Here is a 65,527-nt window from a genome sequence, read left to right as displayed (position 1 = left end):
CTATTCTGTTCACAGTAACAACAGTTTATCATTCTTTCTAAAGTTAAAGTCAACAACAATGCCAAATAGGACACTAGTAAAGACCAGAAAGCTCGAGTTCTATCAATAATAAATTACAAACCCTAAATTGGCACGGCAAACGAATAGCCCATCACCAAAATTGTCAACCATGATACAATTTGGATATAGTTACATTAGCTGTCAAATACACTTTAAGTACTACTCTAATAATATTTAAATCATAAATTGTATAATATAATCAAGGCTTGGTTTGAATTGGGTCGCAACCAATTGTTACAATGCTAGGAGATGTTTATTTCTTTGCAAGATGTTTTTACCATAAGGCATGAGGAGATTGGTATAAGATGACAGAATTAGTGTAATATACAAGATTAATCGAGTATGAAGTTGCCTAGCGACTAACTTAGGTGGTTCAGGGCAACTTTTGATGTGCATTACCTAATACCTGAAAATATTTTGCCTAATTATGCTATCATCATTTTCAATCAAACTTAACAAGCGAAGGTCGGGTTGACTCATACTCACCTAAATCTAACTCAAGTTAGCTACTTGTCGATCCAAACTGATTGTGAATTACTAAAATCATTAGCCCTAGGGGGGCAGTGTATTACTTAAATCTCTTACTAAAAAAATTTAAAAAATAACTCTATTTTGGAGATGATACTTTACCTTTTATTCTAATCTTTCATAAAAGTTTGATATATATATATATATATATTTGAATTTAGAGGAAAAAGATTCCATCTCGTTCATGGAGTTGCAGTCCCCTCTCACCATGAGAGGACGTGAGGTGCGAGAAAAGCCGGGGGCCGCTGGGCCGAGCCGCGAGGGTGGGTGGGCGGATGGCGACAGCGACGCATCGAGCGCCGAGCACCACGCATGCACAGCTGTCGCTTGTCGGTAAGTCCGCGACGCGCGATGTCGACGCCTTATGCGGTCCCCCGCCCCCCACTCCATCCCTTGACACGTCAGCTTAAATATTAACGTATTATTGGAATAAACAGGAGACCAATCTACGGGTGGGTGGGGGAATAAAACAAGTCAATCAACCCACTCAATCATGTTTATCGACAAATCCTTGCACAGGGATTGAGTTATTCCAACATTTGCATGCGGTTTATAGTTTGGCCGCGGATAGAGATGATCTCTTGAGGTCCGCCAATAGCTGTAGGTAGCCCTTTTTATGTTTGATTAATCCTCTTCTAGCTTTCATGGTTGAATAACTTTATCTTGTTTTTTACATGTTGGTTTTATCCTATTTAGGAGGGACATCTGCAGTGGGTTAGTGGGGCCATGTGTTGGATTTCAAGCATGTCAATGAGTTGTTAACCTTCCATTGTTCTCATGAAACAGGATATTTCCTCAAACACAATTCAAAGTAATATTAACATGGACATAATTTGTTCGCACAATGCATTTCTAAGACTGCATGTGGATGCTAAATATTTAACTACCCCATGGATAACTTAGTTATTAGTAGTCACCCATTAGCCAGCTAATAGTCAATAATGTTGTTCATTATTTGTTTGGTACTTATAATACCCACCATCAATGCTATCTTCCAAAATATTAAAAAATGGTAATAAAGAAAATATCATCCAAGAATAAAAGTAACCAAAAAAAGAAAAAAAATGTGGTGTTGGTTAAAGTTATTTCACTATTTTTTTGAAATAATCTGAACCTGATTATCTAACCTTTTGGCTCATTGACTAGATAAGATTATTCATCCCTTTTTGTGTAGTATTTGGCCAGTTGGTTGGATAACCTAGTATTATCCACCCTCTATCCAGAATCCGAATACAATTTAAGATCCTAACTTTACCTATAGATATAGTGTAAATGACATCTTTTATCGTTTGGTATTGAAGGGCTCCATGCATTTGAGTGCTTGCGCTATATGAAATAGAGATATTTATTTTCTTTATATAAAAGTATAAATTTGTGGTTGATATGTAGGCAATTGTAGCCTACATGCATGTCTATAAGAAAAAATGTGGTCTAGTCTACATGGCAACAATTCATATTTTGAGGATATGGTTTTTCTAGAATAAATTATTAAACTTACGGAACTTTAGTTTGGATAGTTTCTCCTCTCATCTTCTAACCAAGAGGTTGGGGATCCTATTCGCTCTCATTTTATACCTAATTAGCAAATCTCCAAGTTTGCAAGCGATGACTTGATGTGCCTGGAGGCCTAGGTTGCGAGCTAAATGAGGCAGGGTGAGTATAGGATAGCAGATAGAAATTAGCCCCTCCTAATCTACTACTACTACTACTACTATAATAATAATAATAATAATAATAATAATAATAATAATAATAATTCTTAAATTTGAAAATTATATCTTAGAACAATTGCTGGTATCTAGATGAAAACTAACAAGAAAACAACTGAGAACTAATAGCCTAAAGACTATGAAATGGTTATTCTTTTTTAGGTGGTTTAAACATGTTTCTAGTTTTATATTTCTTTTGGTTTCCTTATTGCGATATAATTTTCATGTGGCATACTCATTTTTGCCATACCCCCCAAAAAAATAGTTTTCTTTTCTTTTTCTTTTTTCGTCTTAGGACTTCTTGAAACTTAATTACATGTTACTCAGCTATGCTTTGCAGGTTGATAACATGTTTCTTAAGTTGTCATCTATCATTGTCAACTTTCATGAAGTGCTACTTGTCAAAAAAAGATCATGAAATACTAAATGAGTAATGTTGAGCAATGCCCATTTACATTACCCACTCATTTGTTAGCATTGATACCATGAACTTAAGAATTTAGTATAACTACACCTTTGCTCTCATTTTTAGATGAAAGTCATTTGGACGTTGCTGTCCAATGCAAGGCTTTAAAAGAAAAAAGGAATTCAGTATAATTTTTAATTTAAAAAAATTATTTCCAATTATATGTTGCTACATTAGTGTGTAAAATTCTGCATGGATAAAATAGTTTACAAAATACAACATAATTAGCTGTTATTAACATACATAAAATTAGAACTCATACTTTTCTACACATACTCATATTTTTGCTACTAGTAAAACCATAAACTTGCAAAAACAATTGCCACTACCGACAATGATGCGTGCACGTAAGTTAGAACTCATACCTTATAGTTGTATAGATGCAAGTGTGATGGTGGATGTTATGTTGGTGCTGTACAATAACATCTACATCGAATGCACCTGTAATATATTCGTAGTGAAACATATCTCTGTAAGAAAATTATTGAAACTGTCTTATAATTATAGAAGTGACGACTATTAAAAGTTACTATTGAACCTATCCCAATTCACATTTGGAGAATTTTGGCAAGTTTCGAGATATGTTTTATGTCTAAACATTCTATTAATACTATGTGGGAGGATTTGTCTTTGACCTCTATTCATCTTTATGATGTTTTATGTTTGGATTTTTCGGAATGTACTCATACTTGGATGATATAATACACTCTCATTATTAAAAAAAAAAAGAAAATATTTTTAAAAATTGATAGGATGGGTCACTTTAGGTGGTGTCTGGACCTCGTATCCGAGGGCTTCTTTTGCTATGCTCGCATCAACCTATGTATCCCATGCTGGTCCCACCTTTCATATCAAGCGCAGTAAGCTCGCTTCACCTTATTTTGTCATCATCTTTTATTACGACGCAGAACACGTAGTTGTTTTTATTTTTTATTTTTTTTTGTTGGTACAACAGAATTTGTAGCTGTTGGAAGAATTTCTCGAAGCAAGGTATATTACAGCCACTTTTTTCATGTGAGATTTGAACTTGGGGTCTCAGGGCAAGGAATGATGCATCATCTTTGACCACTTTTTTTTGTCCTGAGGAACGTGGAACAAGTACACTTAATGAGTGAAGATAAATCTAACAATATTATGGTGAGGAGATTAAAGAAAGCTTAGGGAAGACACAGAAAGGAAGCAAAAAAGAAAGAAAAGGATGGTGGGGGTGGGGAAGAATTCTTAGGGATGTGACAACTGACAACCCAATGGGAGGGTTGTGTCGGTGCCGGGCGTTGGCCGGGATCCCAGGTGGGGTCCGAATTGGTTGGTCCACCTACAAGGCATTACTCCCTTAATTTGCTGGGCTTCGACGCCACTCTAGCAGCAGCTATCTTGAGAGAAAGGCTCACCGGTCTAACCTGCTTTTATTATCAACTAATCCTCATTGATCAGAAATAATAACTAGTATTGTACATGCTTGGATAATTCAATTTAGAAGACAGTTTAAGCCGTGGGTTGTTGTTAATTAGCTATCTAGGTGAGGCATTCCAAGGTTCTTGAGGACCACAACCACATCAATTTGTATACGAATGTGAACCATGAGGCAGTTTATTTGGGGGTGGTTGGATCTAATCCATGGTCCCATTCATCCGTTCTCTCTAATTTCCGGTATTTATAAGTTAGTCCAACTTGTACAATTAATCCAACCGATGAGTTGGATGCGTCGGTCCAGTCGATCTATTTTGGATTCCAAATGCTAAGTTAGTACAAGTTAAGAAACACATTTGCATCAAAATAAATTAATTTATATTAAGCATATCATTTGCTCGTATTATAGAAGTATTTAATAGCGTCATTGATTACGATCACAAAAATAAAAATTGCTAATTTATTGGAATGTATCTAATACTTTCATTTGTGAACTATGTTTGTCCTTTAGGGCTCGTTTGGTTCGCGGGAAGCATTTTCCCTCCTACAAATATGATTTCTGGGAAACAGATTCCTAGAAACAGAATGCATCGGAAAGTACTTTTGGCATGTTTGGTTAACCATGGAAAAGTGACAGATTTCCAAAGTGCTTATGTTTGGTTGACCATCCACTTTCCTAGGAAAGTTATGTATAATTCCTATTATATCCTTAATAAAAATTAGGTCTTTAATGACTCTTTAATACTGAAGGGCATTTTTGGAAAAAAATAAAGGTGGAGTGATTCTCACATCATGAGAAAGTAACTTTCTCATATTTCTTATGAGAAAGACTTTCCCATGAAATGTGAGAATCATATTTCCATGAGAATACAACTTTTCCATCTCTCTCCTTTGAAAACTCCAACCAAACAAGAGGCATCTCATTACTTTTCCGTTAACCATACTTTCCCTCCTTCTTTTTCCGCGAACCAAACGAGCCCTTATTTTGTGTAACGGGAGAAAGGCAGCTTTTTATTGGGTGAAGGATCTAAAGAGTCACACAAAGCATATGGTTAACTCAAGTGTACGTAGCAAGTGAAAACCGTGGGAGGTGCTGAAAACCTTGGCTAACTTAGCCCACCATACGCAATATTTGTTTAGTCCTTGATTGTGGAGTTGCTTTCCTAGGTAAAACTAACGTCACCATATGCTTGAAGAGGTTAGAACGTCATCCTTTCAAGGAATGCAAACGTCTGGCTTTCTTTTATTCGTCTTTGGTGGTTAATTGTTGGCATTCTCTAGAAAGCAGAATCTGTTAGGCCCATTGTGCACAGTTGGTGATGGCCATGGTCTTAGATGTGGTTGTTGTTATGCTACACTTATCTTTGTCATGGTTAATTTTAGGGCCATCTTTGTCATGCTATTAACATATGATAATTGCATCTTTGAAAAATTGTCATGAAAACAACATCATATCTTTGTAGCATTATCTCCTTGACCAGATTCTTTACGACTCAGGAACACTAAACAAAAGAAGGAAGAGATAACGGTGACGACGATGACGATAAGAACAGGGATGATGAACTGTTCTTTCAGTAGGTTGGCAGAAGATTTAATCCAAAATGTTATCAGTTGATGGAGCCACCACCTTACCTTCTCTCGAATCAGCCACGAGGGCATGGCAAAGAGACTTCGTCCCAAACATGGAAGTTGGTGGAACTTGAGATGCACTCCAATTGTAGACACATACACAACCACACAATTAGATGCCCCCCTCACTTGACCAAGTCGCGCACGACATGTCATGGAATCCAACCTACACCAAAATAATACTCCATCCTCTTGAATGAATCATGTGCACCCCATATATCATGTAATTACATCAATTGAAAAGATAAAAATTATCCTGCATAATTAATTGGACAATGGGACTATGGGCATCTATCTATCAAGTGCTTCATCCTAGACCAATCAAAGGCATTCGTACACTCCGCATGTTCTAATGCTAATGCAGCAAGTACAATGAAAAGGAAACCAAATCCTAAACTTTTCATATGTTACGCTAAGGGCATAGTTATTCCTCGTAGAAGTGTGGGATTGGATGTGAGTAGTTTATTCCAAATAATACAGATATTTTAAGAGGCTATGTAAGGGAGGTGGAGGATTTTAGTACTTGGCAACCATTTCGAAAGCAGGCGTTTTGACTTCCACATTGAGAATAAGACTAGGTTGCATACTTGCATTGAGAAAAAAACAGATGCATTAAAAGATAGATAAAAAAATATCACAGATACTACAAAGTTCGCATGACACAAGCCTCACGGGACACTCCAAAGTTCACGCTGACACAAACCTCCTGTCAAGCGACACGGGCGGATTTGTGCAGCTTACGAACTTGTAGCAAAACACAACAGCCAGATTTGGTAATAGACTTACCAAGTCAGTAGTTATAAGCTCAATGTATTTTTCATGCACTTTACATTACAGGCATCCATAAGCATTTATTCCATTTTATATCGATAAAATTATAGGCATCTATAAAATAACATTTTCACTAAAATTGCATAATTTCGTGAGGGGACCAGCAAAACTTTACATCTTTCATCACATCATCACCCGTATCTTCGGTGCTGAGTAATTCACATTAAGTTACAATTAAAGAATAATTAATTTTTTTGGTGAAGGGAAAAAATTAAACCATTGCCTGCATGTTGGAATAACCCACAATCTAATATAATGCTCCTTCACCTAAAATTATTTGGTTCATGGCTTATGCCATATGCTAATTATGTGTAACATTCCTTGCCTCCTCATAAATGAATAAATGATCAAAAAAAGGAGAAGAGAGAAGGCAAAAAGGGGGGCAAAAAAGAGGGTGACGGATATAAATATAATGAATATTGACAGGGCGTATTTTGTGGAAACATGATACATGCTAGGATTCCATGTTACAAGGTGTAAGCAATTGCTTCTTCCCAGCAATTCATACCATCATATATCTACAATGATCAACCAAAGAGATCGAAACATGCAATTTGCAAATTAATAAGCTGATCTTGAGCAAACATCAGCTTTTTATCCCCCAGTCTTTTTCCCTTTTCTTTTAAACGTCCGATCAATAATCAGGTTGGAAGGGGTGGAATGGGGAGCAAAATGAGCATGGCGTGATACAAGTGTCCTGTTGCTGACGATTGTCAACCTTGCAGCATTTTTAACTTCCAACTGACGATGTAAAACCGATAGCTTTGCAGAAGGGCCGCTCCCAATAAGTACTTCATCTGGTCACCGGATGTGACTTCTGCCAAGAGATCTAGCTCCAATATCACTGTCAGTGTTCTGCCATCAGAACTAAAGTCAGCAAAAATAACCAACCTTCTGCAATTGATCGGGTGAAACAAAAATTTGTGATGATATGCAAGGAATTGGGAGAAACAAAATGAAAAGTTTATCTAGAGTTTTTGGTGATATATGTTTATATAGTTCAAAGAGAATCTAAATCGCCAGCGAGAATAGATCGAGAATGCTTAAACAAAATGTTTACTCAGGTTATCGAAACTGGTTAATTGTTCTCCACCCTGTTGAGGTACTTAAGAAGAGAGTGCTGATACACTCCTCAAATATCATCCCCAAAATAGATAAAGACTTGGATGAGATCCAATTCAAAGAGGGTGAGGGTGTGCTTCATGGGTTAAACTCCATTTTACCCTCCTTTCAAAACAATATCTCACACCAGTTTTCGGCTACTTAGGAACATGTCTAAATTGACATATCATTTTCCTGAAGGAAAAGAAGTCTTTGGATACCAAACATAGAAACACCAAGATTCAAAAAACGAGAAATCTTTTTTCTGAGAAAACTCAAACAATGAGATATCCGAGTAGTGAAGGCCATGAATTTACTTATCTCGGTGAGAAAACCAATTACCTGAAATTTAGGAGATGGGAATACATTCCAAAACCTAAGTGTTTCATCACCTGCTCCTGTGACAATAGTCTGTAGAAGGAAGGAGAATGTTAAGCAAATAAATAAATGAGACAGAACTTGCAGAGTTAAATAGAGAAAAAGGGAGCTACCTGCCCGTCAGGAGAGATGGCTAGATATAATACTCTGTATGTATGGCCAGTTAGTGTTGCAAGCTGTAAAATAGAATGGAAGATGCTTAAGTAGAATGAAAACATTCAGAATTCTGTTCAATTACAGTAGGCACAGGGAAATATACCTTCGACATGGTTGGGTATCGCCAAACAATTATTTGGTTTTGGGAGTACCCATGGGTGCTCACGAGTTCATTAACATTCTTTGACCACACAAGATTGCAGACCTGAACGAAGGATGATGGAAGCAGATAGTTACTCTTACACTTCTAAGAATGTCAATGTGTTGTTCTTAGTGGTGAAAATGCATCGTCATGTCACTTTCTTTAATAGAATATTACATAACACTATCATCAGCATACTTTTCCTAGAAGCATACCCTTTTCAGTAACAAATTAAAGGTAAACAAGCAGGTGTCCAAAAAATGAAGGTTCTCAAATTGTGGACTTATGAAGAGGACTGCAAGTTATTGACACAAGCAACAACAAAATCTGTTCCCTGATAACTTTGCCAAACACATCATCACTGTTATCTAAATTTTAGCATTTATTTTTAAATCTAAAATACAGTAACCATTCTACATTTTAAATTGTTTTAATGAAAGGAACCATAAATGTATCCCCATCCAAAGAACAATAAAGAGTTCCACAAGAAAACTAAATATCAGAACAGTGGTTCAATTTCTACAATCTACACAAATAGTAGGAAAAGAGTCAACTATTTTCCTGAATGGAAAAAGGCTCAATGTGCTATAAAAGGCATAAAGAAAGAAAGAGCCAGAATGATACACCAGATCACAAGAGGCCTCCCCCCACCCCTACTCCCGACTCAAAACACCCTTACCAAAACAAAAAAAAGAAGGAAAAGGATTCAATATATTGATTTGACACTGGAAATGCAAAGTACCAAAAAGGAAAATTATGTCTACTCCGGCTTCAATATAAATCTTGTTTCAAAGCCAGGAGAGGGTGCGCGGCTAATAAAAAGAGAATTGTAATTTTATGGGAGAAAAAAACAATAAGATGCCATTGTTATGACGGTCATAAAACTCTGGCAAGGAAAGAATTGCAAAGCCATGGTTTAAGGATTATCAATCATCATGATGACTACGTACGATTATTTGGATGGTCAGATGTACTTAGACTTCTGGTTGAATTTTGTCTATTTTCATCTCAAGTAGTATTTCTTTTAATGCAGTATGGCGGACCCATTCTATTGTTTCATCACCACAAATCATAGCATATATTCAATTAAGTACATCTGAATAATTTTCCAGTGATTTAAGTCAGATATCTTTGTTCCGATTAATATCCCCATTTCAGAAACTTCTAGTAAGGTGGCTGAATTTGATACTGGCAACTACTCCAAAGCACTGAAGAAAACCATAACAGGGACAGATGTCATTCATGTCAGATAATTACAATATGCAAAGCGATATTCAGCAAAAGAGCATCCAGATAGACAATTCTTAGAGGCAGCCAGCAGTAGAACAAAAAAAATGCCTGCCTAGATACATCTAGCCACTGATACTCACCAAGAAGCCAGTAAAAGTTTTTTCTTAAAAAATGTCTGCTTAGATACATCTAACCAGGTCTAGACCCATGTATGCACATGTGCACACACCAGCTACACAAATGCTACATTCACACTGTACATGCATGCACGAATGCACACATAGTAAGTTGTCTGGCCAACCTAGAGTCCATAAAATTTCCAAACCTTAAGTCTTGTCCTCTACCTCCTGACCGATTACAATTGGGTGACAACTTTTGATTTGGATATTTGTCTTGTAATCTGTGCTTATTGGGTCACCAATTACAAAAGTTCTTTTTTTAACAGAATATCTCCTTTTCCCCCTCTTGCCTGGATTCTCTCCAATTTCTACGAAGATTGCCCTCTGATATCATCCACATATGCACACACCACCAAACAAAGTCAAAATAAAAAACATCATATGTGGAATGGATGCAGGATCCATGGCCAATTGGTTGGCACACAACTAATCCACAAGATAAGCTAAAACTTTTGCGACTTTTGCTGCCTAAAACTCTAAAAAGGAGGAAGTTGTACATTCCACATGGATATCGTAATCCCAGAAGATATTATTCACTTGCACAAGCTTAATTGGCAGCTTAAACAGCTGCAGGATGGAATTTATGTACAAATGGGCCAACTCTTAAAGACAAGATCTATACTACAAGGGTTCAGGTACGTGTTGGGTATGGCTGTGCAATTGAGTTTGATCTATCTTATCCCTATTTTGGGATACAAGGACTCAGCTAATAATTTTTTAGGAAACAAGCACTCATCATCAAATGGTAGTCTAAAAATAGTAATCTTGTTTAAACTATTTTATTGATGAGATCACAACCACCCATCAAATGATCCTCTTGAATAAATCAATTGCATCACATCAGCTGAAAAAAAAAGCCCCCAACTAGGCTCTATCTTCATCCCACAAAATTCCATAGCCTTCCATGCTTGGCCTCCACCTTGCTCGGCCTCCAGTCTCGTTACTGTCTGCTACCACTTCCTCCCCCATGGCCAACATCATCTACCCGATGCAGCCCATAGATGGTCTACCACCACCAAGGTATGTGCCTCTCTGTGGCTTCCCCAGTCCTTAGTTGTATTCATCAAAGCCATGTCTGCCGCTATTGCTTAATGAGCACAGATTCCATAGAGGTACCATTGTGATGGCATGTCAGCACACATATGTGAAGCTATTTTGGCAAATTTGGACATCATAACACAAGGACTATAAAAAATGATCAACAAACAAAGCCCACCAGCTCCTTCCATGGAAAAAAGCATCAAATTAGGCACTGGATGCATACTACATCCATCTTAGAGTATGAATAGATACGCAACTTGTGCTGCCAATGCATAACTACACCAAGAGCATGTCAAAAAAAGCTAGCAATTAAATTGCCAAACTATCACAGCTTGAATTCGGACATCATAAGGTAAGGATTCTAACAATAATAAACAATCAAATGCCGCAAACTTCACCATGAAAGGGCGTTGAACTAGGCCTTTGGTGCATGCTACATCAATCTTAGGGTTTGAGTTGATACATACAACTAATGCTATGAATGCATAGCTACACCAAGAGCATATTAAAAGCTAGGAACTAAATAGCAAAAGTATCGCAACTTGAAATGGCAGTCCTCGCTCACAATAGTTGACCACCATAATTCTAGGCAACAAGGCCCCCTACCTTTGAACTTAAAACAACTTTAGATGAAGCATTTGTATTAAGTTTAACCCATCTCAGAACTATGTTAATGTAGCAGACCCGGTATCTTTACTATGGTTTACAAGACTGAATCTGGAATCTCAATGCATGCCATCGGTCTTGGCAACTGCCTCCTGCGGGTACACCCCACATGGCGTAAAGCATAAACTAGTCCTTTTACCAAGCCAAACCTGAAAAAGCATGAAGACAAGAATCATCATCTGCATAGCCTCTCATTGATATTCACCAATTCAATCATCCTTCTATACAACCATCATCCACCTTAAGAGTGTCTATACTCAAAAATAGATTAGCAGAGTCCACCCCCAGAAATGAAGATAATGTACACAGTCCTTCAGGCTGAAGACTTTAATTTCCACATGAAGTTTTTGGACTTTTCATGCAACCAGTTCTAGAAGTACACCTTCATTTTTGGATAAATAAGAGCATTGAAGCTCCATGTGTGACTTTCATAACTAATTGAGACTCTTTGGCAGTCACCATTCCTCGTTCCCTAAGAGTCCAATATAGAACAACTACCAAACTTGAACAATGGAATGCACTGATCTCTATCTATCATAATCTCCAACATGAATAGTTATAGATTATTCACCAATAGCCTTCACTGACAAGTTGATTCACTCAAACAAAGTTGAACAAAGATGGGTGCCTAGTTGAGGTAGGAGTTTGCTATAGAGGAAAACGTCCCCAATCAAAGTTTCTTTAATTATTCCAACTCTCTTCACCTCCCAAGAACCAATGATGACCTTCCTGATATTAGGATATACTTGACAAAAACATCATCATACCCACAAATGTCTTACTAGACTACAGGAGGTGGGGGTTCATCTCTTCAGTCCTATGTTTCACGTTAGCAACTCTAAACCATAAAATTTTCACATATCACAAGACTGCAATGATTCAGTTGTTAGTTCCACAGGATCCACATACCAACATTTAAGTATATGGGGAGCACCAACTTCACCAAGATGGTTGGGAACAATATGAATGACTAACTTCACCAAAATTGTCATATTCAATGTCACGTGCCATCCACCTCTAGAATAAATTTCAAACCATAGCTAAAAGAAAACTAAATTTGGAGTACATTCTTGACAAAAACTTTGAAAGATATCCACTCAAAAAACATCTTGAGTAATCTTGCTAGTTTAAACCAAGGCTTGCAGTACCGATTTTGGTACCTACACGGGTACCATTCTGGTACAGTATCTCCATGGGTTTACCCGTGGTATTGACACTTGGTATGCTCTCCATACTGAGTATTGGTTCATTACCAGTATGATACAATGTATGCTGATATAGAGCAATCCAGTCCGGTACGGCGAACCAAGGTTTAAACAGCTGAAAGACAAACTCTAATTGTGGAAAAATTCACATATAACCAAGTTATCTTTATTAACCTGAAAAGAGACAACCTCTACTGTAATACCCCTGCGATGAAGCTTTGTTCACTTCTCACATTTATTATGTCAATTGCCTGCAGAGACGCCCGTTGAAAACTTCAAGCTTTTTTCCATTTTTGTGTGAGTTATGATTTGCATATTGTGTCATGCATAGTAATAGCATAGAATATAACACTCCCTCAAGCGTATTTGCTCATGTCCAATTATCATTCTTGTTTTAGTTTCCTAATAATCTGACAGTTTTTGCTAATCTTCCATAAATGGAGAAGATGCTTTTTGAAGTAATACTTTTTTTTGACTTTTTGATAGAAATTGCAGTCTTCATTATGCAAGCTACCTTTTATAAGTCGTTTGGGATCAGGCCACAAAAGTCATTTACAATCAATTATTTTTGATAACTTTATTTCATGTACTTGTCTTCAATGCATCAAATTCTTGGCTATTTAACAGATATATTTAATAAATTCCCCAAATAGTTGGGAAGGTATTTTTTTGATCTTGTTTGAATATATGTGACAAGCAAAAGTGCATCAACAGTTAAGAATTTCATCGTAAAGGAAGAAATAGAAGATATAGATGAGGGTGGATGGATAAGAATAAAATTTTAGTAATATTAAAAGGCAAGTTGGCTTCATGAAAAATTCTTTATCAGGTCATCAGGATAATTACAGCAATTTGGAAATAACGGAAAACTAAAGAAGGGACGAAGACATAATCCAACCAATGGATTTGGCAAAAGCATACAAATGATGAATTGATGGGTATAAAGCAGAGCCAAACCACAAGTTTTTCCATCACTGTAGACACATTAAGGGACAGTAGAAACATTGAGAATTATTTGTTTTTAAAGTGGAAAGTTTACAACCATGATAGGTCAAAACTAAGAATTAGCTTTTTTGGAGGAAATTTTTTTTCACAAGGGAATAATGATAAGAAGTCCTTAAAGTTATTCTGCTGAGTTATTAATCATTCTGTTTCTGTATTTTTCATAGAAGTGCAGATATTCAGTGGAAGTCAAATTGTCTATGTTAGTGCAAATACTGACATGACTTTGTTGAAATGAGAATAAAAATTAATGCCAAATCATGATTTGCAAAGAATTTGCATGGTGATTCGGGTATAGATATCAACTGAAAATTTAAAATATAGACTGCATTTAGGGATGTAGATGAAAAGAAAGATTTAACCGACAAAGACAACCACGCGAGACCTTATACAGACTTTATAGCTGTATTATTATCAAGAATCTTATGTGGAGTAACCTAAAAACACATAAATCTATTTAAAGTGGGGTACGTGAAATGGATATTTCCTTTCAGATTATTGTAAGTTTCAAATGCAATAAATAAATAAGGCAAAGTTCATGAGAAGGCCAAACATTTAAAATGAGCTAACAAGCTAGAAACTATAAGGCTTGGGCATGTTACTTGCAGTGCGAGAACGAGAATTATGAAAGTAAATATCAGGGGAGGAGAGGAGGGCAGGCAGGTTGGAGATAGTTTAAACATGCACACTAGATGAATCTCATAAGCTGCGATGGCAAAGAACTGCCTAATAAAGAATAGATTGTTAACAACTTCTAACAAGCAATGGAGACCAATGGCTTCGAGTGGAAGCATTATAACAAGAGAAAGATAAGCAACAGCCTTCTGTGAAGAGAAATCAAAATGTATTCCTGGACAGGGAATATATCTCATGCTAGGAACATAATATACAAGATTGAATAACCAAGCCTTTGATAGGAAATTATTGCTAATAGTTTACATTAATTTTCACCTACTCTGCTTGAGTAAGATTCAGCTATTCAATTCTTGTCTGTTTGCTGATCATGTACTGTTTGAAATTAATTTATAGCTATCCAGAGAGAAGTTACTTGAATCAACATTACAATAATCTCATTAATTTATATAGATGAAGTGCTAATGCCATAGTATTTCAGCAGTTTGTTCAAATAACTAGAAATAAATATGTACAATAGCCGGATATTATATGAGCAGCAGGCTACCTGACTTCCAGTGTCCATGCAGCTCAAGCGAGAGTTAGTGGTTGTATTCCAAAAACGAATGCATCGGTCTGCAGTTCCTCCACCAGATGCAAGAAGTCCATGAAGATGTGGTGACCAAGCAATAGCCTTCACAGCTGCCGTGTGGTCACAGTACTTGAGTACAGGTTGTGTTGAATGCTGGTTCCAGACAAAAAGCTGAACAGGAAGCAATATGAAAGAAAGTCAATAATACAGCTAGATGCAAATAATTTGTTACAATAAATATTTTCATGAACGAACACACTTCTCCTCAACACGGGAACAAAAAAAATGCAGCTTACTCTATTATCATTTCCACCAGATGCAAGTTCCCGGTTATCATAAGACCACTTCAGTCCACAAACCTACATAAGAAAAGTGTCAAGGGCATGCAAAAAGAATTAAAGGGAAGCTTATAAGTGAATAACATAAAAAATTTAAATCTCTTTAGAAAATATTTATTATTTTGACAAAGAAGTAGCTGGACATTAAGATAAAGAAGGACTGCTTTGATTATTATTATTATTGCTAAGCACGCACAAAGAATATAGAGAATATCGAAAAATAGGATCATAGGAAGGAGCAGACAGAATCCTATTCAAGAATTATTAGGAATGTCTTACCTCTGATTTATGCCCCATGAGCTTGCTAACAAAATCTTCTTGAGCGCGAATATCACGTTGAAGAATTGACTTGTCACGACTGCCTGAAGATAACACTGACGAACTCCATGCTAGAGCTCCAACTCGCAGCCGATGACCCTCCATGGCCCTTATCCTTCGACAACGAGATGCATCCCATATCTACACCGCAAAGAGTGAAAAAGTCACCGTACAAATTTCAGAGACATATGATAAATCCACCTCAACTGAGGTGTGACACAAGGAATTCGTAGGCAACGAAGAGGACGTAAATGAATTTGTATATCACAGAAAACTATGATATTAAGGGCATAATGTAGCAGATGATACTAAAATTTATTTAAATATAGTCAGAAATCCTGGTCTACTTCAAACAATACGAATGCATTTGAGAGCACTTATAAGTCAGGTAATAAATCATAGCCCATCATTACTTTATTCAAGCAAGATTTTTTTTCAACTTATCGATGCAGGCCAAAATTAAGAGGGGCAAAAAAAAGAAAGATCCCCTTACAAGATACACCAATAAAGATAAAAATCAATGACCTATATAGGAATGAACAAGATGAACACGTGCATAGTGCAATCAGCAGGCAACAGAAGCCAACTTTATTACCTCTTTGAAACACCTATTCTCCAAATTAATTAGACATCATTGACAAAATCTATCAGAATCATGCTACATAACAGCCATTATGAAATTTGCAAGCTCAAATTCATTCACAAGATTTCTTCTCACACCACACCATAAAATAAGACAAAGAACTCACCTGCACTTTACCTTGGTTCGTGCCAACAGCCAAGTGGGTGCCACGCTGCGACCATCCCACAGAGCAAACACTGTCATCCACACCCAAGTCACAGAGCTTCGTGACCTGCCATCAAAACCACATTGCAGCAAACTATTTAAAAATTGCAGAGAATCAATAGTAAAGAAAAAAATAAAGCGATCCACGACTAATATCAGATCAAACCTCGGCCAACATCTCACCTTGCTGCTGCAGGCATTCCAGAGATAGACACAATTGCCCAAACCCACAGCCAGCACATTCTGAGAAGACCAATCCACAAGATTAAGATAGAAATCATCCTGCAATGCCGGCGCATCCAGCACCTAAAACCAACAACAACCAACACATCAGCACCAAAAGAAGCCATGAAATCCAATCTTTCTGAATCAAAAGGAAAATTAGCAACAACCCGCAGCAAAAAAAAGAAAACAAAAAAAAAATTACCTTGTACGGAGATCTCGGGATCTTCCTCAGCGTCTTGGGCGGGGTGGGAACAAACCCAGGAAGGGCATCCTCGAAGCCAGCCAAAAGCGAGTGCCGTGGCACCTCCGCCTTGAACCTAAAAATATTCCTACTGGGAGTCGAAAACGACGACGACGGCGAAGAGGACGAGGAGGAGCGCCGCCCGGCGAGGGGCGAGGAGCGGTCGGGGGTGGCGGGGGGCGCGACGCCGTGATCGGGCCCGAAGAGGACAGTCCTGAGGAGGGCGGAGTAGGCGCCGGATCCGTCCTCGCGGCCGCCTTCGGAGGAGGAGGGGGGCCCGGGGTGGGGCGGCGGCAGGGAGGAGAGGTTGAAGAGGGCAAAGTTGGATCCGGTGCGGCTGGGGATGAAGCGGTCGCTGTAGATCGTGCGAGAGGAGGAGGACGCGGTGAGGGGGCGAGGGGTGGTCTCGAGAACGAACGAATGCCGGGGGGCGGATGACGGAGTCTGGGGCTTGGAGTGGGATCGGGGATTCTCCATGGGAGGAGGAGAGGAGAAGGCGAAGGCGGAGGAGGGAGAGGAGGAGGAGTCCATGAGAGTAGGGGCTCTCCTCTCTTTTTTTGGTTCTCTGGGGTTAGGGTGATCGTAGAAAATTAATTGAAAGGGGGTTGGAATCCCAAGGGGGGGCGCGGAGCTCCGGCTTTGTTACCCGCCCCCGCGCTCTCTCGCCTCTCTCGCTCTCTCTCTCCCCCTCCGACTCCTTTTACGATATTTCCTTACGGAGACTGCCGTGAACCAAGTGGGGGAGGGATGGCACGTGTAAACGGAAATAGAGAGATCACGAGTTGGGGAATTGAGATTGTGATTTATTTACTTGCCAGGATTAGAACGATTGAGTGCCGACCTTTTAGGGATCTAAATTATATATCGATTTAGAAATAGAAAGGAAAAAAAAAAAGTAAGGTCAATAAAAAAATTTAAAAAATATTTTATATTTAGTTTGAATAAAAAATGGAAAAGTAGCTTTTTTTTTAATGGACATGAGATTAAAAAAAATTTGAGATACCAAAAAAGTTTAATTCCCATGCAGGCATGGGCTTTCCAAAAAAAATATTTTAATTTTTTTTTCATGAACCAAGTAAGTTTGATTATTTATTTTCTTTTTAATCGGGTCTAATGTGGATGGGATATTAATGTGCGGGATCATTGTAAATATAAAATAATTAAAGTCTGAAATCTTTAACGTGATAGACAGTAAAAATAATTCAAATCCTGTGATTTAAGGATTAGGATTTGGAGACGCACGAGATTTGACTTGAGAAAAAATAGTTCAAACCTTGCGATTTAAGGACTAGGTTTTGGAGACGACCGGGATTTGACTTTGCGAAAAAAAGGGATCATTATTTGGAGTTCAAATTCTATGCATTTGGATTCAAGTGATAGGGGTTAAGCCTAGCCAAACTTGGCAGATCAAAAAAAGCCGTTATCAATCCCAATTTCACCCGTTATATCCAAAGAAATAAAATATATTTTACGAATTAACTTCACCATTTTAGTCCAATATTATTTTTTAAGTGGTTAAGCAGATTGTTTTTAGCAAATGACTTCAAGTCACCACATTCGGTGTACGCTCTCTTAAAGCATTTTTCTTTGGATATTTCAAATCTTGATGCATACTAAATCTTTAACAACTTTGTATTATATATGCAGCACTAAATAATTTTGTGACATATAATTAAGTGGCTGTCAAGCTGCCTTGCTACTTTAGATAAGCATCTCGAGATTCCACATTTTGAGGAGTAAACTGGTTATTTCATTCATTGAATCAGAATAAGACACGTTCATATTAGTAGTTTGCCTTGTAGTTTATGGCTATGCTTTTCATTGTTTATGTAAAAGCAGTAACGTATTCCTAATTATCATTATTGTAATTATGATTAGAACATATAGAGAGGATTAAGTTATGGCACTTTTAAATCAATCATATATTCGTTGGTTACTAATGAGCAAAAGGATAATACTTACTTTCTGTTATTACTTGGAACTACATGCGGTAACAATTTTAGCAGCTGAGCTAGCATGTAAGATGAACACAAGTCTTAGATATTCATGATTGTACTAAAAGAAATTATGTTTTACTTATTTAAGTTAGAGAATGTTTTGTAAAGAAATATCCAGTAAAGAAATAATAAGATTTTTTTAAAAATGAGCTATCGATCTGAATTTAGACAGTAATTTTCTTATTTTGACTAGTTCCTACTTTGTGCAGGCTTGTCAACTCATCTCAATGATGATCATATGGCAAATATCTTTGCATAATAAACTCTTGTTTGATTTAAAAGTCCAGAATATATGATGCTGAGTAGCTACTGCATCCAAACTGTTAGAACAATGTCTCTAATCCTAGGATTAAATATCATAGAAGGCATTTTACTTCGTGACCGCCAACACATGAAAAGCCCTCCAAGTAATCCAAATCAACCACCTTTTTCTGTCGAAGAATGGCAGATGCACAGACACAAGCAGATCAGTAGGCCAAAACCATCACCAAGGACAATCCGTGACCGAGACAGATGTCCATCATGTTGCTGTATTAATAGATGATGGAGGCAAAGTTCAACAGACACCTTGATTAATATAGAAAAGCATATTGCTCCGCTCCAAGATTCCTGGCTCCATGATTTGTTACTATCAGATAAGGAATATCTATCATTCATTTAACAAAACAAAAAATATGTAAATTAAAGATTTCACAGTAGGGAACTGTGTGATACATCAACAACAATATATCTGGATCCAGCATCCACAAAAGCGAGACTGTGCCCTTGAAATTGAAGGACTTCTACCATGGAGGAGTCTAGAAAATGGATCATTTAACAGTTTTGTGCTGCGAAATCTGTCAGCTTTGAACAGGCCTGGGAAGAGCTTTTGTGAACAACTACGTAGCTTCAGCTCCCATTGCCAACTGCATGTGCTCTTTTCATTGGCCTCCCATGCAGTTGCACCAGGTTTTTCTTCATAGCTTTCTCCGGTGATTCATCATCTTCAAATATGTACAAAAGCCCAGGAATATCCCTGTTCTCCTGTCAAAGGCAAATCCTACAGAAGCAAAGTTGGATATCTTATGTCAGCTTTTGTCACATCGCAAGAGAGATTGCTAATATATGCTGAGAGGCATCAATCAATCTTCGCGAGTTCACTAAGAAACTCAATGCTTCCTCTTTCTCTGGCAATCTAGTCTGCAATTGTTCAACCTTGACAAACCTATTTCCCCTGAAACCCAGTAGAATGAGGCCAGGTTACAGATAAACCACAAGCAAGATTAGGTACATAGAGATGCAGGTTTGGTGAAGCAACTCACATTTTTGATTCCATCAAGTTTAAGAGAATTTGTTGCAATCTCCTCCATCTGATACAACATAATGGAATCATGATCAGATAAATCTACACCAGGGCATATAATAACCATAACTTCCTTACTGATAAATGATAACTCTTGGGCCAGCAAATGTCAATCGTGTTGATTACAAGAAATGCAAACAGTTGATTAGGATGGTTATAACTTGGTCTCTTTTTGTTTAAAATGAGTAATCTGCAATAGTAAAACCGCCAACCATTTGCTATGGGCTTGTATCTGGCATCAAAGGAGTTCCAAACCCCAAGACAAAATATTAACTAACATACATAAATTCAAGAAGTCACCAATTTATAACCAAACTGCAAGGAAACATTCAGTAATTCAAAGGTATATTCTCCCTCAAATAATTAAAATAATAGTTGAAAGTCATAACTGAATTGTTTTTTTGCACAAATCAAAATCCCAATTAAATTGCTTTGATACAACACGTTAGTGTGCATGGTGGAACATTGCCGAACTACCAGTATAATGATGAAACTTGATCTTGATGATTGTATCTCAAAAAGGTCTTCATCTAACTTCCTAATTAGATCTAAGAAAATGATGAATAGGATCTTAATCATGTCTAGAACTGAAGCTATTTACAAGTCCTCCACACATGAGGAGAAAAGGAAGAAATGCGAAAATAAACCAAAACTCCATTTATCTTCTTCAACTTTTATGGATGGTCTATGCCCTGCATACCAAAGCTATGCCAGCTTAAATATAGGAAATCTAGATGCAATTTTAAGCATCAATATTATTGAACCACTTAAGACTTAATTGAAACATGATTAGAGATCTAGGAAAGAGGACATTTACATTCATAATCCTGTTATAGCACTTTTAGGATGTGATACTTGATCCATAGGAGCCTGTTTTCTGCATCTGACACATCAACATGATGCATCTCGTAGAAACCTTATGAACCCACACTTAAGAGAGGCCCACACTTATGAGATCTCATCAATCTAACACCATCATTTTGTGTTTTCTCTAGGTTTCAATCACCTTATCTTCCATACCTGTGATTTCATTTGTTCTCTTCCCCAATTCACAAAACCACAATAGTGCTTTATGTCATGGGGTCAGGCATTCTCCTAATATCTTCACACTTTTCACAAGTTAATTTCATTTAACCCACCATCAAAGAAACTAAATGCTAATGTCTTTACCTAAAACAAGTATTTGCAGTTATGGATCATGGACCGATGCAAATTCAACTGTAAAATTGCCAATTGCATAACTATGCCCTGATTCTTCTCAAGAAACAGTTTTAGTCAAGCCCTTGTTCAGACACAAGATACCTGCAACTAAGAACAGAATTCCTGGGGAAACCCAAAATCAGGAGGGGAAGAAAACATTTAATTTATGGGCAATTTTGCTGAATATTTCAGCTCTAAGGGAAAAAACCATGCTCTGTGGATATTGTTCAAACCTGAATCAAAAAAGATCAACCAGAAAGAAATACAGTGGCAATCCTCTCTGAAACCTAAGAAGGCCACCAGCCCTCTGCAAGTGACTTTGAGTAACGAGAGGCAGAATCATCTTCCCACCACCCATTTTTTCATTTTAGCTACTGATAAAGTGATCATATGCACGATGGGTATATTACTAGAAGCTAAACTGATTATGAGCTTGATTAGAAGAAATTGGTGCTGTCCATCATTATTATAATAATAAATTCTAGTAACAGAAATCTCCAAATGCATAGTTTTAAAATGTATCAAGGGGGAAACCCCTGCTCCTACAGAAGAAAAGGGAATAATTTCAAGAGCATGACAAGAGTTGATCCTTCCAACTGACTATACCTACGAAAGATTTAGATCTAGCATCAATCTAATCCAATTTGTACCCGATCCAAGCCAAATCCAATCCCTATATACTTTGAGAGATTGTAATTTATTATGTCTGATTGATTTTCCTTTTTCCTTTTTTTGTAGCAAAAATGCATGACAGATTTTCAAGGACAGATTTCAGTGATCATTTTTGGCCTATTAAAAATAACCATCTACCCGGAGTAATCATCTGCCCTATTATTGCATCAATTGATTGCTCATTAGGCAAAGTAATCATCTACTACCATCTGACACATCAACATGATGCATCTTGTAGAAACCTTATGAACCCACACTTAAGAGAGGCCCACACTTATGAGATCTCATCAATCTAACACCATCATTTTGTGTTTTCTCTAGGTTTCAATCACCTTATCTTCCATACCTGTGATTTCATTTGTTCTCTTCCCCAATTCACAAAACCACAATAGTGCTTTATGTCATGGGGTCAGGCATTCTCCTAATATCTTCACACTTTTCACAAGTTAATTTCATTTAACCCACCATCAAAGAAACTAAATGCTAATGTCTTTACCTAAAACAAGTATTTGCAGTTATGGATCATGGACCGATGCAAATTCAACTGTAAAATTGCCAATTGCATAACTATGCCCTGATTCTTCTCAAGAAACAGTTTTAGTCAAGCCCTTGTTCAGACACAAGATACCTGCAACTAAGAACAGAATTCCTGGGGAAACCCAAAATCAGGAGGGGAAGAAAACATTTAATTTATGGGCAATTTTGCTGAATATTTCAGCTCTAAGGGAAAAAACCATGCTCTAGGTGGATATTGTTCAAACCTGAATCAAAAAAGATCAACCAGAAAGAAATACAGTGTAGAAGAAGAAGAAAACCAGAGATGTTTTCTGCAAAAACAAATTCAATTACAACAAATTCCTCACTTTTTATAATTGAAGACTGCGCCACTCTATAAGAATGAGGATCTTTCCTTCAGTTTCCGAGCAAAAGGAACAACAAAGACAATCCTAGAGCAGCAAATTCCATAACTTTATAATTTGCACATATAAAGACATCAAAATGTCTTCAAATCACAATCCTACTGACTTCAAATAAATTTAATACAAATAGATTCAATGTAGGACCTTTAGTGATATTCCTACTGAAAATAGGACTGAAGAACACCCCAGAAATAAATCTCCAAAAGTAATTACGAAAATTCTGAGATAATAGCAAACCCTGGACTCTCTCAAAAGACTTAAATATAAAAGACCAAAGACTCAACCCAGAGGAAAGTAATTAAAAATAAAACACAAAAAATAAGAAAAAAATCCAAACCTAATTTAAACCTAAACTATATTAGCATCCATATGGTAGCCCTAGTACATCCTTTATTACTTCTACACAGGTGATTTAAGTCACCAATTACATCCAAGCTTTCTTCCCTGAAATTACTCACATTAGTTGATCTGTCTCCATAGTTGCTTCTTCATTCTTTCCTCCAATACCATTTGTGGTGCATAAGCATATATTACGTTTATAATCTTCTCAACTAACAGCAATTCATTGCACATCTTAACCTTACCTGTTAAACATCTACAAGATAATCCTTCATACCTTTATCCATGGATCTTCTAGCTAAATTTCTAGTACTATCCCTCTCTACATGTATAAGCTTATGACTTGTTGTCAATTTCCTCAAATTCTCCTCCTCTATATTTTAATTCTTGCAAGCATCCAATTGACTCTCATTCTCATTGCTGTCACCACTGAAAGTAGTTTTTATTCACCATAAAAAAAAAGAAGCAGTTTTTATGTATCCCTGCATCCTCATTGTTTCCTCTACATAACCACTAAAATACTAACACTACCTTAAACCAACAAAAACAAAATTTCATGCATTATATATTATATCATTATTAAAATTTTATCACCTAATACAACTTAAGCAAATAGTTATTGAATTAAGTTAAACTTCTAGCTTACGATAACTGATGTGGTTACTATTTCAAACTAATATGCTTTATAATTGATAGCTTTCAGCATTAAGCCCAAACCAATGGCATTTGTACAACTGAAAAAGTCCTCACATAAGTACCTCATGGCTTAATAAAGATAGTTAAGATTGCTCGTTAAAATTGCTTGTCCACTAGTCTTACCAAGTAAGTCATTTTCTTCATCCTCTTTTATTCTTCTTTCTCATTTACTTTCCCTTCTATCATTTTTCCTCCTATCTAATTTTTCTCATTTACTTTCATTTTTTTTTCTTTTCAAAACAAGTAGTTATTCTTGCATTTTCTATTTCTCCTCTTCCTCTACCTTTTCCTATTCATCTTTCTGCTCCTTTCCTTCCTTTTCTTTCTCATCCCTTGATGAAGCAACCATCCAAGGACCTGTTTGGGTAATCCAACAAGATTGGACTGAATTTCCTGCTGGATTCAAGGATCGCAAATATCCAAATAGACCCTAAGTTGTCCAACTTTCCAACTAGGTTTCCCAAGCACTAGCTAGGGGTTTGAGAATATTAACTACATCAACCCCTTATTTTGAAATTAGTTATGAATACGTGAGGATAACACCTCTAATACATCATTATCAACAAATCAACATTGTGAAAAGATGGATATAAAAACTGCCAACATAAGATGGTACTGTCAATATTGTACTGTTTTGATGCGAAAGCGGCACTAATATAGGTGCCAAGACACCGAAACAATTTGTACTAGCATGTATCAGCCATACTAGTACATGCCAACCATACTGGTTAGTACTAGTATTTTTTTATTATATTTAATGTTTTTAGTTCCGGTACAATGGTACATATCCATTGGTATCGGTATCATATTGATACCATACCTTCCAATGGAAAAAGCAGCACAGAATTCGATACTGATATTGAAAACCTTGAAAAAAAGGATCAAATAGTTGAAATAATAGAGAAAATGCATGTTTTCTTATTTAGAAAAGTCAGTTGTAGTATCCATAGGCATGTCTCTATTGTCAAACCATCAACATAAGCAATATTATGTCTTAATTTGTTTGTGCTTGTTTTAAGATTTTTCTATTATTTTTTGTCATTTAATATAATTGATCATGGTGGAGGCTAGAACTTCTCATACAACAAACAACATGAGACACGGACTGGATTTTTTTGATGTAGCAACTTGCTACATCCACTCATATGCATAAACCAAGGCAGATAGCGAGGGTGGAAGGTGGAACCATATTAGGCTGACTATCAGCTGTAAGAATGCTATTCAATCCATATATTACCTAGAAAAATTTGACTTTATTGTTGTTAAAGTTATTTATTTCAGAATAAGATCTTAAATTACATATTTCTGAAAAAAGGTTGCAGTTACCTAATTCACTAAGGCTATTTTTGGAATTTGAATAAGTTACTCCTATGCCTCTTTACTCCCAAATAATGGGGTTTGGATGGCAAAATATTGTGTACCAACTTTTTAGAAATACCTGTTTTACCGTTCTAAAAATGGTTTAACCCAAGTGCTTCAATGAGTGTTTGACTGAAAAGAGGTAGAATAACTACGTCAAATGACTTCCACTCCCTCTTATTTTGCTTCCAGATGCAGCCTAAGTTATAACAAATACAAAATTGGTACTAAACAAATTTCACAAAATGGTTTTGTCTAATATGAAAAGACAACTAAATTTGGAATTCTATACAGAAATACAAGGTTATTCACTAATTTTCCTTAAGCGAGCCAACACATTAGGTACAATTTTTGGCTTCTAAAGTTTAAGAAAGTGGACAACCTTTTTCTTCATAAAGATATGCCAATTCAATTCAGAAACATCAAGCATTATGTGAAATTAGAAGAATACTGCAATGCTGGAGGAGGTATCTTCACTTTTCCTATGGAGGCCATCATGACACATTATCTTGGATAGCTTCAATATCAAAGAGATAGCAATGACTCATGGAAATTTATCTACACTTTCAGTTTTAGATACTCTTAGATATATGCTTTATAAATTTTGACAGGGTTGGCACAGAGCACTAGATGAAAGAAGACAACAGCGACTAAGCATGAACGTAAGAACTGCAAATGCTTAGGTGACAAGGGCAGAAGACAATAAAAAAGTCACCGCTTGAACTCAGACAGTAATAGTTGCAATTCATCATTAGATCAAGGAACATGTTACCACTTTGAATTCCTTCAGAGTTGTTTCTTTTGTTTTCTTTTTACATGACTTTTTGCTTTCTTTCGCATCTTATCAGTTTCAAAGCCACATTAGTTACTCTGTAACTCACTTGTCTTAGACTAGCAGAAATGTTCACCCTCTTGGAAGTTATTCAATATCAAACTCAGAATTTGTCGACCCCAAGTTGCATCCACGAACAGCGGATTGGCAATTTCACTGCCAGATACATGACATGATGCCAAAACAAACAAATAACTTAGTCCAATTTTGCCTTAGATTTCTACGTAAAAGATGCTGGGAATATCTATGCTTCTGTTGTATTGTGGAAATTTACTACAAAAGTTTCTTTCTTCTCTTCTCATTCGAGAGAAAAATCGAGGCAACTTAATTTTATTATTTACCCAGCAAAATTTCAACATGGCACTTCATGGGTTGATGCACTTTATCAAGAATGAGAAAGTTGCGTGCGTGCGTGTGTGTGTGTGTGAGCGTGAGAGTGAGAGTGAGAGAGAGAGAGGAAGCAAAGGGCGGGTTGGACCTGGAACGTGTGGAACGTGAGGCCGCAGGTGGATGGGTCCGATGCCCCTAAAGAGGTCCTGTATTTGCCTATTAGATGGTGGAGTAGGGAAATCCGCAGCTCCCGCTACCACCACCTTGTCGGGCTCGTAGGACCCCACCACCGCTGCGAGGGCCGACTTCCTCTGCGGCGCTTCTACTGTTTCTGCGTCTCCACGAACAGCGGCTCGCCCCACTTATCCTTCTTCGCTTTCGTCTTCTTCTTTCGGTTGTCTTTCGTCTTCGTCCGCCATTGCCGCCTCCCTAATCGCTGGTTTTGCCGTCGCGCAGAAATCCCATTATGGGAGGCCACGAAAGAGAGCGGCCACCTGATTGTTAGGGTTGCAGTGGAAGAAGCCAAAATCCCAGCCGTTGGATACCCTGGCTAGAAAATTGTATGTCAAACGGTAAAGTGGTGACGGTTCGGACCGGGGCTGATTTTAGAGTTTGGGTGCGGACGGTTCGAAGGATTGCCGGACCAAATATATGAACAGCTGACGCTTAGAAGAAAAAGGAAAAACAGCTATAATCTCTTCGCTCCTTTGTTCTTCATCTCACCACCACCTCACTTGCATTCTTTTCTCTTCGTTTCCTCTCGTGGTCGTCGCCGCCGCAAGAGCGTCAAGATGGCAGATGCCTACGCTCCATTTTTCTTTTATTTATAGATTTTAACGCCGTTTGCTTCTTTTTATCGATTCTTTCTTTTGGTTTAGAAGACGAAATAGGGATTTTGTATTGCTCCTTCTTTCTAAGGTGAAAACGATTCAGCTCTTCGTCGCTTTCTTCTTCTTCTTCTTCTTCATTCGCATATTATCTCTTCTTTCTTACTAATTTTGCCAGCAACTTGAAATCTTTCCATATAAGAATTCCGTAAAACTACGTTTTAAACCTGAATTCCAGCTCTGTGCTTTCACAAATTTGAGCTTTCTTGGGAAAATCACAAGCTTGTCCATTTTAGCCCAGCTCATGGAGTCGAAGCCCAATGGGCACGTCTCATATTGGTCATTGCTTACTGCTACTGCTCATAACCGTCACAGTTCTGCCTCGTGAACGGGCAATTAAATGGGAGAACGGACAGTAACACCCAATGGAGTTTGAACTGCCTGAATCAGCTGGCATTATTCAGTTAGACTGGTATAGGCCTTATAGTGGCTTTATGTTAGTAGTTACTGTAAAATCTTTAAATAGGATCATAAACAATAATGAAAGGGTAGCGTACCTGGATCCATGGATAATCCGAACAATCAAACCTTATTTTTTTTATCCCTCTTGACCCCTGTTAACACACGGTGATGGAGACCGGTTCAATGTTCTCCTCATAGGCAGAGGGTGAGACCCATGAATTTATCCTTCCATCAAGGATAACGCAGCGAAAACTCATCCGTAAGTGGTTACTATAACCAACTAGTAACCACTCACGTTTAGTCAGGTGGGTCAAAATCCAACGTTCTCCCACTTGCCCCATATGACCATAATTTGGTTAGAATGATATAAACATTAGGCGCGCATCATTCCAATCCATAGTCAGCTGGGCCATCATAATACCATAATTAAACAATTTACTGGTGCGAGTCAAGGCGGTTCTATATCCACAAAATGACATAGTTTTTTCCAAGTACCATAACACCAGACAATTGTTTAATCATAGTCCATAAATGAGAAGTATCTATAATGGTCAAACATTATGTCTTTGTCAGAGACAATTCCTGTAATCATACATTCAAATTCATACATGTACATATATTTGAAAAACAGAAAAACAGAAACATAATTAATTATATCTAGGTGTCAAAGAAATAAACATAATACAATCCTCAATTAATATCATGGGCTACAACAAAGACCCATTCTTTTAACATGCTCTTTGAAGGTCTTTGGTTGTAAACCTTTTGTCAAAGAATCTGCAATCATGAGCTCTGTCCTCATATTTTCTGTAGACACATTTTGTTTCGGAACTTCCTTCTTGACAACAAAATATATAAGCTCAATGTGCTTGGCACCATTAGAATATTTGTTGTTTTTGGAGAAATGGACGGCTATGGTATTGTCACAAAAGATTCTCAGCGGCCTGGCAATAGAGTTGACAATCCCAAGTCTTGAGATAAAGTTACGCAGCCACAGATAAAGTTACGCAGCCACAAACCATGAACTGTGGCCTCAAAGCATGCCACAAATTTTGTTTCCATAGTGGATGAAGCAGTGCTTGTCTATTTGGCACTTTTTCATAAGATTGCTCCTCTAGCTAATAGGAACAAATAGCCAAACGTTGACTTTCTACTATCCACACATCCAGCAAAGTTTGAATCCGAATAGCCAATCACATCAAGGCTATCTGACTTTCTATATGTAAGCATGTAATTCTTTGTTCCTTGCAAGTATCTCATCACCTTCTTTGCAGCTTTCCAATGATCCATCCCTGAATTACTTGGATATCTGCCTAGTATTCCAATTGCAAAACTGATGTCCGGTCTGGTACAGGTTTGAGCGACTGCAGAAGCATAAGGTATATTTTTTATCTGCTTACGTTCCAATTCATTCTGTGGGCATTGCAAGAGACTAAATTTATTTCTTTTCTGAATTGGAACAACACTGGCTGAACAGTTCTCCATACCAAATCTCTTTAGAACTCTGTCTATAGATGCCTTTTGAGACAACCCTAACAATTCACGTGATCGATCATTCACGTCCATTTGGTGCAACTCTAAATCATAATGTGCAACCAAAGCCATAATGACTCTAAATGAGTCCTTTTTAGATATAGGAGAAAAGGTCTCCTTATAATCAATGCCTCCTTTCTGAGTGAAATCTTTGGCCCCCAGTTTGGCTTTATGTCATTCAACATTACCCTTTGGGTCGAGCTTAGTCTTAAAGACCCACTTACACCCAACTATCTTACAACCTTCGGGCAAATCAACGACATTCCAGACTTCATTCTGATCCATTGATTTCAACTCATCTTTCATGACATCAATCCATTTAGTAGAATCAACACTTTATATGGCTTGTTTAAAAGAAACTAGATCTTTTCTTATCCCTATATCAAAATCAAATTCTTGTAGATAAACCATATAATTATTTGGAATGGCAGATCTTCTTTCTCTTTGAGATCTCCTTAATGTCATCCCTTGTGATTCTTCTACAACTTGTTCCATGGTGATAACTTCTTCATGGAGTGTTTGATCATTAATTTGTTGTTCAATGTTATCAAACTGTGTGACAACTATAGGAACGACAATTTTCTTAGAAGTCATGGGTAAAGGGACTTGCATCCTAATTTTTTGAATTTTCACATTTCGTGGTTTATTACTCCCACTGGTTTCACCATTCTCAATGAATTTGACATTACCGGTCTCTATAATTCTCGTACTATGATTAGGACAGTAAATCCTATACCCTTTGGATTTTTCGAGATAACCTATAAAGTATCCACTAATTGTTCTAAAATCCATTTTTTTATATGGATTATAAATTCTGGCCTCCGCTAGGCAACCCCAAACATACAGGTGTCTTAAACTCGGTTTTCTTCCTGTCCATTACTCAAAAGGAGTTTTTGGAACTGTCTTATTAGGAACCCGATTTAATATGTATACAGCGGTCTTAAGGGCTTCCATCCATAACGATATGGGTAACGGAAAATTACTCAACATACTCCTAACCATATCCATAAGTGTACGATTACGCCTTTCAGCTACTCCATTCTGCTGTGGCATTCCCGGCATAGTATATTGAGCACGTATGCCAAGCTTTTCTAAGAGTTTAGCAAATGGGCCAGGATGTTGTCATGTTTCATTATATCTACCATAATATTCACCATCCCTATTAGACCTGACAATTTTCACTTTTCTATCTAATTGTCTTTTAACCTCAGTAATGTATATCTCTAGGACATCCACTGCTTGAGATTTTTCATGCAATAAATAGACACAACCATAACGTGAAAAATCATCAATAAAGGTGATAAAATACTTTTTTTCACTAAATGATAGAGAGTCAAAAGGCCCACAAACGTCTGTATGGATAATTTCAAGAAGTTCTTCACTTTTTGTGACAACTTTCTTTGTATGTTTGGTTTGCTTTTTCTTAATGCAATCCACCCACATACCGAGATCAGCAAAGTCTAAGTTTGACAAAATTCCATCCTTTACTAATCTCTCTAACCTTTCTTTGGATATATGATCCAATCTTTTATGCCACAAGTTAGAAGATCTTTCATTTATCAGGTTTCGTTTAATTCCAATATTACGATGCAAGGTCATAAGAGTTTCAGCAAAATGATTATCAAGATTTATTTTATATAAGCCATCACGTAAGACACCAGAATTAAGAAAAACATTGTCTTTGAAAAGACGCAAACTACCATTCCCAACTTTAAAGAAATATCCTTCAACATCAAGTTTAGAAACAAAAATTAAATTTCTAGAAATAGAAGGAACATAAAGAGTCTGAAGCAAATCTAAATGACGGCCAGTGTTTAAAAACAAACGATAGGTTCCAACAGCTGTGACAGGAACTCTGACCCCATTTTCCAAAATGATAAAACTCTCATTTGGATCTTGCATCTGGGTTGTAAGAAATCTCTGCATCGTATTTGAAACATGAACATTAGAACCTGAGTCAAACCATCAAGTATTAGAAGGAACTTCAGTAAGGTTTGATTCAAAACATACATAAGCCAAAGGCTCACCTTTCTTTTCAAACCATTCCTTGTGTTTATGGCAGTCCTTCTGATAGTGTCCTAATTTCTTGCAAAAATGACATCTATCATTGTTTTGTTTCTTCTTATGAATCTCGGTCTCATGATGAGGCTCTTTACTCTTGGATGGTCCACTCTTCATGCCCTTTCTTGGTTTCTTCTATTTCTTCTTGGCTCCATGACTTACAAGGTTGACAGAATGATGTCCTTGTTGCTTAAGTCTTGTCTCCTCTTGAACAAAAATACTGGTCAATTCATTCACATTCCACTTATCTTTAATAGTGTTATAGTGAATTTGAAATGTTCCGAATTGAGGAGGCAAGGAGTTTAAAATAAATTGAACTAAAAAGGACTCAATCACATCCATCCCAAGAGCTTTCAGCTTAGCAGCTATATTTGTCATTTCAAGGATATGCTTATGCAATCCCACGAGTACCATCAAATTTCATGGTGGTAAGCTTAGCCATTAATGTCCCAGCCAGAGACTTATCAGCAGATCAGAAACGTTCTTCCCTAGTTTTCAATAATGCTTGAGCACTATCATATTCAGGAAGCATTGACTTGATGTTGTTCGCTATACTCATCTGCATAAACATAATGCTCAGTCTGTTCGATCTTTCAGACCTTTCTTCCGAGCTGCTAATATCAGTAATGTCAGCCGGTTTATCAGATCGGAGTGCTAAATCAAGATCCAGAACACCTAGGTGAAACTGGACTTGTTCATTCCACTCTGAGAAATTGGTTCCATTAAAGATCGTAACAGATGAAGCTTGCGAATGAAACGAAACAAGAATAGATACTGCAATAAGAAAATCGACAATAAGAAAATGCTTACAACATTAATCCTTTGAGTTAGCAATAATGACGAATAACATAAACAGTGTTACCATAATACACCTTTGGAGGCAGAGATATAGTGCTCGATACATGTTAGGGCTAATTTTTATTAGCTTAAGGCTCCATGTTTTGTTCTTCATTCATGATGTGATGTCATGAACTGCAGACGTAATACCTTTTTTCTCCTTAACCTGTAGTGGAGAATTTTCTGACCCCATTTTGCTTGATTATATCTGGATTATGCATATACCAAGTGGACCATAAAATTTTGGTCATAATATGGAAAAGAAACACATACTAACCTTTTGCTGACTTGATGATTTCTGATAATATCAAATGATCACGCGGGTAGGCAAGGATGAGTTTGGTACATGTTGGCTGATAACTTTAAGGAAAACAAAGTTGATAATTCGGGTGTTTGGTTTGATCCTCATGTGCGGACTGCACTGGCATTTGTTACACTCAGAGCTGATGGGGAATGCGAGTTCATGTTTTTTCAGAATCCCAATGTTGACATTCTTCTACAAGAATCTGAACTTGACATTGACCTCATTAAGAAGGCAAGGATCACCTGAAAGATTCGCTCTATGCCATCTAATTTTATATAGAATGAAATAGTTTTATGGACACTAACAGGTGAATGTTTCAACCAGGACCTGTTCTTTGAGCAACTGGATAGAACAGCTATTCAGTAGACTTGTTTGAAAATGCTTTCTTCTTGTTTTTGACACTTTTTATAGTGGGCTTCCATTTTTCACTATGGTTCAATTAGTCTGATTGAGGAGCAATACAAATCGACACATCTCGCAACATTAAAAGTAGCTGAGGAATCAGGTTGCATCCTGTCTATGATCCAAATCTGAGATTGCCACTATGGCCATCAGCTGATGCTGCTCGGCAGGGCTTCATGAGCATATGGAATCAGGCAGACATTGTCAAGGTATGCCCCTCCAAAGTATTACATTTGTTAATCTTTTCCGGGTCATTCTTTGAAGTGACATCTCGGTGTTGAAATGCAACTGTTATATATGGTTTCAGCTTAACAGGGATTACCTGTTGCTTTATTCAGGTGAGTGAGGAAGAAATTTCATTTTTGACTGGAGGAGATCCTTACGATGATGATGCTGTATATAAGAAACTTTTTCTATCCAAACCTTAAACTTCTTCTTGTTACCGAAGGACAAGAGGGGTGCAGATATTACACCAAGATAATTATTCAGATTTAGCTTCAATTCCATGTAAAGATATGAAGGTATCTATGTCTTCCCTCTTATCATGCAGCATGTCTTTTTATTGCATATTGTAATGTATCAGAGACATGCATATTGCTTGTAATATTTGTGATTTTTTTTTGTAATTATACGAAGGCATATGTGCCTTCCCTACTATCATGCAGCATGCTTTTTTACTGCACAATATAAACCAATAGAGACGTGCATACAGCTTGTAATATTTTGTTGATGAGAATCTTTTATAATCAATTATTCTATACTCTTATAGCAACGTTCTGTTGCTTAAAGAATTTGTTCAAAAACTACTTCCTGCTAAGTATGCTACCTTTTCTTTTTATTTAGCTCATCATAGATGATAAACTAATGCTTCTCTGACATATTTGATTTTTGTGCAGAAATTTAACAGCAAGGTCGAAGGCGTTAAAGCTAAATGTGATGACACTATGGGTCCTGGTGATGCTTTTGCAAGTGGAGCACGGACACTTTTGTGAGTGGAGTACTTAGCATCTTAGCTTCTAACCCTGATCTTTACCGGGTAAAAGAAATTGAATAACATGGTTTATTAATCTTGTTTGCCCATTCCTAATTGTATTTTTAATATATAAATTCTTAAGCTAATAACTAAATTAATAGATCTATTATGTTTGCTTTCATATTCTTCCCCTCTTACATATCCATCTCATCTTATCTATATGTTACTGATTGAAAATGTCATTCTGAAAGAACAGATAAGTTGCACTAATTTCAAAATTAAGAACATGGGCTTTTGGAAGTAATGCAACATAAACCAACAAATTTGATATATTGGTTGTGCATACATATTTTGCAATGTCCAGAATTAAATATAAACAAAGGTACTTACGAAAATGTATCCTTAGACCATGCACCTCTTGTGAGATTCTTTTAAAGTTGCTCACTGAATGAATTCTGCACAGGGCATTCTATCATTGGACTAGAGGTCTTTTATAGTTCGTATTCACATTGCTCATCCGTAATATGGAGGATCCACATCCTTCTTTGAAAACTTAAAACTGGTTTGGATTGACAAAAGAGGCAAACCAGCCAAGACATGACTATGGGAACTTGTGCTGATTTTCTCATGTTATTAGCAATGCTGATTTTCATCTCGAGGGAACTTGTGCAAATGGGTCCATTTTCCATATTATTTGCAAGATTGTAGCTGAGTTTCCAGGTTTTGCATGATTTGGAGCATCAATGATCCATATTGCTGACCCTATCATCTAACATTGAGCTCTAAATCTCTTCGAAAATCTAGATCTGCCTCTCATTCTTGGAGGCATTATATAAGACAGATTAAATGATATTTAAATGCCAAAGACATGTTTCACCTTACTAGCCCATAGTTCTGCCCCAAATTTGTCCATCAAGATTTCCTAAGGTTGACGCTCTCTATATTTTCACACAAGACTGCATGAACTTCCAGAATTCCAATATTGAGTGAAGAAATGAATCCAAAAGGAAAACTTAGGATGGATTCATATTCCAGATGCATTGGCATCTTTAGAAACATCTTAAGGACATTCCTTGTGATGTTAAGGTATGCAATATTTGGGAAGGTTTTCCTCCTGTTTTTTACCCAAAAAAAAGAAAAAGGAAAATAACACAACATGAGAAACTATTACCAATGAGAGTATAGTCTTTTAAGAAGAGGTATATTTGGCTATACTTAGATGGATCTCCACTCAAATCTGGTTAGATCTAGATCGGATGATGGGGGGGCCACATCGATGATCCGGATAGTTAGATGTGATCTGCTATCTCTAATCTGCTTATACACTAAATTTCATATGATTTGCAGACCTCTAGCCTATGCATTAAGTGGTCAACTAAACATGTGTTATTTCATATTATTTAAATTGTTCATTTTTTTGACCACTTGGTGCATAGGCTGGAGGTCCCTGAATCATATGTTTTTTGTTGTGTAAGCACTAGAGAGGTAGTAGATTATGTCCCACAGCTCGGATCATCGATGTGGGATCCTTGACATCCTATCTAAACCTGATCTGATTTGCATTTGAATATAGCCTAGTCTACCTCTTTTTAAGAAACTATCTTTGGTGATGAGGGTGACAATCGGTACAGTTGATAAAGTTTCGGGGGCTTGGTACCAAGGAACTGGGTTCGACTCCCTCCCTCACCCTGATTTTGGCTGGTATTTCCCCTGCTGTAATTCTCAGAAATTATTTCTTGCGGTAGTTTCCTTTCAGAATTTGGTTTTACGAAATTTCTGGTCTTTGGAGTACTCTCTCCAATTTCATTTATCGGTTTTCGCTGTTACTATAAATAAGATTGTTGCATAACTGGTAGCAAATAGGGCAAGCATGAAGCTTAGGATAGCACGGTGAGAGATTCTGGAAGTCTGATAGTTCTCCTGTTGATGGCCAGTGTTGCACCAAAATTTTGTAGAACTGCCGTAAGCTAGCATACTGATTAACCATCGACAACTGAGATATAAACTTTTAGATTAGTTGACCAGCGGCAATGTTTGTTTCAACTAATTAAACCTCAGATGAACTAGTTTTCCACAAATTTCACAAATCAAGTTGTAAACCCCGGACCAGATGGACCGGCATGGACCAAAGCCGACGGTCCATCTGGAAATTTTGGAAGGAAGGAGGTGGAGGGCGGCAACTGTTGAGGCGGTTATAACCGCCTAACAGCCGCGGTCCCCCACCCCTCTGAGGTTGATGGAGGGTTATAAAAACCCATGGAGTCCTGAGTACAGGACCCCATCGACTACACTCTCCCTACTCCTCATCTTCTTCCTTTTGTGCAAGGAGCCAGATAGCAGTGGCACCGGAGGAGGGGGGGACTGACAGCTCGTCGTCGCACTGCGCCACCGGAGCAGGCACAGCAGCTCGCCGGAAACACTTTACGGCTCCTCGGAGCTAGGTAAACTCCTAACTCCACTGACATGCTGTTAAGCTAGATCTAACCTAACTAGGAGCTGTTAACAGAGAAAGATGGGTAGGGAGATGATGTAGTAGAGGGGAAGATCTCATCATGGGCGACATTCATCCGGCACTGGATCGGTTGACCGGAAACCATTGACGGCCCATGCTGAAAAACCTTCCCCTCCACTCAACGATGGCTTTCCCTTCCCTTAAAACCCTAGATCTAAAAACCCTAAATGTATACCTACCTCTAATACACGGAAGAGCTCTCGGCTGGAGTAGATCCGGTTCCCATGGGTGGAACCGGTTTGATTTCTGGCCGAAGATGACGGGAGAAGAAGAGCCGAAGGGGGATCTCCCTATTTGCCCATAGCCGTCGCCGACTCGGGGCACCTGGGATGCCGTCAGGCCGATCACGGGCGTCGGCCGCGTGCTACGCGGGCACCACCGGCTTCGGCCGGTTCCTCTGCTTCTTGGGGGGGTGCCCGTGCCCTATCTCCTCCATCGGAGGTGGAGAAGGGGAGCGGCCAGCCGGGCCACGGCTGCTGCAGGTACCGCCGGTTGGCTGCAGCGTTGCCGGCTTCGGGCCGGCCTCATCTCGAGCATCCTTCCGAGCTCGCCCCTAGCTTCATGCGGGGGAGGAGAGGAGGAGGAGGAGATCGGGACGGAACGAAGAAGAAAGGAGAAGAAGGTTCGGGAAGGGAGGAGAAGAAAGAAAAGAAAAAGAAGAAAAGAAAAGAAAAGAAAAAAAAAAAGGAAAAGAAAAGAAGAAAGGAAAATAAAATAAAAATGGATGTGGGTCGAATTGGGCCTGATTCCGGCGGTGGGCTTCAAATGAACCGAGCTTTAAAGGCCCCAGGCTGGACTGGGCCTTGTCTGAGCCCAATATTCTTAAACCCAGAATTAATTGAGTCAGATCTGAACCAATATGTAATTGACCCAGATCTGAACCAGAAATGGAATCAAATCCGAACCAGAAAGTAGATTAGACCAGAACCAGAAATTGAATTGGGCCATGAGCCTGACCCAGAAATTGAACTAGGTTATGGACCCGAAAATGAAATTAAGTTCTAGGGGTGGGCTGCAAATGACTTTAAGATTATAAATAAATAGAAATTAAATGTGCAAGTGACATGTAATTTAATGATCTTGCTAGGTATTGGAGAATTGGTATTTGGAGAGCAAATTAAGGTAAGTAACCTGTCTTAATCTTATTATGGATCATGTATCATGTTTTATAAGATGAAAAAGTATTATTTATGCAATTAGAATTATGTATAAAAATTGTGGAAAAAGTACATGATATAATCTTATGTTTTATCAAATACTTGTGATTACTTGATTATGAAATTGTATATGATTATTTATGTTTTCACAAAATTAAGATCAAGCATGTGTTAGCAAATGATTACATGATTTTGGATACATAGCATGTGTTAGCAAATGATCACATTCTCACAATTCCACGTTGGGCGTGACCAGAACCATCGCCTCTCGGAATTCGACGGGCTGCTCTCCTCGATGCCTCCACCTAAAAGGCTCTAAAGGGCGAGTTCTCGATTATCTACTTTGATTGGGCTGTCCGAACCAATGCATTGCTCACACCGTGGCTTCCAAACAAAAAAAAAAAAACGGGGGGCCACGCCTCAAACAAGCCATAGTTTATTTTTTAGGGGAGTGGGACTAACAGGTCTTGCGAAGAAAAGGGTTTTTTAATAATAATGGATAGCCTTATCTCAAGTAAAGATGAAATAGATATTTTAGTTGATCGCTGGCCTCTTGCATGCATATTATAAAGTGAATGACTATGATTCCAAACAGAAACTATTGCAAGAAAAATTTATTCTAGTTCTGACTTTATAAAAATATATTATATTTATTTTTAATAAAGAGATCATTTTTAGCTATTTCTAGTCATTGCACCCCTATCTTGATGACTACAATATCTTATGCGTGTGTATTATAAAATAAAAATGTGTCTTCTTCTTTGATACAACGGTTACTTACACCAGTTGTCTGTGAGTGTACCCAATAAAATCAGAAAAAAAAGTACATGATGGAGAGAAGAAGAAACCAAATCCTAATTCTTCCAAAGAAACTTTTCCGAATGATAGTATAGGAGGCTTCTTTCATTACCATCTATTTTTTGAGCGTTCAACACTTTTGATCTGAGGGGTGAAGGCCTTAGTACCTCATTGTCTACCGGTTTGGTCGTCCAGAGTAAATAGATGGGAAAGGTGATGTCCATCCTTCTTCCCTTCCAGCCCAAAAGAAGAAGATTGGGCCCATAGCCCAATATCATCTACTATTGTCGTCATCATTAAAAATGATATTATGGTCATATTTATTATAGGACTAATTGCTGGGTAAACTTAGAAAGGAATCATAAGTTTCTTCCTAAATAAGATCTGAAATTTAATCAAATAGTCTCTCATTTTTTATTGTTTAACAATTTTATTGAATGATCATTGTCTATCTTTATCTTTTCTGGCCCTTTTAAGTTAGTTTTGAAAATGTTCATAAATAAAAAAAAAATCCCAATAAAAGTAAATTGAATATATTTGAAAAAATAATTAATTCATATGAAAGAAATAGAGGAGAGGACGACTTGGCTCATATTAAATTCATTTGAGGGAGAGGTGAATCACCATAATAAATCACATGAAAGAAAGATTGATACATGGTTATGATCTTAGTAAAATTAGAGGAAGATTCAGGACATCAATGATCCAGCTCATGATTTTTATTAGTACCTCAAAATTCTCGTTTTTTTCTTGAAGGATTTTCTCTCAGAGGAGTTTTACCATATAAGAAGATCTTTCTCCATCTCTCCTAATGGAATAAAATGAATGAAGGGCACAAACCAAAAAAAGAGCCCCAATTCAAAGCTACATAACCTGTGGACATGAAGGGGAGAGAGGTATCAATCAAGAGATTAGAGTTCGGTTGGGTTTGTGGTTCTTTCTTAATAAATATTTCTTTCTAGATCAGTAGTAATGGTATGGTCCAACTGGTATACGAGGTATTCCCTAGTTGACCTAATTTAAAAAGGAGGTCCAAATTAAACAATCAAGTTGATAACCAACCATCATCGAACTGAGAAGTAGGTCATTAGAGAATGCCGGGTCCGAAGGGCTCACTAACAAATTAGGCTAGGTCTTTGTCACGTTCCAAACTCATTATCTGGATCGATCATGTGTCACGGCCTTGCATATTCTCTGCGAAACCTAGGCGATAGGTTCGGAGCATGATAGTCTTATCCATTCACACGCCGTCATCTTAGGCTCAAACAATTCCTACCCTACTTCTCTTCCCCTTTCGGATAACAACAAGAAGAAAGGCATTGTCATGGTTTCATTGCATCTGCACCCCCAAATTTATGCTCGGATCCCTTTATACGTGTGCATATGCCAAAATGTAGTGGATCAGGCCATATAGCATCCTCCATCTGGAAAATAGAGGGGCCAAAGCCTTCATAGGTGTGGAGCCCTATGTCTCACAGCTCCACTGATCTGGCCTTGCAGGTGGAAGGCATGGAAATCTGGCCTCACATTTCCTACACCTTAATGGCTTTAAACTAGCTGTAGTGTTTATGGAGCTCAGTTTAAGTGGGGCGAGCATGAGCTCGTCCAACTTGACCTCCACTTACCACGAGCTGTTGGATCCTGTTTAGTTAAAACCTATATTGACAAGTCTATTAAATTTTAAAAAATTTGATTATCTTGAGGGCATTAAGGATATTCTGCAACGGTGAGGAGGGGGTGGTGACTTTTCACGGGTGTAACCACCCGTGGCGGTTGGTCTCTAGAGAGTTTATAAATAGCCTATGGCGATCCCTTCTCCAAACACATACAAAACTCCCTCTTCAGAAAGACCTCTGCCAATCTCTCTCCTCTTGCGCCAATCTTGAAGTGGGCGGTTCTCTTTTTGCACGGATCTTGAACTGCAGCATGCTATTATGGACTCTATGGCTCAAGGTATGATCTATGATTTCTATTTTTATTAAAGTATAATCCATCACGAGCCCCAATCATTTTGTGTCACATCTCATTCACGGGCGACTCTAAAACCAACTCCTACTCCTATTGCAGCTCGATCAAACGTCCGAAATGACCTTCAGCTAAGCTAAATCAATTTTGGAAGCCTAACTATAGCAACCAAACAAGCTTCAGTAGAAAAAATCTTTGTTCACTCTCTGATAATATATAGAACATCACGATTACCTACGAAATAAGATCAAGCACCATAATTTAGTTGATATGCCAAAAAAGAAGAAAAAAATATTAAATGAATAAAGAATATAAATTAATAAGGGAACATCAAAATGTGGAGCACTGCTCGGCCACACTATTCCACAGGGCACAAATGTGTGAAAAGGTGCAATCCATATGCTCCTATGAAATGTAGGACTTGAGTCCTACTCCACTACGAACATGCTAGTTGACAGAACTCCTATCACCTCGCAGCACAAGGCCACCTTTTTCTCGACTATTTGAGATACTGCTGTTGACTCCGACTTAGATATATATCACCTAAAAGAAAAACTGTCGTATCCTGCTCTCAGATCAAATCTGCTACTCTGGTTAAAAACTTTTCCTCACAGTATAAAACAAGTCATAACACAATATATATCCAGATCTTTATATACAACTAATTCTAGTCAAATTAGGACTATCGCAATGACTACCAACGCTCTTCCTTATTGCAAAGTCCATGTTAACGACTTCATGCGAGCAACTCCTCACCTGCTCCCGTTAGCATGGACATTCCTTTCATTCTCTCCTAGCATTTTCAGTATACCGATGAATCATTAACTCGAACTTTGCTATTTGAGATAAGAGTTAGAAGGGAGTGGATGGTATAATTGGCTCCTGGTTTCTCATTCAGAAGGCATGCAAGTTAGGTCGACTATAATGTAGAAGATTGAGTTTTTGTTTTAGAACTACCTGCCATGTCTGATGGCTTTTTCTGATTCGAAAATATCTCGACGACATGCTGTATAAATTACGTCCAAATCTAAAATTATATTGTATGCGGTAAATAGGCTAGCTTAAAGTGGGATGAGATTTGGCCTTGAATTGGCCTTCAGTCTCTCCCACTTGCTAGCTACGCGTGGCAAGGTGCACGACCAAATGGATAAAAAGAGGGTATTAAGCTACACTGGCCTTTACAAACTTTTATATTTTCATATTTATCTAGCATCGACTTATATATATATATAATAAGAAGCCTTGTATCATTACGTCTGTGACTGGTAAAAATAAGTCCATTGTATAAGTGGGCCTGATGAGGACACGTATCCTATTTGTTCTAATAGAGGGATACGTGCTACTAGCCAGATGCTACTATTAGAGATAATTAAACAAGTCATATAAAACAAAGGTTACATATTATGGCTGAAAACCTGACATAATGTCTTGCTAGTAAATGATTATGAATCCTTATAGACTTGGTTTTCGTTTAATTTGTAAATTTTGAATTCAAATATGTTTATTAGGTAACCCTAGAGTAGGACAAATTATCAGTCTCCTTATATAACAAGATTCCTTTTATATAAAATTTTTAATTAGACTTAAGCTAGTGCCGTGGTTACATGAAGAGACTAAGTGATTTCTTATTTTGGATTAGGTTGAATTAAAGTTGTCCCAGGAAACATAAACCGGACCGAGCTCTTTGACTAAAGTTAGCTTTGTCTTTATTTCAGATGCGTGACTCAGAATTAGTCTATGGCAGAAACCTAACTTTGTCCTTTCGATTAGATTTTGATGCGTATGTTTCTCAAATAAAAAATAAAATTGATGTGAACTTCACATAGTTATATTTGTCTTAGCGTATCTCCTTGTTGGAATCATAATAACTATACGGATAAGAAGAGGATGGGAATTCCCTGGCCTGCTCTACACGTCTGCAATTGTAGTTGGCATCAAAGAATATTGTCTATTCTAATTGTACCATAGGTTCCAACGATCAAAAGCATAGTTTGTTGTGCCAGTATCGGACACCGGACTGGTTGCCTAGCGGCATGGATCGATACGGATTCACGTCATGCCGGGCCTGTACCAACATAGTAGAAAAGGCGGAAGAGAGGACGAACGAGAGAGAAGAAAAGAGAGAAAGAAAGGGGGAGAGAGAGAGAGGAAGGCCGATGGAGGCCGGCAGAGTGCGGTTGGAGGTCGGCGCTCGGGCAGGAGATGAAAGCTGGGAACGGTTCTTCTGTTTCGTTCGAAACAAAAGTCCAGCCACTAAAAAAATTCGCAATATTTAAGTGAAGTTACCAGACCTGGCTGCAGCCTTCGCCTTTTGTCCGGGCGCCGGCCTCCGCCAGCCTTCGCTATCTTCTACCGGCCTTCCTCTCTCTCCTGCTCGCTCTCTTTTTTTTTCTTTTCTTCTATTTCTTTTTCTTCAACAATAGATTTCGTTTCTGTTACAAATTGGAATGGCTCGATACGATCAAAGCCGTCTGATTCGGAATGGTTTTGCCCACTCTGATTAATAGGATGGTACCAATCCCATGAGCAGGTTGTCTCGCCGATGGACGTCTTTTGATAAATAAGCTGCTCGTGGACTTCGGCTCGCAAACCAGGGGATGGGCCAACTGTAAGCATCAACTTTATAAAGGCGAATCTGGCAACAACAAGGTAGGTTGAGAGTTCTCCCTTTTCCTTTTTTTTATTTTCTTTTATAAAGAGGTGGTTGGTAAGAATGAGAATTTGGTATCTAGTTAAACTCCTTTATCTTAATTGCTAGTTGTGATTCATGCTTTTTTTTTCCCCTTAAAAAATGAATAGTTTAGAAAGTCTTCTATTTGAAAAAACATCAAGCCAAAGAAATCAGTCCTATGGATAATAAACTAAAAGAGGTGAGAGTGACATATGTTTATAAGGAATTCAAAATTAAAACAAAGGCTTGGTGACTTAAAAATCTAGCGAAGGATTGGATGTGCAGTATTTACAATGATATATGTGAGACCCAATAGTCCCACATCGGAAAGACTCGTTCCAGAGCCTGGGCATATGAGGCGGGTGTCTCTTAATTCTGCAGACGCGTTTTGGATGGAAAACAAAACCGGGGAGGGGTGAAGAACGCTTGCGTGAAGCCCCGAAACCGGACAATATTTGGTAGGGGAGCCCCGTGTTCCTCCCTCATGTGGCCCCCACATGAGGCACTGGGTGCCTCACGTGCTCTGCGCAGGCGGGGGCGTGACAATATATAGCTATATAATGCTATCGAAAATTACTAACAGCGTACTAATAGCTTGAGAACATATGCCAAAGAAATTAATTTATGTTTTACCAAAAAATAATCCATATATAATTCAATGCCCGTCTTTATGATGAACTTAGCTAAGACATGCCAAACTTTAGCTTGCATCATGACAACTCTCTCCTCAACCAATTTGTCGGATTGTATATTAGAATCTAGAATGTCACATTCAAACCTTATTCACCCTGTCCTTCCAAAAAGAAAAGAAGATGATGATGAAGCCCTTGCTAGAAAACAAACTCTAGGAAGCCTTGGATAATCAGTCAATGAACGGATGGTGATTGTGTTTCTAGAATCCCCCAATCTTGATTAGAGAAAATTATTGCTAATAAAATTTCATTCAATAGCATATCATGTGAGGGTGAAACATTGATATCATGGATAGTTTTGCATCTGATTTCTTATTATCATTTGTCGTTATATCTAATCCATAAATAATTAAGTATTGGGGGGGGGGGGGGCATACCAATATGCCTTCATTTTCTTTTTCTTTTTCTTTTTTCCCCAGTCTTGCTTAATAGTCTGACTTTCTTTGTGAAGGGGTATTTGCATCTTTAACATGTGTGGACATAGAGGGTTAATTAAGCAATTTTCAAATATATATATTAAGAGGGTTGTCATTCCTACAATATTGTACAATTAAGGATAAATAAATCAAATGAATTTAACATTGCCTATTGTTTGAGAGAGGCCAATTTGAGAATTATAGTTACAAAATTTGGCAAGATTTTAGTAAGGACATTAAAATCTAAAGTATGATCTGGTTGAAATGGAAATATAACATTGTATGCATGTATTACAATGCGGTCTTTTAATTATGTTATAGATTTACTTTTTATTTGGTTAAAAAAATTTATTTTTATTTTTTGGCACATCGGCTGCTCACACTAATCTTATATACGCACAACTAGCTGAATTACTAAAAAGTAGATTACACAGTGAAGGAACAGAAACATGCCCAGTCCAGAGGATCTCTCCAGAATGGTGAGTAGTAAAAGATGCGACCCAATCAGTAGCTCTGTTCGTCTTATAAAATACGTGTATGGCCTGGAAGGCACAACTCTCCCTTTGCAGCCATCGAATATCGTGCAGAAGCGGGTGCTCAGCCTCCCACCCCACCTTTAGGATGCGCTCAATCACATCGCTGAGTCTCCTTCGAGGATGATACGCCCCGACTCGCATAGGAGATTTTGTCTCACACTGCCTTTAGCTCCACCCTAAAAGCTAACACCTCGAACCGCGCAGCGACCAATCTAGAATCCTGGTCCCTAATCACGAACGTCACTCCATCTCTTGTCAAGAAGATTATTCATGCGAATGTAAAGGGAGCCGCATATTATTACTTTCCTAGCTTCTTGTTAAATTGGACAAGTATGATATCATATTATTGCTAATTTCACATCATGAGAATTTATTGCTTTCCTATATGAGGAACCCAATAAGTTGTTGAGTTTGATGTGTGCAATTCTTCTCTTGCGATATCTTCACATTGTAAGGACCCAAGCCACAATCACCCTTTATAGAAAATAGAAAGCAAGATTTGTCTCTCTTTTTTTTTTCCTGATTTTTTGGCATTGCCACAATCATGACAGACCTTGCTTTCCTTAGTCCACAATCCTATTTCACTCTCTGGATATATTTTGTTTTGTTGTTGTTAGAGGGGCGGTGCCCTTCAATCGTAAGCAAGGCTTCTCAGGTGTCAAAATAGTTTGGTAGGAAGGATTCGACTCTTTTATCATGGAGCCATCATTATCTTTATAGTATTTAAATTTTGTCACGCAGTCGACGGCTTTTAGCATCAAAGCCACATATAGTCGCGTCTCTAACATGCATTTTCACACGCTTTACCGGAACGAAAGGCCCCAAACACAAACTGAAAGTATACATGCAGCCCATGTGTTCGCAAAAGAGCAAGCATTTTCCTTGTATCATGTCCGCTAGCATATAACCTACCTCGAAACATATTTCTTGCTTCGTGACATCAAAACCCAAGCCAAGGAACAACCCCAGCTCAGACCTCAGATGGGACATGCACTGAAAATTGTGGACTTCGGCTAGAGACCTCAGATGAGCTCAGGCCTCAAATCCCCTAAGGGTGCGAGCCAAGTTGTCCCAGGACTCGGCACCTCATTGAGACCAATCCACCAACTCACTGACGACATTCAAAACGAAAATTATATATGTTATCACCGCCAGCTAATCAAATAAGAATATCAGCCCCCAGCTGTCAACAAATGCTTGATATACCATGTTGAAAACCAGATGAGACCACACGCCCAACACACGCGGATTCTCTCCTGGCTTCTAACACACCACAACATCATCAATGAGAACCCCCCGAGCAAAGCAACGCCCTTACAATAATAATTACAATAATGACTCCAATCGAGGGGCCCTTAGAAATAGAATAGATGCGTAAATATCAATGATAAATAATAGTATCTACATTATTAATGTTATCAATAAATACTATTATTATCACTGATGAGCAAAATTATAAGGAAAGAAAGAGAAAAAAAGAGAAACCGGCGACAAGAGCAACAACGGTAATAATAGTTATAATAATAATAATAATAATAGTAAAGATGATTAATCATGCGATGATAGCCTCGGCCTAACGCCATGCGGAAGCGACGGTGAGGACCCGGCCCGACCAGCCGAAGCAGATACCGCCGGCCTCCTCCTTGACCGTGAAACCCGGGTTGGACCCGGGTGATGCGAGCCGGGCCTTGACCGGCTCAGACACGGCCGGGCCGAGCGGGACGGACCGGAAACCGGCCATCCCCATGCGCGCCCGCCATTTGCCGAAGACCTCGCAGCGCTCGACCCGGTCCGCGCCCTCCCGGGCCACCGAGTTGGCCGCCTTCCGAGCGAGGCAGGCCTCCACCAGCGAACGCTTCCCGCTTTCCCGCCCCAGCGTAGCTTCCAGCGACCCCAGCAGCGCTCCGTAGTGCCCGCACGCCTCCGCGAACCGCGCCGCGAAGGGCGCCGTGTTGCTGTTCATCTCCTGCTCCACCAGCGCCACCACCCGCGGCCCCAGGGCCCTCACCCGCCGGAGGAGCTCGTCGCGAGGATTCGCCGGCGAGACGCTCTCGTCCGCCACCCGCGAAAGCACGAACGCCAGGTTCACCGCCAGGGCCTCCCCGGGCTCGCACCCCAGCGCCGCCTCGTCCAGCTCCGACGCCCGACGGCACACGATGCTGAACCGGAGCCCCACTCCGAACCCCTCCGCCAGCTTCGCCAGCCGGTCACCGACCATCCTCAGCCCGCCGCTGCCGTTGCTGAAGGAATTGAACGGGGAGGTCGGGTCGGCGACGGCGGTGATCTTGACGTTGGGAGGCCGGGCGGAGGGGCGATGACGATGGCGCTCCGCGAGGGCCTGGATGAGGGCCATGTACTGGCTTCCCTGACCGACGTCAAAGTCGAGGATGTGGATCCTGGGGGAATCCCTGGTGGCCTCGAGGATGGCGAGATTGGCAGCGAAGAGGGCGTGCTGGAAGCAGGGGGAGAGATCGTGGAGCATCTGGGTAGCTGCCAGGTGCTCGGTGCTGCAGAGCTCGGCGGTGGGACGATGAAGCGCTCCGGACGACGGTGGCGGCGTCTCGAGCCGCGAGCACAGAGCGGCCACCATCATCGCCGTGAGCCGCTGCTCGGGATCGCCGTGGGGGTTCGCGGCCCGCTTCAAGACCGCGAGATTCGCGGCGGCCGCCTCCAGATTCCCGTCCACGATCGCCGCCACGGTGTCGGAGAGCATCTGCCGCGAGGGCGTGGCGGAGGGAGGAGAGCAGGAAGCGGAGGACGACGTGCTGGAGGATGAGGACGTGGTGGGCGAAGGGGAGAGCGGGTGCTGTGCCGCCACCGTCGCCGGCGGCGGCGAGAGGAGTTGCTGCATCGCCTCGCTCCACTCGTTGGTGGTCACCGCCGAGCAGCCCGAGGCGCTGACCACGTCCTCGTCCTCGTCCTCATCGTCCAGAAGTCGCCTCTCCAGCTCCTCGAGCAGCCGGTTCCGCACCGTGACCTTGTTCTCCGACTCGGTCACACAAGACGGCGCCGCAGCCGGCCCCGTCGCCGCCGTCGAGAAGGAGAGATCCGGCGGGCTCGGGTTCGGGTTCGGGTTCGGGTGCTGCCTTCTTGCGTAGCCCAAACCGGAAGAAAGAGAAGAGGCGGACAGGGAGGAAGAAGAAGAGGTGATGAAAGCGGAATGATCCGAGGAAAAAGAAGACGCCGCCGAGGACGAGATACCGACCGAAGAGAGAGGGGAGAAGGGAGAGGCGTGATGGGTCCTCGGCTTCACCGATCGGAGGAAAAGAGCGTGCTGGAGCTGCAATTGCTGCTGCCTATCCATCTCGTTGAGCGACCGCTTCAAGAGGCCTCCGGCCGCCGCCGCGGCTGCTCCTCCTCCGCCGCCGCCGCGCTCCGATCGGTTCGCGAACGGAGGCACCTGGATCGCGGATCCGGCCCCGAACCCAAAGCCTCGGCGGAGATCGCGCCCCGGGAACCCAGACGCCATGGCTTAGCAAAGATCACGGACCAAAGAGCGATCGATGATTCGAACCACCGAATCTAAGAGCTCCTGCTGCTGCTCATCTCTCGCGGCAGCTTTCTCTCTGCCATCCCATCCGCCGAACCCCTCGAATAAAATAGCCTTCCTTTGTGCCCATCTTATATCTATTTTTCCTCTCCCTACCCTTTCTTTCCGTCCTCTTCCCTCTTGATTTGTTTACCTTCTGTATTATAATAATAAATGCATATAATAAGTGAGGGGGTGTGTGCGGGAAGAGGTGAGAGGGGTCGCGACCTTTCATCCCCTCTGGAAACAAAAAAAAACCGGGGGTGGCCAGGGGGGAGGGCCCGCCGCACCGGCACGCGTCGGTGGAGGCGGCCTCTTCCGTCTGATTTCAAAAATTTGGAAAACCGGGCGACGCTGGCGAGGCCTCCGCCACTCGAAGGCAATTGCACTCCAGTACTCCACCCAAACCCCCATTCTACCCTCCACAGTTTCCATCTTCTACATAGTCCGCAATCTGGTTTCGCCGGTTAATAACACGTTTGTCGAGGGGTAATCCGGTCAAATATGAGGATTATTTTTTTCCCTCTTTAATAAAGGAAGAGTGGGAGTGGTCTAATGTCTACGGAGGGTTGATAAGCTAAGGCTGCGTGCGGGGGTGGCGGAATTTGTTAGGAAACCGAACCATCCAACCACCCACCACACCACCCGCCTTCTTCTTTCTTCCCTTCTTCCCTCCAATAGAGGAGAGAGAGGGCATAAGAGGCGGGACTCCCATCGTGACACGCGTATGCCAACAAAAACGAATGTTCCGTGCCCTGCCCGCCCACCCATACACATTCCTCGGGTTCCCAAGTAGGAAATGCTGTAGCTCCACCTGTTGAGGGGAAGACCCACATCCCACATGGAGCGCCGGACACCAGCTCTCGAGCACAAGACCGGTCAAAAGGGGGTATAGTCTTGGATAGCTTCCCCTCCAGGACTGATGCCTTTGGCCCACTTATTCCCAGAGTTACCACTCTCGCGGTACCGCAAGGGGCTTTTGACATCCTCCATGCGGCCCCCTTTCGCCGTGGGGCCCAATTGTGTACTTTAGGGGAGGCTTCCGTCCTGGGCTCAGACTAAAACTATGCTCCGTAATTTTTTAACCTCTAAAATAGATATATTATACATAGCTGATATGGATATATTTAAAAAATAAAAAAAATAACAAGTTTCGAAGTATATTGGATAATACCCGATCTCCTAACCAAAAAATCTTTGCATAATGGTTAGCTACACACAAGGCTACCCAATCTGCTGCTCCATTAGCCTCTCGAAACACATGCTTTACCTGCAGAACCATCCCATCACTGATCATAACCCAGATATTCCTAAGCAGTGGGTGGTTATTGCCCACCCCTCCCACTTCTTGCTGGATCCAACCAGTAATTGCTCGCACCAAGCGTAACACACACCGATTCAGGCTAGTCACAGCTCCGCCTTCAGAACTGAGGTGTCGAAGATCTGACAATTACTAGATGTAATCATCATGGAGTCCGGACCTCTGATGATGAAGATAGCTCCTTCCCTACTTCCGCCATTAGATACACATTCATCGAAATTTATCTTAAGAAAACTCGAAAGTGAAAACTTTCAGGTGGATGGTTCGAAGGGTTTGAGTTGCATCCTTCGCGCGAGAGAAGGATACTAGGCCACGCTCCGCAAAGATCTGAAAGCAATTATAGCACGATCCGACGGTTGTTAACTTGTTCGAAGAATGGAAGGATACAACCCTGCCCCATGGTTTGCATCGGGCATTTCTAGGCGAGCATGCAGCTTTTTTAGTCATTTTGGTCAATCCTGACCCCTTCTTAGCAGAAAATCTCACCTCGGAGGTTGGCCACCATGCAGAGTTGCGGCCGTGTGGCCTGTTTTGCCAACTCTTGAGCAGTCTCGTTGGTTGGTTCAGGTTTTGTATTCTAAATTCAAGTAAGACTATCTGGCTATGCCTAGCTTGACACAACTTGTTCATCCCGCCAATAAGTTGATATCATGCATGGCATCATTTTAGTAGGTAGTCCAATGTATATGCCAGTTGAATGTGATGGGTCCTTTTGTCCTGAGTAGACTATAGCCCAAAGATAGAGGTGGCAATCAGGTCGGGTCAGGCATAAACGAGCCGGGTCAGATGCAAGTCGGGTCAAAAATCCATAAACCTAAATCCAACCTGTTTATTAAATAGGTCAGAAAATTATAATCTGAACCTGACCTGTTTATTAAACGGGTAACCCGACCCGACCCGTTTAACCTGTTTAATAAAAAAAAATTTCTCCCAACTCCCCAGTCCCTAGAGTCCCCACCGAACCCATTCTCCTTCTCCAATCTCCACCTGTTTAATCCGCCGGCTCTACAGTCTCTTCCTCCTATCCTTCCGACTTCCGCAAACCTGCAAATCCGCCGGCCCTACTCTCTCGGTTGAAAGAAGTCGACGATCGCCGGTCCGACTCTATCGGTTGGAAGAAAGCGACGATTGTTAGATGTATGCTCTAGAAGCTAATCTGGCAGACACATTATTTATTCTGGGACATAAATTTGTACTTGACTTTATTATTATTGAATAATAAATGGGCATCTTTTTCATTCATATTGTTTATGTGTCTATGAATCGTCCAAGGAATTAATAAGATGATGATACATATTCTCAAGAGTTGAGAATTTGAGCCATATATCATTGGTGATTAATTTCTAAATGCTCCTGATCAATGGATCATCATGAGGACGGTGATCGATCCGATCAGTGCACAGATCACTTTTCTTCTGGATGGACGAGACTCGAGTCCACAGTGTAGGGACACTGAAGTGATAGTGCAGGTGCTTGTTAGAGAACAAGGGTACTGAGTGTGACCAAGACAAGAAGTCACTTGGATGTCTATCCACTCGTCAGTGACTTGCTTGATGTTGCAGTAGTATGACTGGTCCTTTGACCTGCATTGCTTCGGCTACTCACAATAAGATTATTGTAGTTTGACTACACGTATACATGGTCTCTAGCCATATGGGTCCTTGTAGTGTAGATTGGCTGCAGTAAGTTCACTGTAGGAGTAGGGTATGCACTTACATGGAATCTATCGACCTTGATAGAAGAGGAGTGATCCTATGTGATTTGTTAGACTGAGTTCTAAGACCTTGGCCATGGCAGAAATATAAAGTAGAGAAAGAGTTTTTCACTATCGAACTCAAGTCAATTAATTGGACTTGATCATGAGTCCTACTTGGAGTGGGAATCATGGAGTCCTAATTGGATTAGGATTTCAAATTAAATTAGAGTCCTATTTGGAATAGGATTTCTAATGTCCTAATTGTCTTAGGGCTGAAATTTGAACAAGTCCTGATTAGATTAGGATTTTCTTAAGTCCTAATTAATTTTAAATTTAATCTAATTAATTTTATGACTCCTAATTGGATTAGGATTGAAGAGTTCAATAGAGTCATGGTTCAATTAAGTCCTAATTAGATTAGGATTGGGAGGAAATTGAAATAGGTCCATACAAGTCCTATTTTGACTAGGATTGGACTCATGCACTAGACCCAAATTAAATCACCCATTAATTTGATTAAGTGGCAGATTTAAATGGATAAGAGGGAGGGGAATATGCCCCTCCCTTTGAGCCATGCGTGGGAGAAAAAGGAGGGGCGCATGCCCCTCCTAGGTGGCATGAAATAGAGATAAGGATGAGCTCCTAAAAAATAGGAGCTCATCTTTATCCCTTTGCAATTAAAAAGGGAGCATGGAATTTCGGCCAAAAGGAATGTTTTTCTCCTCATTCCAGCCGTGAGCACCCTCCTCCATCTTCCTCCTTTGAGCCACAATCAAGAGAAGAAAAAGAAAAGCTTGGGACGCCCTCTTCCTTCTTCATCTTGGTTCCAAAAAGGAAGAAAAAGAGAAAGGTTGCGGGTCTTGTTTTCTTCTTCCTAAATCCATCCTTCTTCTTCTTTCTCTCAAGCCAATCAAAGGTTGATTCAAAGGAGAGGACTTCAGCCATCCATAGCCATCTCTGCAAGGGAGCTAGCACCCCGGTGAGATCCAAAGGCTTCGATCGAGTCAGTACTTCGTGTGGATACCTGTAGAGGCCGGACGCGTGTGCGGCTTCCACTGAGCCTTGATCAAATACCACGTAAATCAGATTTGCGGAGACCATCTACCCGCACAAGGTGAAGATCTGATCTTCTTAATGATTTTAAAATGGTTTAAAATAATTTAATTCTAATCTATCTACAAATGAATGGTTTTAAAATACGTTCATGCGATGAACGGATCCCGCATATATTTTTCCGCTGCAATCTGAAAATTATTTTGAAATTTTCATGACATATGAGGGATGCTAACAGTGGTATCAGAGCCATGGTTATGTAGATTAAGATTAGAATTAAATTTTTCAAGGCATTTTAGATCTGAAATTTAAGGGATTATGCTTGCTGAAAATTAAGTCTGCAGAATTTTCAGCTTGCTTTTTTTTCTGCATACTAATTAATGGATGCTTAGATTAATGATTCTAATGCATTAATAATGTGATTACAAATGTTTAGAGTCAAATCTAGCATGATCAGCAAGTCATGAGATGGAATAATCAATTAAATTACAGATCTGAAAATAATTTTTTATGCATGTGATGCGTATGGTGATGATCATGGATGAACCCTTTGAATGTGCTGAAATGTTCTGCGATGTTCTGTGATGCATGTAATTTTAATTTTTAGATGCCTGCGTGCATCTTAAATTTATGTATTAGAGACCTGCGTGTCTCAATGAAAAGGGTTGTAATTTTATTTTTATTTTTATTTAATTTTTAAAGCAATCTGGGATGTAATCTGTGATGTGTGTTGCACGTCGATGGTTGATCGATATGTACATCAACAAGCTCAACATGCGCGGATCAAGATCAAGAGTTGATTGAAGATGGATCAAGGAGTTGATCACAATTGGACCTAGAGGATCAAGATCGAGTCAAGAGTTGAAGACGATCAAACCAATTGACGTGCATGTGCTTGTAAAATGACCCCATCCTGGATCCATGATCATCACCATTTAATTTTATTTTTGATAAATGCCTGGATGTTTAATGCTTATGATTATGCGGGTAGACTTATATTTGCATGAGATGTGAATACGCGATCGAGTGAGACCTAAATCGAAACCTCCCTAATCAGTCGAGGGTGAACCAACATGAGTTAGTCATATTAGATTAATTGATCTAATTGGTGTCTAGGCAAGCCTATAAGGTGGTTACTTAATTAGGACCTTACTCTCTGAGTAAGGGGAGCCTCCCACCTGCTTACCTGGCCAATTGTTCGATTACCTCTTATGAAGAACTCAAGTTGCAAACACTAAGACTTGATTATGCAATATTAAGTCCATAGGTCTTCCACCGTAGTAGAGCTGCTAAGGTCTTTCCGGCGTTGATTTGTCTCGGCTGGACACAGTGGGCAAGTTGTTAGATGTATGCCCTAGAAGCCAATCTGGCTGACACATTATTAATTCTAGGGACATAATTTTGTAATTGACTATTTATTATTGAATAAATAAAAGGCATCTTTTCATTCATATTGTTTATGTGTCTATGAATCGTCCAAGGAATTAATAAGATGATGATACATATTCTCAAGAGTTGAGAATTTGAGCCATGTATCATTGGTGATTAATTTCTAAATGCTCCTGATCAATGGATCATCACGAGGACGGTGATCGATCCGATCAGTGCACAGATCACTTTCCTTCTGGATGGACGAGACTTGAGTCCACAGTGTAGGGACACTGAAGTGATAGTGCAGGTGCTTGTTAGAGAACAAGGGTACTGAGCGTGACCAAGACAAGAAGTCACTTGGATGTCTATCCACTCGTCAGTGACTTGCTTGATGTTGCAGTAGTGTGACTGGTCCTTTGACCTGCGGTGCTTCGGCTACTCACAGTGAGGTTATTGTAGTTTGACTGCACACATACATGGTCTCTAGCCATATGGGTCCATGCAGTGTAGATTGGCTGCAGTAAGTTCACTGTAGGAGTAGGGTATGCACCTATAAGGAATCTATCAACCTTGATAGAAGAGGAGTGATCCTATGTGATTTGTTAGACTGAGTTCTAAGACCTTGGCCAGGGCAGTAATATAAAGTGGAAAAAGAGTTTTCCACTATCGAACTCGAGTGGAATAAATCTTGACATATGACAGACGATGGGGTTTGACGAGTTGTCCATGACCTCCGTCCTGTAGGGATCCACGATAGTAGGACTGTATCACACGTTAACTGCACCTAGAGGTTCATCATTCCATTCTGCTGGGTAGCCACTACATGCTGCTAGGTGTCACTGGTGGATGGTGGGACTCATAGGGATTATCTTGATGATCGATAAACCCTAATGAGTTGAGTTGGAATCGTTCCAACCCATTGAAAGGAGTTTTTAATGATATTGAGATAGAGATCACAATATATCTCACTACCAGTCAGAATAGAACCTATGGGGTCACACACACTAGAAGTATTGATCGATCCGATGGTTGAAATCGTGATTAGGAATCACAAGTAATCAATTTGATTGATAAGAAGTTGAAGAAAGGAACAAAGGAAATTAATTAATTGGACTTGAAACAAGAGTCCTACTTCGGGTAGGATTCCTAGAGTCCTAATTGGATTAGGACTGAGAATCCTAGTTGGAGTAGGACTGGGATTCCTACTTGGAATAGGATTCCTACAATCCTAATGAGATTAGGAATTTTGAATTAAAATTGGATTCCTACTTGGAGTAGGATTCCTAGAAATCCTAATTGGATTAGGACTTCGGATTCAAATAGAGTCCTAATTGGATTAGGACTAAAATTAAATACATCCTAATTGGATTAGGATTCCTTAAGTCTAAATTAATTATTAATCTAATGAATCAACATGACTCCTAATTGGATTAGGATTGAAGAGTTCAATTGAGTCATGGTTCACTCAAGTCCTAATTGGATTAGGACTAGCATAGATTGAACCCAAAATTGGCTAATCCTAATTAGATTAGGATTAAACCATGAGAGAGGCACCTAATCCTCTTTGGAAGAGGATTAGGCTAACCAAGTAAGAGGGGCATCAGCCCCTCTCCAATTGGTTAGGGCGACAAGAAGAGAGAAGGGGCCGGCGCTCCAAAGAAAGAAGGTTGTCAAGGGCTCCTAACTTGTAGGAGCCCTTGATGCTTATAAAAAGGGACCTAGGGCCGGCGCCGTAGGTGTGTGCTCTCTTCCCCCTCTTGCTGCCGCCACCAGCCCCTCTCCTCTCTTAGTTCAGCCGCAAGCAAGGGAAAAGGATCTCCAAGTGTTGGCGGCCTCCTCCCCTTCCCTTCCTTCATCCAACGCAAGGAACAAAAGAAGGCTGCGTGGGGTTCTTTCTTCTTCCTCATCTTCATCCTTCTTCTTCCTCCTCTCAAGCACAATTAAGGGTTGATTGAAAGAGAGGAGATCAGCCATCAAAGCTATCTCTGCAAGGGAGCTAGCACCCCGGTGAGATAGAGAGCTTGGATCGGATCCTGCTTCGTGTGGATACCCGTAGAGGCCGGACGTTTGAACGGCTTCAAGCGAACCCTCTTCCAAAAACCACGAATTCAGATTTGCGGTGATCATCTACCCGCGCAAGGTGAAGATCTGATCTTCCTAATAGTTTTAAAAGTTTTAATTCTTACCTAATTACGAAAGGTCCCGAAACAACGTTCATGCGATGAACGTCGAACCCGTGCATGCCGATTCCGCTGCCATCTGATTTTTGTTTTTGAAATATCAGCGGCATGGGCGGGTTCCCAACAGTGGTATCAGAGCCTAGGCTTCGTAGATTAAGGTAAGAATTAAATATCTAAAGGCATATTAGATCTGAAAATTGAATGATCATGCATGCTGAAAAATTCTGCATGCAGATTTTTCAGGGGTGCTGATTTTTGCATGCTGATTTTTATGTGATAAAAAGATGATTCTAAATGCATTGTTAATGGATTACAAAGTTTAGAATCATGATTAGCATGATCAGCGACCTATGTCATGATACAATCAGTTAGTTTTCAGATCTGAAAATTATAATTGTTGCATACGGTGATGATCATAGGATTCAACCCCTTTTGGTATCAAATGTAATGACCTGCGATGTGATCTGCGATGTCATGTAATTTTTCAGATGCTTGCATGCATCTTATTTGATGTTTTGAGAGGCCTGCGTGCCTCCTAAAAGGAGATGTAATTTATTTTTATTTTTATTTTACATCTGGTTGTATTTCTGTGATGTGATGTACATCAACGATCAAGTTGAAGCAAAGGCATGAGATGAAAGGTGATCTAAGCGGTTGATGGCGATGGGATCAAGAGTTGATCAAGGATCGAATCAAGGAGGCTTAGAACCAATTCAAGAGTTAAAGACCACTTGATCGATTGATATGCATGTGCTTGTAATACGACCTAATTAGAATCCATGATCATCACCTATTTAAAGTTTAGCTTTAATTTGATGCTGCGATTATAACTGCCTGTGATGAGCCGTTTGCATGTGATGTGAATGCGAGTCGGGTAGATAGGTTTACATATGATGTATCAAACCCAATTGAGACCTAAATCAAAACCTCCTCAATCAAGTCGAGAGTGAACCGACATGAGCAAGTCATATTAGATTAATTGATCTAATTGGTGTCTAGGAAAGCATGAAAGGTGGTTACTTAATTAGGACCTTACTCTCTGAGTAAGGGGAGCCTCCCACCTGCTTACCTGGCCAATTGTTCGATTACCTCTTATGAAGGGCTCAAGTTGCAAACACTAAGACCTGATTAACCAATATTAAGTCAATAGGTCTTCCACTGTAGTAGAGCTGCTAAGGCCTTTCTGATGTTGATTTGTCTCGGCTGGACACAGTGGTCAAGTTGCATCGGGGGGCTGGACCTCTCTATAGACATGAGATGTTGTAGGGTAAAGGTGGGGTTGGGCACCAATAACTGTTAGGTGAGGACCCAATAACGACTTTATTCCTACGGTTATACGGTGGGTCTGACTTAACTAAGAAATGGGACCAATAACTGTTAGGTGAGGTCTTCATGGCTTAGAGACCAAGTTGCACTGCAACATGCTTGAGAAGCATTGTACAAGAGTTGTACACTCATCCATCTATGTGTCACCAATAACTGTTAGGTGAGGTGGCATGTAAATCGGTGGGATCGCAGTACCCACTAGAAACCCTAGTCGTGTGGGATTTCTGTTTCCCTACCAGGGGAGTGTGAGGGATTCGAGAAAATAGTGGGAGTTACATTTGTTCTAAAAGACCTTAGAACAGATTAGGATCAAGTACAAAAGTCTAACTAGAATCTTTACTCTCTGCAGATACAATGTCAGCTTCAAACCCTTTGACCCGTATTCTTGAGACCAACCGACTGACCAGAACCAATTACAGGGACTGGCTTAGAAATCTCAAAATTATTTTGGACTGTGAGAAAATAGGCTACATACTCGATTCAGATATCCCCACACTACCAACACGTCCTACTGATGTTCAGCGTGAGTTGCATAAAAAGTGGTTGGATGATGACATTAGAGTAAAATGCTATATGATGGCATCCATGTCTAATGAACTCCAATGCCAGCATGAAAATATGAAGACTGCTAGGGAAATACTGGCACACCTGCAAGAGTTGTATGGTGAGCAGAGTCGCACAGCTCGTTTTGAAGTGTCCAAGAGGCTTCTCAAAACGAAGATGCGCGAGGGGCAGTCTGTCCATGATCACGGTCTGACCATGATCAAGGACCTGGAGGAGCTTGAGAAGCTCGATATGGACATGCACAAGGAATTACAAGTGGATTTGATCCTACAGTCACTTCCTGATTCATTTGGTCAGTTTATAGTAAACTACCACATGAATAAGATTGAATGCACTAAGACTGAACTAATCAACATGTTGGTAACTGCTGAGGGAGCCTTGAAAGGTTCAAGGGGCAATGTCCTTGCTGCTGAGTTGACTTCTGGTTCCAAGAGAAAGTCTACTTGGAAGAAAAAGAAGCCTGCTAAGAAGCAGAAGAAAGACAAGAAGCCAAAGAAGGAAGTTCAAAAGAAAAAGGCTAACGACAAAGGAAAATATTTCCACTGCAATGTCGAAGGCCATTGGAAGAGAAACTGTCCTTCATACCTCGAGAGCCTGAAGAACAAGAAAGGTGACACACCTTCAGAAGGTATAGACTTGCTCATAATTGAAACTAATCTAACGGTTTCTTCCACTTCTAGTTGGGTTATAGATTCTGGTTCTAGTGCTCATCTGTGCACTACCATGCAGGGTCTAAAGGAAAGTAGAAGGATGGCGGAAGGTGCGGTAACCCTTCGGGTTGGCAACGGGGCAAAAGTTGCTGCTGTGGCTGTGGGCACCTACCATCTGCGACTACCGTCTGGATTTAGTTTATTACTTAGAGACTGCTATTATGTACCTGCTGCTAGCAGAAATTTGATTTCTGTTTCATGTCTAGCACAGGAAGGTCATGTTTTTACATTTGACAAAGACTGCTGTTCTATTTATTTAAGAAATAAAATAGTCGCACGTGGTTTCATGATTGACAGTCTCTATCATTTACATATGGATGTATCTGTGAATGTTACCGAGCAAGATGTGAGTGCCAAAGGATCCAAAAGATCCAGAGATGAGATAAACCAAAGATATTTGTGGCACCTCAGGCTTGGCCATATTGGAGAGGACAGAATGAACAAAATGGATAAAGATGGGCTTTTAGGCTCATTGACTTTCGAGTCATATCCAGTTTGCGAGTCCTGTCTTCAAGGAAAAATGGCAAGACTGCCCTTTGTAGGACATGGGGAGAGGACCACTGAATTACTTGCCCTAGTACATACAGATGTATGTGGCCCATTCGATGTGCTAGCCAGGGGAAGTTATTCTTACTTCATTACCTTTACCGATGATTACTCACGGTATGGGTATGTGTATCTTATGAGACACAAGTCTGAGTCTTTTGAAAAGTTCAAAGAGTTCAAGAATGAAGTAGAAAAACAAACTGGAAAACCTCTTAAGGCTCTTCGATCAGATCGAGGAGGAGAATACCTTAGTGGGGAATTCCGGGACTATCTCAAAGAAAACGGCATAGTCTCACAATGGACATCTCCGGGTACACCTCAACTCAACGGGGTGTCAGAGAGGAGGAATCGGACCCTATTGGATATGGTCAGGTCCATGATGAGCTTCACTGATCTACCTATGTTCCTTTGGGGAGATGCCTTACTCACAGCGATTTATTTATTGAATAGAGTTCCCTCTAAATCCGTTCCTACCACACCGTATGAGATATGGCATGGTAAGAAACCAAGTCTGGGTCATCTCAAGATTTGGGGATGTCCGGCCCACATCAAGAGACTACAGGCGGACAAGTTAGAGGCTAGGACCATAAGTGCTCGTTTTATAGGATATCCTAAAGAGTCATTAGGATACAATTTTTTCGTCTCAGAGGATCACAATGTGTTTGTGAACCGTCATGCCATCTTCTTGGAAAATCAGTTTATCCTTGATAGAGGCAGTGGGAGGAAAATTGAGCTTGAAGAGAAAGTCTCTGAAAAGCAACGAGTCATGGATCCTATTGAACCCATTCATAAAGAGCCAGTACACGATGTCCCTCGACCACCTCGTAGATCTAGTAGGGTCTCCCATCCTCCCGATAGATACTTAGGTATACTAGAAGAGGATACCGAGGAAATATTCCTAGTGGGAGATAGGGATCACATACAGGATCCCAAAACCTACAACGAGGCGATATCTGATATCGATTCCGAGAAATGGCTGGAAGCTATGAAGTCAGAGTTAGACTCCATGCATTCCAACCAAGTCTGGACCTTAGTAGACCCACCAGAAGGTATTGTATCTATTGGATGCAAATGGATCTACAAAAGGAAGATAGGTTCGGATGGAGAGGTAGAGACCTATAAGGCAAGGCTTGTGGCGAAAGGGTATAGTCAGCGCGAAGGCATTGACTATCAGGAGACCTTTTCACCTGTAGCCATGCTAAAATCCATCCGAACATTGCTTGCCATTGCAGCATTTCATGATTATGAAATCTGGCAGATGGATGTGAAAACTGCTTTTCTGAATGGATATCTTGATGAAGATATCTATATGGAACAACCTTTGGGTTTCACTTCCAGTGATGGAGATCACAGGGTCTGCAAGCTGCAAAGGTCCATCTATGGACTAAAGCAAGCATCTCGGAGTTGGAACACTCGTTTCGATGACGCAATCAAAACGTTCGATTTCATCAAAAACGAAGAGGAACCGTGTGTTTACAAAAAGGTTAGTGGGAGTGCTGTCGTTTTTCTCGTACTGTACGTAGATGACATTCTCCTGATTGGGAATGATATTCCCATGCTAACCTCGGTCAAGGTCTGGTTGTCAAAAGAATTCTCCATGAAAGACCTTGGGGAAGCATCCTATATTTTGGGAATAAAGGTCTATAGAGATAGATCTAAAAGGATGCTTGGCCTGTCACAGAAAATGTACATAGAGGAGGTGCTGAAGAGGTTCAGCATGGAAAACTCCAAGAGGGGTCTCTTACCCCTTAGGTATGGAATTCATCTCTCCAAGAAGATGTGCCCCAACACATCTGAAGAGATTCAACGCATGAGCAAGATTTCCTATGCATCGGCAATAGGAAGCCTCATGTATGCCATGCTGTGTACACGACCTGATATAGCTCTTGCTGTGAGTGTCACAAGCAGATATCAGTCGAATCCAGGTGAAGAACACTGGACAGCTGTGAAGAATATTCTTAAGTACTTGAGAAGAACTAAAGATTTATTCTTGGTTTTTGGAGGATCATCAGAGTTAAAGGTAGAAGGGTACACAGATTCAGACTTCATGACTGATGTCGATGACAGGAAGTCAACATCTGGATATGTGTTCTTGTGCAATGGTGGTACGGTAAATTGGAAGAGTTCTAAACAACCGATCATTGCTGATTCTACTATGGAAGCTGAATACATCGCCGCCTCTGAAGCTGCTAAGGAAGGCTTCTGGTTCAAGAAATTCATTGCAGAGTTGGACGTGATGACATCAGATGCCATAACACTCTACTGCGATAATAATGGCGCCATAGCCCTTGCTAAGGAGCCAAGGTCTCATCAGAAGTCTAAGCATATAGAGCGGCGCTTCCATTTCATACGCGACTATGACGTAGAGGTGCAGAGAGTAGACTCCGCGGATAACGTGGCAGACCCGTTCACTAAGCAGCTGAGTCAGCAAAAGACTGAAGCCCACCTTGAGAAGATGGGCCTAAGATATATGACCAATTGGCTTTAGTGCAAGTGAGAGATTGTTAGATGTATGCCCTAGAAGCCAATCTGGCTGATACATTATTAATTCTAGGGACATAATTTTGTACTTGACTATTTATTATTGAATAAATAAAAGGCATCTTTTTATTCATATTGTTTATGTGTCTATGAATCGTCCAAGAAATTAATAAGATAATGATACATATTCTCAAGAGTTGAGAATTTGAGCCATGTATCATTGGTGATTAATTTCTAAATGCTCCTGATCAATGGATCATCACGAGGACGGTGATCGATCCGATCAGTGCACAGATCACTTTCCTTCTGGATGGACGAGACTTGAGTCCACAGTGTAGGGACACTGAAGTGATAGTGCAGGTGCTTGTTAGAGAACAAGGGTACTGAGCGTGACCAAGACAAGAAGTCACTTGGATGTCTATCCACTCGTCAGTGACTTGCTTGATGTTGCAGTAGTGTGACTGGTCCTTTGACCTGCGGTGCTTCGGCTACTCACAGTGAGGTTATTGTAGTTTGACTGCACACATACATGGTCTCTAGCCATATGGGTCCATGCAGTGTAGATTGGCTGCAGTAAGTTCACTGTAGGAGTAGGGTATGCACCTATAAGGAATCTATCGACCTTGATAGAAGAGGAGTGATCCTATGTGATTTGTTAGACTGAGTTCTAAGACCTTGGCCAGGGCAGTAATATAAAGTGGAAAAAGAGTTTTCCACTATCGAACTCGAGTGGAATAAATCTTGACATATGACAGACGATGGGGTTTGACGAGTTGTCCATGACCTCCGTCCTGTAGGGATCCACGATAATAGGACTGTATCACACGTTAACTGCACCTAGAGGTTCATCATTCCATTCTGCTGGGTAGCCACTACATGCTGCTAGGTGTCACTGGTGGATGGTGGGACTCATAGGGATTATCTTGATGATCGATAAACCCTAATGAGTTGAGTTGGAATCGTTCCAACCCATTGAAAGGAGTTTTCAATGATATTGAGATAGAGATCACAATATATCTCACTACCAGTCAGAATAGAACCTATGGGGTCACACACACTAGAAGTATTGACCGATCCGATGGTTGAAATCGTGATTAGGAATCACAAGTAATCAATTTGATTGATAAGAAGTTGAAGAAAGGAACAAAGGAAATTAATTAATTGGACTTGAAACAAGAGTCCTACTTCGGGTAGGATTCCTAGAGTCCTAATTGGATTAGGACTGGGAATCCTAGTTGGAGTAGGACTGGGATTCCTACTTGGAATAGGATTCCTACAATCCTAATGAGATTAGGAATTTTGAATTAAAATTGGATTCCTACTTGGAGTAGGATTCCTAGAAATCCTAATTGGATTAGGACTTCGGATTCAAATAGAGTCCTAATTGGATTAGGACTAAAATTAAATACATCCTAATTGGATTAGAATTTCTTAAGTCTAAATTAATTATTAATCTAATGAATCAACATGACTCCTAATTGGATTAGGATTGAAGAGTTCAATTGAGTCATGGTTCACTCAAGTCCTAATTGGATTAGGACTAGCATAGATTGAACCCAAAATTGGCTAATCCTAATTAGATTAGGATTAAACCATGAGAGAGGCACCTAATCCAAAGAGGATTAGGCTAACCAAGTAAGAGGGGCATCAGCCCCTCTCCAATTGGTTAGGGCGACAAGAAGAGAGAAGGGGCCGGCGCTCCAAAGAAAGAAGGTTGTCAAGGGCTCCTAACTTGTAGGAGCCCTTGATGCTTATAAAAAGGGACCTAGGGCCGGCGCCCTAGGTGTGTGCTCTCTTCCCCCTCTTGCTGCCGCCACCAGCCCCTCTCCTCTCTTAGTTCAGCCGCAAGCAAGGGAAAAGGATCTCCAAGTGTTGGCGGCCTCCTCCCCTTCCCTTCCTTCATCCAACGCAAGGAACAAAAGAAGGCTGCGTGGGGTTCTTTCTTCTTCCTCATCTTCATCCTTCTTCTTCCTCCTCTCAAGCACAATCAAGGGTTGATTGAAAGAGAGGAGATCAGCCATCAAAGCTATCTCTGCAAGGGAGCTAGCACCCCGGTGAGATAGAGAGCTTGGATCGGATCCTGCTTCGTGTGGATACCCGTAGAGGCCGGACGTTTGAACGGCTTCAAGCGAACCCTCTTCCAAAAATCACGAATTCAGATTTGCGGTGATCATCTACCCGTGCAAGGTGAAGATCTGATCTTCCTAATAGTTTTAAAAGTTTTAATTCTTACCTAATTACGAAAGGTCCCGAAACAACGTTCATGCGATGAACGTCGAACCCGTGCATGCCGATTCCGCTGCCATCTGATTTTTGTTTTTGAAATATTAGCGGCATGGGCGGGTTCCCAACAGTGGTATCAGAGCCTAGGCTTCGTAGATTAAGGTAAGAATTAAATATCTAAAGGCATATTAGATCTGAAAATTGAATGATCATGCATGCTGAAAAATTCTGCATGCAGATTTTTCAGGGGTGCTGATTTTTGCATGCTGATTTTTATGTGATAAAAAGATGATTCTAAATGCATTGTTAATGGATTACAAAGTTTAGAATCATGATTAGCATGATCAGCGACCTATGTCATGATACAATCAGTTAGTTTTCAGATCTGAAAATTATAATTGTTGCATACGGTGATGATCATAGGATTCAACCCCTTTTGGTATCAAATGTAATGACCTGCGATGTGATCTGCGATGTCATGTAATTTTTCAGATGCTTGCATGCATCTTATTTGATGTTTTGAGAGGCCTGCGTGCCTCCTAAAAGGAGATGTAATTTATTTTTATTTTTATTTTACATCTGGTTGTATTTCTGTGATGTGATGTACATCAACGATCAAGTTGAAGCAAAGGCATGAGATGAAAGGTGATCTAAGCGGTTGATGGCATCCATGACTAACGAACTTCAATGCCAGCATGAGAACATGAAGACTGCTAGGGAAATACTGGCTCATCTGCAAGAGTTGTATGGTGAGCAGAGCCGCACTGCACACTTTGAAGTGTCCAAGAGGCTCTTCAAGGCAAAGATGCGCGAGGGGCAGTCTGTCCATGATCATTGTCTGACTATGATCAAGGACCTCGAGGAGCTTGAGAAGCTCGGTATGTCCATGCATAAGGAACTGCAGATAGATCTGATCCTGCAATTCCTTCCTGATTCATTTGGTCAGTTTATAGTAAACTACCATATGAATAAAATTGAATGCACGAAGACCGAGTTGTTAAACATGTTGGTAACTGCTGAAGGGGCCTTGAAAAGTTCAAGGGGCTCTGTTCTGGCTGCTGAGCTGACTTCTGGTTCCAAGAGAAAGTCTACTTGGAAGAAAAAGAAGTCTGCAAAGAAGCACAAGAAAGACAAAAAGCCTAAGAAGGAAGTTCATAAGAAAAAGGCTAATGACAAAGAAAAATGTTTCCACTGCGATGTCAACGGCCACTGGAAAAGGAACTGCCCTTCATACCTCGAGAGCCTGAAGAACAAAAAGGACACACCTTCTGAAGGTATGTTAGACTTGCTCGTAATTGAAACTAACCTTACGGTTTCTTCTACTTCTAGTTGGGTTATAGATTCTGGTTCTAGTGCTCATCTGTGCACTACTATGCAGGGTCTAAAGGAAAGTAGGATGCTGGCGGAAGGTGCAGTGACCCTTCGGGTTGGCAACGGGGCAAGAGTTGCTGCTGTAGCTGTGGGCACCTACCCTCTGCGATTACCGTCTGGATTTAGTTTATTGCTTAGAGACTGTTATTATGTCCCTGCTGCTAGCAGGAATTTGATTTCTGTTTCGTGTTTAGCACAGGATGGTCATGTTTTGACCTTTGACAAAGACTGCTGTTCAATTTATTTCAGAAATAAATTAGTTGCACGTGGTTTCATGATTGATAGTCTCTATCACTTGCATATTGATGTGTCTGTGAATGTGTCTGAGCAAGTAGTGAGTGCCATAGGATCTAAAAGATCCAGAGATGAGATAAACCAGAAGTATTTGTGGCACCTCAGGCTTAGCCATATTGGAGAGGACAGAATGAACAAAATGGAGAAAGATGAGCTTCTTGGCCCATTGACTTCCGAGTCATA

General features: G+C 40.0%; 2 protein-coding genes and 1 long non-coding RNA gene across 3 annotated transcripts; all 3 read right to left on the bottom strand.

Annotated features, from left to right (window-relative positions):
• Positions 1-7,033: 7,033 nt before the first annotated feature.
• LOC103702694 (B-type cell cycle switch protein ccs52A-like) lies at positions 7,034-17,580 on the bottom strand. The gene is made up of 10 exons (XM_008785229.6): positions 16,808-17,580; positions 16,564-16,686; positions 16,343-16,447; positions 15,555-15,734; positions 15,234-15,296; positions 14,914-15,108; positions 8,372-8,473; positions 8,226-8,288; positions 8,077-8,145; positions 7,034-7,488 (listed from the first exon to the last, which is right to left on the bottom strand). The coding sequence occupies exons 1-10, from the start codon at positions 17,375-17,377 to the stop codon at positions 7,435-7,437; spliced, it is 1,524 nt and encodes a 507-aa protein (XP_008783451.1). The 5' UTR covers positions 17,378-17,580; the 3' UTR covers positions 7,034-7,434.
• Positions 17,581-19,313: 1,733 nt separating this feature from the next.
• LOC103702692 (uncharacterized) lies at positions 19,314-27,173 on the bottom strand. Its single transcript, XR_603350.6, has 3 exons — positions 26,682-27,173; positions 20,145-20,192; positions 19,314-20,056 (listed from the first exon to the last, which is right to left on the bottom strand). It is a non-coding gene; the product is annotated as an uncharacterized LOC103702692 (long non-coding RNA).
• Positions 27,174-45,819: 18,646 nt separating this feature from the next.
• Positions 45,820-48,406, bottom strand: LOC103702695 (scarecrow-like protein 21). Its single transcript, XM_008785231.6, has one exon. The coding sequence runs from the start codon at positions 48,146-48,148 to the stop codon at positions 46,253-46,255; it is 1,896 nt and encodes a 631-aa protein (XP_008783453.2). The 5' UTR covers positions 48,149-48,406; the 3' UTR covers positions 45,820-46,252.
• Between the last annotated feature and the right edge of the window lie 17,121 nt (positions 48,407-65,527).

Source organism: Phoenix dactylifera, chromosome 3 (genome assembly GCF_051530095.1).
Source record: "Phoenix dactylifera cultivar Ajwa chromosome 3, Ajwa_hap1_PhDact_Kaust_v1.1, whole genome shotgun sequence".
Taxonomy (NCBI): domain Eukaryota; kingdom Viridiplantae; phylum Streptophyta; class Magnoliopsida; order Arecales; family Arecaceae; genus Phoenix; species Phoenix dactylifera.
This window is presented reverse-complemented; position numbering and strand designations above follow the sequence as displayed.

Coding starts and splice junctions, on each gene's coding strand:
- LOC103702694 (XM_008785229.6), bottom strand. CDS start 17,377: ATGGACTCCTCCTCCTCTCCCTCCTCCGCCTTCGCCTTCTCCTCTCCT. Junction 15,109..15,233: donor CTGGTGGAAATGATAATAGA/GTAAGCTGCATT, acceptor CTTCCTGTTCAG/CTTTTTGTCTGGAACCAGCA. Junction 8,146..8,225: donor CCATCTCTCCTGACGGGCAG/GTAGCTCCCTTT, acceptor TTCCTTCTACAG/ACTATTGTCACAGGAGCAGG.
- LOC103702695 (XM_008785231.6), bottom strand. CDS start 48,148: ATGGCGTCTGGGTTCCCGGGGCGCGATCTCCGCCGAGGCTTTGGGTTC.